This window comes from Coptis chinensis, chromosome 2 (genome assembly GCF_015680905.1).
Source record: "Coptis chinensis isolate HL-2020 chromosome 2, ASM1568090v1, whole genome shotgun sequence".
NCBI classification, from domain to species: Eukaryota; Viridiplantae; Streptophyta; class Magnoliopsida; order Ranunculales; family Ranunculaceae; genus Coptis; species Coptis chinensis.
Genome location: NC_141457.1, coordinates 14516356 through 14588444, shown reverse-complemented (window position 1 = coordinate 14588444; position 72089 = coordinate 14516356). Strand labels below are relative to the sequence as shown.

The 72089-nt window shown below is 37.3% G+C and overlaps 4 protein-coding genes across 7 annotated transcripts; 1 reads left to right on the top strand and 3 right to left on the bottom strand.

Moving 5' to 3' along the window:
- Positions 1-27621: 27621 nt before the first annotated feature.
- On the bottom strand, positions 27622-29467 carry LOC147515031 (peroxidase 49-like). Its single transcript, XM_086585838.1, has 4 exons — positions 29125-29467; positions 28447-28638; positions 28193-28358; positions 27622-28076 (listed from the first exon to the last, which is right to left on the bottom strand). The coding sequence occupies exons 1-4, from the start codon at positions 29356-29358 to the stop codon at positions 27661-27663; spliced, it is 1008 nt and encodes a 335-aa protein (XP_086441964.1). The 5' UTR covers positions 29359-29467; the 3' UTR covers positions 27622-27660.
- Positions 29468-34633: 5166 nt separating this feature from the next.
- LOC147515030 (Peroxidase superfamily protein) lies at positions 34634-36283 on the top strand. Its single transcript, XM_086585832.1, has 4 exons — positions 34634-34927; positions 35048-35239; positions 35320-35485; positions 35583-36283. The coding sequence occupies exons 1-4, from the start codon at positions 34655-34657 to the stop codon at positions 35993-35995; spliced, it is 1044 nt and encodes a 347-aa protein (XP_086441958.1). The 5' UTR covers positions 34634-34654; the 3' UTR covers positions 35996-36283.
- A 975-nt stretch (positions 36284-37258) lies between these two features.
- Positions 37259-57934, bottom strand: LOC147515029 (G-protein coupled receptor). Of its 4 annotated transcripts, none has more exons than XM_086585817.1 (18): positions 57670-57934; positions 57501-57592; positions 57384-57422; positions 57247-57300; positions 54185-54259; positions 52571-52636; positions 52396-52438; positions 50279-50324; positions 48469-48562; positions 48330-48382; positions 46560-46641; positions 46304-46435; positions 46065-46167; positions 45857-45949; positions 44073-44139; positions 43298-43364; positions 43127-43180; positions 37259-37488 (listed from the first exon to the last, which is right to left on the bottom strand). In XM_086585817.1, the coding sequence occupies exons 1-18, from the start codon at positions 57725-57727 to the stop codon at positions 37342-37344; spliced, it is 1365 nt and encodes a 454-aa protein (XP_086441943.1). In that variant the 5' UTR covers positions 57728-57934; the 3' UTR covers positions 37259-37341. The 4 variants fall into 4 exon arrangements, with proteins under 4 accessions (XP_086441943.1, XP_086441939.1, XP_086441951.1 ...); XM_086585813.1 differs by having other exon boundaries at positions 50255-50324; positions 57670-57828; XM_086585825.1 differs by lacking the exon at positions 46560-46641 and having other exon boundaries at positions 46304-46388.
- A 188-nt stretch (positions 57935-58122) lies between these two features.
- Positions 58123-63490, bottom strand: LOC147515028 (thiamine-phosphate synthase). Its single transcript, XM_086585843.1, has 2 exons — positions 63289-63490; positions 58123-58616 (listed from the first exon to the last, which is right to left on the bottom strand). The coding sequence occupies exons 1-2, from the start codon at positions 63454-63456 to the stop codon at positions 58428-58430; spliced, it is 357 nt and encodes a 118-aa protein (XP_086441969.1). The 5' UTR covers positions 63457-63490; the 3' UTR covers positions 58123-58427.
- Positions 63491-72089: the final 8599 nt, after the last annotated feature.

The window sequence follows — 72089 nt, the reverse complement described above, 5'->3', positions numbered from 1 at the left end:
ATTATAAATCATTGTTGCGGGATTGTAAATAAGAGCTGGATTTTTAAAGTAGTTTAGATATCATTTTCTTTCAAGGCATAGTCAACATTGAAACAAAGTGATATTCTTTTATTATTATTATTTTACTATATAGGAAAATGTGGGGTGCAAGCAATAGTGCAGTGTGTGTCTATCACGCTATTTTTGGTCTTCTAAGAGCAAAATTGTAATTACACTATTTTAAAATTGTTTTTAAAACCAAATTTCATAAACAGTGGGCCGTATGTTAGTGGCAATTTCGTAATTTCACTATCTATATGTTGTTTTTTAATTTTTGTTTCTCTTTTTGGGGCAAAACGATAATTTCGATATTTTTAATTGATTTTTTCGATTGTATCAAAATATGTGGGCTCTCATGTTGGTAGAAATTTTAGAGAGTGACTCTTAACGACAAAACGGATGAAAAAAATAATCACTCTCAAACTCATTTTTTTTTAATAATAAGTCAGAAGGACCGGGTAGACGAAATATCCAATCTACCCTTAAAGCTAAGTGTTTCGACCAAATATGATCAAAACACCAAGTGTTGATGAAAAAGACGAAGAACGTAGAAAAGTAATTAGAAAAATGATGGTGATCGGGGGAATGATGAGACTGTACCTTGCAGTTGCCTATGTACCCAAATTATCAGTGGGATCAAGTCTCAAGAACGTAGTTCTGTATGAGAAATAGTTTTGTATTTATATGTGTAGAGTGGAGATTTCTTGTAGCTCAAGTAATCGTAATTGAACATAACTCTTAATTGATAATTATCTCATTGATAAGAAAACGAATCTAGACATAAATTAATGTACATAAGTGGCAAGCCATGTGGCTAAGGTTCAGCCTTAGACACATGAGTTAATGGGCCTATACATTGATCCATGATATTGCGAATTGGGCTTTAGCCCTGTCGAACGAATAGTGAAGACCCCTACTAATGGACGTTTGCCACGTAGGTGGGGGTCGAAACACCGCCCCCTCTTTGGCATGCGAACAAAGTTCATATGGCAAAGAAGAAAGAAAAATGAGCGGAATGTATAACGAAGTGTCGTGCGAAAAGAAATCATTCGAAAATTGACTGTCGAAAAATTCGTGAAGTACCGGAAACGAAATAATGTCAAACTAATGTATACGGGACGCATTGTAGTTAAAAAATGGCTGAAAAATGCACATAAAAATTTTCAAACGAAATTGATTGCTGAAAACTGTGCCGAACGCATTACGTAACAATACGAAAGTTGATTTCGACGACGCGTACCAACGGAATAGCGATACTTAGATTATACCGTTGAAAATTAAACGTAGGGGCAGTATAGTAATAATAGGAAGAAAAAAAACGTTAAAGACGAATTGAATTCGAAGGCGACTAAAGACGATAAGAATTCGGATTAGATAAGAGTTTGATTAGATAAGAATTTGAATTAGATAAGAGCTTAGATTAGATAAGAGCTTAGATTAGATGATAAGAGTTTGGATTAGATGATAAGAGTTTAGATTAGATAAGAGCTTAGATTAGATGATAAGAGTTTGGATTAGATGATAAGAGTTTAGATTAGATAAGTGTTGTTCTATTTGGTTCATCCAAAATACATTAGGCATGCTTAATTGTTGGTTGGTGAAACCACAAAAGGATGAATAATGGTATCCATGTGAAAACATCAGATTACAATCTCCTGCCTGCCTTAACTCAAACTCAAAAGGAAAGCTAAAACCGAAAAATATAAGTTTGACCATGATACCAAAACCAAAAGCCAAACATGCGGAGGATTTAGTTTCTCTTATGAGTCTGAAAAGTACTTTTTGTCTCATTATAAGGATTCCTTTTTCTGAATAAGAAGTTTTGTCCAGCAGTGGGATGTACTCACATGAGGACTAATTCCGAAGCTCTACCGCTACATGGCGCCATGGGAGAGTGAATTTCTAGAATCTCAACATGTCTGGGCAGAATATGCATTGACGAGGCAGGAGGCACAATCCCATAACAGACGCTTAACTATTGAGGATCTTGAGAATTCTTGGTATAACCGACAGCATCCAAGCACTCGGGGGAGTTGAGGGAATTCTCGAGCATACCTTATTTAAAGGAACATACTTTCCAACTTGTTTGTGGGTGTGAAGAAAATTCTCATTGTTTGTTCGTTCTCGAAGGAAATCTGCTTGAACAGAAACAGAGAAACTTCTCAATATGGATGAGCAGGATAATGGATATGACAACAGAGACGATGTCAGACGCCATTGATGATGTTGTAAATGATGACGAAGCTGAAGAAGAAACTGATGATCTGACCAATGAGGTGCTAGATGAAATTGGGGTTGAAGTGGCAACACAGTTATCGGCCACTCCCAAAGGAAGCATTGCTGGTAAGAAGACGGAGGATTTGATGCAGTGATTAATCGATTCTGATGAAGATTTGAGCATTGAGGAAATTATTGAAGGTATGAATTTGGGCTGCCGAAGAAGATGAAAAAAAGTCAAGGAAGCCTAAAAAAAAGGGAGGCGACGCAAAGGGGTCTAAAAGCAAGCTTAGCTCTGAAGTCAATACAAAACTTGGGGAAGCTAATATTTTTTATGCTAAAGGAAAGTATGAAGTGTATTTTTGTCGCAGCCTGAAACGGCGGTATAATGAGCAAAAAATATCGACGAAAAGTCTGCGAAAAAAGTTTCGAACGGAAAGACTTTGGAGAAAATTTTGCACAAAAATTTGAAATTTGACGAATGCCTTTTAGAAAAAAAAAGAAGCCAACAAAACTTTTCGCTTTTAGAAAACCCGACGAAAAAGTGTCTCTAAAAAATATCGCCTAATGACGAGAAAAAAAATAATGAAGCTAACAGAAAGTTTCACTCAAAAAATTTCTCGTAGAAAGATCGGCATAATGTCTTAAAAAAAATAATGAAGCTGTCGGAAAATTTTCGTTCGGAGAATTTTTCGTAGAAAGATCGGCAATTGGCCTTAGAAAAAATAATGAAGCTGACGAAAATTTTCGCTCGGAAAATTTTTCGTAGAAAGATCGGCACAATGCCTTAGAAAAAATAATGACGCTGACGAAAATTTTCGCTCGAAGAATTTTTCGTCGAAAGATCGGCACAATGCCTTAGAAAAATAATGAAATTGACAAAAAATTTTGCTCGGGGAATTTTTTGTAGAAAGATCGGCACAATGCCTTAGAAAAAATAATGAAGCTGACGAAAATTTTCGTTCGGAGAATTTTTCGTAGAAAGATCGGCAGAATGCCTTAGAAAAAATAATGACGATGACGAAAAATTTCGCTCGGAGAAATTTTCGTAGAAAGATCGGCACAATGCTTTAGAAAAAATAATGACGCTGACGAAAATTTTCGCTCGGAGAATTTTTCGTAGAAAGATCGGTACAATGCCTTAGAAAAAATAATGAAGCTGACAAAAAGTTGTGCTCAGAAAGATTGGCTCAATGAAGCTGTTGAAATTTGTTGCTCGGAAAATTTCTCATACAAAGATCGAAACAATGCCTTAGAAAAAATAATGAAGCTGACGAAAATTTTCGCTCGGAAAATTTTTCGTAGAAAGTTCAGCACAATGCCTTAGAAAAAATAATAAAGCTATCATATAGTTTCGTTTGAAACGGAAAGAGTTGTACGAGTTGTATAAACAAAAACTGATAAGAAACCATTGGCTTTTCCCAACCCAATGATTATGTGATTGCGTGAATATAATACCATAGAGCTAAAAATTCTTTTTTAATAAAGTATGTATTGGCTATTGAATATCATTGTGATGTTAGATAACATACCTGTGAAAAACTGACGATGTTGTTGAATTATATAGATGACACAAAATAGAATGAAACGCCCCCAATGCTAGCTTGCAAAATTAGATTGAGCGAAAAATTGCTCCGATGCAGAACTGAAGAAACGAAACGGGGCACTTCATCAGATGTTGACATAGCGCGAGTAACCGACTAAGCGAGCGTAAAATCGTTCAATTTAGATTGACGAAATTAAACGTGGTAATTTCGCCAGATTTTGTTGTAGTGATAGTAACGACTAAGCGAGCGTAAAAGCGTTCAACTTAGACCGACATTTGAAATTAAACGCGTGGTAATTTCGCCAGATTTTGTTATAGCGATAAGTAACGACTAAGCGGCGTAAAAGCGTTCAACTTAGATCGATTTAAATTAAACGCGGTAATTTCGCCGATTTTTTGTTATAGCGATAGTAACGACTAAGCGAGCGTAAAAGCGTTCAACTTAGACTGACGAAATTCGCGTGGTAATTTCGCCCGATTTTGTTATAGCGATAGTAACGACTAAGCGCGGCGTAAAAGCGTTCAACTTAGTGGGCGAAATTAAACGTGGTAATTTCGCGGATTTTGTTGTAGTGATAGTAACGACTAAGCGGCGTGTAAAAGCGTTCAAACTTATCTTGCGAAATTAAACGCGTGGTAATTTCGCCCGGATTTTGTTGTAGCGATAGTAACGACTAAGCGAGCGTAAAAGCGTTCAACTTAGACTGACGAAATTAAACGTGGTAACTTCGTCAGATTTTGTCGTAGCGATAGTAACAAACTAAGCGAGCGTAAAAGCGTTCAAACTTAGACTGACGAAGCTAAACGTGGTAATTTCGTCAAATTTTGTCGTAGCGATAATAATGTTGCGATGGAAACAAAATGATACCATTAGAATTGAAGTGAAAGAAAGACTTTATTGAGCACCAAATCTTGAAAAGTGTAAAAATAATAACGGAAAAGAAACTATTGAACTGGAAACAGACGAACAAATTTTTTGTCCGGTTTTTCGTTCAACTTGTTTATTTTGTCCGCTCCCTTAGTAAAATAATTTGTTGCGACGAGCCAGAAACGAACACTGTCAGGGGCTATCGGAAATAAACCAACAATGTCAAGGCCCCATTTCGCAAATGACCAAGGTTTATGGATTGGATGGATGACGTCATGCGGGAAGTTGACCCATATCATATATCATGTGTTTGACAAGGCACAGTTCTCGGACAAACGCTTAACATCCTTTGGCATGTATGGCCACCAATACCATTGGGTCATTGCTATGTGAGCGAGACTTCGCCCCCGGGAGTGGTGTTCACATAGTCCTGAATGAATTTCTTCGAGGCCTAGTAAATTGTTCGTTCTGCCCAAACAACGAAGGATAGGATTGAGACTTGTGCTGCTGTGATAGAGTTTTTAGTCATCAGGAATTCCTGAGCATCGTCAGCTGCATGATCGTCGTCGGTAGATACCGAGACATTATCAGTGCCAAGCTCCTTGGAATCATCTTACAGCATAAGTGTTTAATCCAGTGTTGTCATAATAGTGACGACTTGATTTTCCACGGATAAGTATGCGATAGAATCAGGATGCCTTACATCATAACGCGGATACTGTACAGTAATGATAGATGTAAAATTTCATACAATTCGTTAAACGAAGTCTAAATAAATGTCCATTCTATCATTGCGAGCCGCATATTATCATTCAAATTGGCTAACGACTAACTTAGAATAATTAATCGTAACTTAGTCGCCCCCAGCTGAAGAGTTGTGCGTATACCACAAATGACAGTTTCGGACTTGGCCATATTATTTGACGCGTCAAATCCCCAATGTAGAGACCTCTCAATTATGTCTTCATTCAGCTTCAAGATGACACAAACAAGACCGGAGGCAGACTTATTATGCGAACTATCGGTGTAAATCTAGCAAATAGCTTATATATCCGATAAATATTTCAAGTCATCGCCCCCGGGAGGTAATGACAATTAGAGATCGACATTTTCCTCATCGAGTAATGCTTTCGACATAGGAATATCATCAATAAGAAAATCAGTCATTAGCAAAACCAAAGTTTATCTCTGTTTAATTGTATGAGTGTCAGAGACAATATTGTAAATGCTAAGGTAACTTTTCCATTCTGCGACTCGATCCGTAGACGTTGCGAAAAAACTTACGCAGCGGATATTCGACAAGTATAAACTTCGACTATTCCTTCTTTGAAATAAGCTTAAGACGTCTGACAACATGAAACAAGGCCAGTGTAATATTTTCAATACAAGAATGCCTCGAGACATATGACGGACATTATCCGCAACAGATGACGAAAAATCGTCAGAGGCAATAACTTAGTGCTGAATAATTTGGCGCATCGGTGGAACGATAGCCGGGTCGTATGCAATCGGATGTTGAAAAGGAATAGGAGGGAGTAGTTCGACACCGCCAGGTTGACCTGGAACCGCACATTCGCGATGATCGTCAGTAAGTGCATCGAGAACTTAGGCTCGTGGAGTATTTGTCATAACTTTTGTAGAACGTGATCGTCGGTTTTGCATAAGAACCGCAGACGGCGCCAATTATGTTTCGAACAAATATGATCAAAACACCAAGTGTTGATGAAAAAGACGAAGAACGTAGAAAAGTAATTAGAAAAATGATGGTGATCGGGGGAATGATGAGACTGTACCTTGCAGTTGCCTACGTACCCAAATTATCAGTGGGATCAAGTCTCAAGAACGTAGTTCTGTATGAAAAATAGTTTTGTATTTATATGTGTAGAGTAGAGATTTCTTGTAGCTCAAGTAATCGTAATTGAACATAACTCTTAATTGATAATTATCTCATTGATAAGAAAACGAATCTAGACATAATTAATGTACATAAGTGGCAAGCCATGTGGCTAAGGTTCAGCCTTAGACACATGAGTTAATGGGCCTGTACATTGATCCATGATATTGCGAATTGGGCTTTAGCCCTGTCGATTAAACGAATAAAGTGAAGACCCCTACTAATGGACGTTTGCCACGTAGGTGGGGGTCGAAACACTAAGCGTAAAAAATCAACTTTCGTTCTTCAAAACCCTCAAAAACTGAAAACCCCCTGTAACCGAGCGCATAACCCAAAACATTGAAAACCCCAAATCTATACAAAAAAAAACCCCCCAACAAATCACCAAAACAAACAGAGAAATCAACCAATGTGAAATTGATTGTTAAAAACAACTTTTATCGACGAGATCTTGTTTTGCTAAAGTTTCCAACTCGCGTTCTTCAATTTGGAATATGGATGTTGAACCGACCCTATGAAATTCTTCCATCCATACTCCCAAAGACTTATCTTAAATGAGAAATCAAGAGGGGACTCCACTAATTGAGAGTTGTTTCTTACTTTTTCGTCTTTTTGTATGGTTTTTGCTTGCCTATTGTTTCTATTTCATATTTCCAGTGATGGGTTTTTTGTTTGGGTTTGTGTATTGATGTGGATTTTGAAATTGAATTTAGTTTGTTTGTGTGTGAGTGTGTGTGTTTGAGTTGCATTTTGATCCATGGTTGGTGTAAGCATAAATGTAGAGTTTAGTTCGGTTTTGATTCCGTAAGAACTCAAAATGATTGTTAATTAACTGGTGATGTGAAGCAAAAGTGGGCAATGTAAGAAGAATTCACTTCTTTGTCAATAATTCACTACTTAGTGGCAAATGGAAGTTCATAAAGTTTGATAGTATGGATTACACAAAGACAAAATAAACATTCATTTTGAGTTTCCAAAAATCCCAATCCCAATAAGCGGCGTTTTCATATTGTCAACCAATCCTAGTTTCGAGGAACGATGTCTATTAAATTACTAGAATAGCACAAATTTTTGGCTTCCAAATTTTTGTAATCAAACATTTAAAACACGTACAAATTAAACACCATATAATTGCCGTATAGAAATATTTGACCGCACCGTATTTTTAGGTCACTAATAAATAATCCTTGATTTATTCTCGTATCGTAATTTGTCGTATCCCGAATTGCAAAAAATATGAGGAATGATCAGTGAGAACACCTATTGGACTATGAACAATGATTGTTCATATCTCAACAACATGAGGAATGATTAGTGAGAACACCTATTGCCCACATTGGATTGGATTATGAACAATCATTGTTCATACTCCTATTTGACTATGAACAATGATTGTTCATACCTCAACAACATGAGGAATGATCAGTGAGAATACCTATTGGGCTATGAACAATCATTGTTCATACCCCTATTATACTATGAATAATGTTCATACCTCAACAACATGAGAAATGATCAGTGAGAACACCTATTGGACTATGAACAATCAATGTTCATACTGAACAATCATTGTTCATATTCCTGTTAGAATACTAATTAATCATTGTTCATACCCCTGTTAGACAATGAACAATGATTGCTCATATCTCAACAACATAAGGAATGATCAGTGGGAACACCTATTAGACTATGAACAATCATTGTTTATACCCATTTTGGACTATGAATAATCATTGTTAATACACCTATTGGACAATGAACAATCATTGTTCATACCCCTATTGGATGTGACTATAATATTCTCACCTAAGACTACTTTTAAGGAGTGTGATGATTTCTAATTTTGAAAACTGTTTAGTTTGCATAACTATTTTTTTTTTTTCATAACCCCTTATTATATATACATATGTATATATTTTTTGAATCAAAATCTCCTAAAAAACAGGAAAGATTATAAGATCAAATGTAATTGATTCCTAGAGACTTCTAGAAATTTAGATGTTAGTTGTGTCAACCTTTTGGTGGGACTAGAGGCCTCTATAACAAATAAACTTTCACTCACAAGTCATTTGTTTCATGTCTCGCACACTACATGCACTAAAATTAGAGTATAACTGTGAAATGAAATATTTTACAGGGAAACGAATTTGACAATTACAAAGTTCAATGGATTTGACCCATGTAATAAGTAGTTCAAGTTTTGACAAAAATCAAGTGCGCAAACACACAATATTAATATAATTATTAAGTAAACAATGTATTACGTATTAATATACAAGCCATACAAGAAAGTTGCTCTCCTGCTTCTTGAAGCCCCTATGCCCGGAAGTAGTGTGCACATGTAGTGCATTGCTTCTTCTGTGTACTGCTTGAAGCCGAATCTCAAATTCGCACTTTGTCTTTCTGTTAAGTTTGGTACCCATAAAGATGTCCAGGCCATCCATCCAATGATAAACCAATGTTGATCAATATGTGCTTGAGTGAATTTCTACGATTCTACACAAAAATTAAATTATCAAAGATTGAAAAGGCATGAGCTAACATCACATAATTCTGCACCACATAGCACCTACGAGCCTGTGAGACCATTTATTTACTAAATTTTGGCTTTGACAGAGTACAACTGTATAGAGCCATCAAAGACTATTAATACTGAGTAGTGGAAAATGCTCCCAGTGACCCACGTCAGCCCCCTTTTTTTTTCTCTGAGACTGACACATCAGATTTTACATAAAAAAAAGGAATTATACGCTCTTTTTTGGGGATTTCAATTGTTCGTAACCCAAAATAGATAAAAACCTTTTCTATATTTTTTTTTCAATTTTACAAAATACTCTCAACTCTAAAAAAAAAAAATCATCTCTTCAAACCCTCTCTCTTATTCTTCTCTTCTTCCAAAATTATCACTTTTGTTACTATGTCTGATACAGAAAGAAGTTACTTATTCTTCTCTTCTTCCAAAATTATCACTTTTGTTACTATGCCTGATGCAGAAAGAAGTTAATACAGTCACTAAATGGTTTCCTTAATTCTACAGAGTATTGTTATGGGAATAATGATTCAGTCGCTACCATTATTATGTGCCATTCTTACGTTCTTTGCATTTGGAGGTGCATATTCTATTGATGTACGTGTTTTTAACTTATTTGATTTTTTTTTTCGAAAAAGTAGATTACTTTGTAGTATAGTTCCTCATATAAATTTCTTTAACTTATTTTGTTCTTTTGCATTAGTTTCCCTTTCTTAGATGGAAGAGTAATGCTATTCTCGCCGCAATTTGCATCATGGGTGCAAGAGCATTTTCTATTCAAATTTGCGTCTTCCTTCACATCCAGGTATCATCAGATTATCTTAGCCATATATCTCAAGTTTATTTCATATAATAGAAGAGTTCATAACATCTATGTTAACTTCGAGGAGATATGTACTTGGGAAGCCTATGGCATTTACAAGATCATCGGTTTTGGCCACGATGTTCATGTGCATGTTTGCAGTTGTTGTCTCAGTACTCAAGGTATTACATCAATCATATTCAGAAATCCTTAAACGTGAATATTATTTTCTAAACAAAAAAGTTGGTAAGGAACAAAGACACTGGTTGGTACACTGGGTGTTCTGAATGCAGAAGGCATACTACTAATGTTAGCTTTTTCCCTTTCGTGACTCATTTACAATAACCAGTAAATGTTAGTGCTGGGAAAAATCGATTTGATTTTTTCTATTTTTGTTTAGATAGGTAGATGATCCTGGGGTACGCGTACATGGGTGACCTTGTGAAGGCTCCATTTGAATTGAATTTAGTGGGACTAAATATTAATTGGTTTTGGTGAACAACTACAATTGTTAAATGGCTTAGGTGGAGTACGTAGTCCAAATTCTCAACTCCTAGAATTCACTCCTTCTCTTTCATCATGGTCTCCATCGTCCTTGCCTTAACCTAATTAATCACTTAATCCCATATGAAAAGGGAGTGCTAACTTTATTCTTACATTAATGTTTGCGCAAAGTTACGGTAGCATTGAACTAGAAGATGAGATGGAATTGCAGTGCCGTGAGAGATCACTAATCTATTACATCAAAATTATCTCAAAAACGGATCTGGACATATAGGAAAAAGTTTGTAATAGCATATATATTGACTTCTAAGTCAAGTATAAATTTTGTAATTTGGTTTGAACTTTAGGATATACCTGATATGGACGGAGATGAAGCGTTTGGAACGAAAAGCTTAGCGATTCTCTTGGGTAAAGAAAAAGTAAGTGTCTACGTGTATAATTCTTCAACCATATATCTTCTGATAATGGGATCCTTACATAGAAATCCTGGATTTTCTTTTATTCCTCTTTGGTAATTGTGTGGTATCTACAAGATTTTATTTCCTTTTGTTGCTGTTATAGGATTTGTTTTTGTCTATATGGATGATGAGCGAGATGCCGATGATGTAATTCGAGGACTTAACAAGATGGAATTTGGAAGACAGGACCGGCGGCTTCATGTTGAGTGGACAAAGGTATGTATGACAGGACAAATCAAGCCATCTGACGTGGGTTTGAATCAGGACATAGTGATACATACATGCAGAGGTTCCAGTCAATGGATTAATAGAACGAGACGCAATGGGAACCTCCAGTACCCGCCTACAATGAAATATCTTCACTTGCCTAAGTGTGATATCGTCTTTGTAACTCTTCAAGTTCTGATCAAGACCTACTAATTTAGTGTTCTGCCTTGATTGTAATTTAATTCCACTTTGATTTTGAGTTGTTGGGATATTGTAGGAGGTGTGGATTAATGAAGTGTTGGGATATATATATGTTTGGGTTCTGCCCTATTTTGCAGATATGAAAATTTTGTATACCAACTTCATTGATCATTCCACTTCACAGTCATCCAGGAATTGTATTGAGCACCTCTATAGTTCATTATATGTAAAATCAAATGACTGTCTTGATTTGCTTGGGACTATTAATCCGTCAAAAGATATGACTCTTTTAAATATTGTTCAAAACAATTGGAACCAAGCAATGGATCCTAGAATGACAGAATGTCAGCACAAAAGGACCAATAATTATATTTCGTATATTTGAATTCAATTAATTATTATGCAAAGCAAAATACTTTTTTGAAATAGATTCAATATCGATGTATGGGTTAAAATAGTTATTGAGAAAGTCCAAACAATATGGACCCAAAATAATCAGCATGGAAAAAGTAATGTAAAATACAAAGACTTCTAATAAAAAACCATGAATACTGAGTAGTTGAGAATGCTCCTAGTGAAACACGTCAGCCCACGTCACCCTCTGTAGAAAAGAAAGCAAATCCACGCCCTTTTCAATTGTTCATAAAAAAACCAAAAAATAGAATGTCTAATAGAGAAACCTCTCTCATCCTAGCTCTTATCTCTATTCTTAAACAAAAAGAAACCTAAAAAGTGAGAGCTATCCAAAGTAGTAACTCAGGAACCCTAACTTACTGCAAGGATAGAATATGCAAAGTTTTTACAGGATACGGTCAAAGAAATGGCAAAAGAAGTTCAAAATTCGCGTTCCATAAACCAAATTTCTCTCTCTCTCTCAAAATTTGAATGTCGTCGTTTTTTGTTTTGGGTAATATTAAAGATGCTATTAATGAGGAGGGTGTTACGAAAGAAGCTGTGCAGAAACAACCATGGCGTTTTCTATGGCAGAAGCTAAACTTCAATTCGCGGTAGAGTCTTTAGAATCTGCGAAAGAAACGGGTATCTCTGTTGATGATTCAGAAGAGGGTGATACAGAGAATGGGAAAAAAAATGGGGCGTCGGTTTCAGTGGAAGAAGAGGTACTTTTGGTTGCTCAGGATGAGATAGTCAACTGTAGAAATAATTTGGAAAAATGTCAGTCGGAGTTGAGTCGGTTACAAAGTAGAAAAGAAGAGATGCAGAAGGAAGTAGACAAACTTAGTAAGGTCGCAGAGAGAGCACAAATGAATGCTTTGAAAGCAGAGAAGGATGTGGCAAATATAATGCACCTAGCAGAACAGGCAGTCGCATTTGAAGTTGAGGCTACTAAACGTGTCAATGACGCAGAGATTGCTTTGGAGAGAGCAGAGAAACTTCTTTCCACTTCCATCTTAGGTAGAGAGATCTCTTATGGTTACTGGGTTTGGATATGAACATGATGATGCATGGGTGACAAACATAGAGTTATTCAAAGAATTTACTGATATCAGTAGGGTAAGTTGTAATTCATCTTTCGATAACACTTGCAAAGGTGTTTTTGGTTGCTTCATGAATTTATTTACTATTCATTTCACAGAGCGTGAGATGGCTAGGTGCAGCTGCGGTGGACATGTGTCATGTAGCTTTGGGAATCGTAGAAGCTTATTGGGAATACCGTCTAAAGCCATGGGACATGGCTGTAGGAGTTCTGGTAACGTCGTTTGCATAATTGCACAGTACTCTACATTAAGACAGTTAAAACCGTAATGAAAAACAATCACATTAACTCATTTTTTTAGTGTTCAGTGAGGATTTCTTGATAGCCCTACATGTAAAAAATTGGGTAAAAAACGGATGATGATGGATGATTGTGTGAAACTGATTGCTTTTCTAATTTTTATTTTACTGAAAGAATTGAAAGCAAGTATTCCAAAAGTAAGATGTTCAACACTTAATTTGCCAACAAACCTCCTAGAATGAGGTTTGTGACATTTATTTGCTTGCTTTGACCCCCAAACTGTGGGAGTGCGGAAACTGATACTGAATTTATGGCAATGGGGAAGAAATCGGGAACCATCAAAGACATTCTTTTGACAATCTGAGTGGAAATGGATGGGGACGAGGGGTACATTAGAGATGCTCTCATACATTTGATTTATACTACTATTTTACTCAGTTTTGTCACGCAAAAATATAAAGGATGAGGATATATAATAAAAGACGAGTCTTTGTTTGAGGAGGAGGAGGGGAGCCAAGAAATTCATGGCAATGTTAGCAATGAAGTAGAGGGAGAAATAGCAGCTAGTATTGATTATGTACCTAATGAGGAGCCAATCTGATGTAAGTTACCTTGGTGTAGGGGAGCCGAATCACTCCATCGCCACATCATCACTACTCCAACCACTCCAGCACAAACTTCTCTCTCTCATCAAAAAATGGAACCGTAATCTATGAAAACCCTAACCGGGAAACAACAATATTCATCTTCTCCCGTTGTCTCATTCAGCCATTTCAGCAACCCCCCTTGCCTTCTACAAAATTTAATCAAGTCTTCCACCCTAGAACTCCCCATCAAAATGAAAACATCTCTTCTCATCAGCAATACTTCCAAGATTGTTCAATCCCTCATCATCAAAATTGTATGAGAAGAGATAAGAAAAACTTTCGGAATATCTTTCACCATTCATAGCTTCTACTTGCAAATCAGGTATGACTTCTCTTTTTGATTGTTTTTAATTTCCAATTTCTTTTGAATTTCCATCATATCTAACGCTTTTAATTTCCAATTTCTTTTGAATTTCATATATGTCATTAATTCAATATCTACTGTGATATATTTGTTTTCTTAAATCTTTAATTAGTTAGTTTTTCTATCATGTCTTGCTTCCATCTTTTTACCATTAGTAGAAGAAAATTATTTGCTACGGAAAAGTTTAGACCTTCAATCTCAAGAAATATATACACCAAGATCATTGATTAAGAATTACTTTGGTATGATTAAGAATAGACTGCTTCTTGCATAGTGTAACACACCACAGGAGATTCTTCAATCTCGCCAGAAAATGAAGAAACATATTTGGTCTCTCCGGACAAAAGAAGAAGCTTCAGCTAATTGGAGAAAGTGGTTTGGGAATAAACATGACAGGGAATGAGAATGCATGATTGGTAATTGGCTCAATTTCACTCCCCAATATAAAGTTTTAACTACATATATGCAAGAAAATGGTTTTACTTCTAATAGGGATGACCTGTTAAAATATACTTGCAATGCATATAATTTAAAGAGGTATGAAGACAATGCAGTTCTGTGAAGTGTCATTAGGCAAAGTGCATTTCTTTGATAGTACATTTGTTTCATTTCAAATTGGATATAAGACAAATAATTTAGTTATGCGCACTGGAATAAATGTGCTGCTATTGGAAATAGTTGGATTTAGTTAACTACCATGGAGTTCGTGTTGAGGATTTGAGTTAGGTGTCATTTGAAATCTCGAAGATTCAGTCCCCTAAGGTGTTAGTTAATAATTAAGCTTTTGAGGAGACAATATTCTATATACGTTGGGTTTAGTTTGGAAAGATGTTCATGTTTTAAGCAAATAATTTGGTTATAATTGAAGATATCTTTATATTATTGGTATCCAGTAAATATTTATGCAAGGTATTACTTCACACCTCTGAACTTTGTCGGGTTTTTAGGATTCATTAATGGACTTCTACATCAGGAATGACTCTGTGATTATTGAATACCTAAGTAATCTACATAGGAAAAATTCCTTTCAGAGGGTGGGTGTAATGTCTAGAAATGTAGGATTTTGACATATACAAATTTTATTCATGAAAATTAGAAATTTGTAAGGGCAAAAAGGAATTTCCCTCTTTCTACATATCTCAGCATTACTTGACTTTATCATGTTTCAGTGTCTACTCACATTTTGTAGAAAGCATAGAGTCACAATACGAAGCTCGATGAGGAGTTGTAGTCAACGGGTTATCTCTAATGGAATGTATTCTAACAAACGTTTAATATGGTAAGAACAAAAGTTTGTATTTCCCTGATCATGCATTGAAATGATTTATCATGGTGAACCAGAAAATTTTAACTTTGATCTGCATTGTATGGAATTATATAAAAAAATATATGTTTCCCAATCTTTCTTAATTCTTTTTTTGTAGTGATTTTCAAATTGAGTTATGTTGCCTTTATACTTATATGTATAGAGTCACTGAGTTTGAATAGAGGGATTTGGTTGAATAGGTGGTAAATAAAGTCATTCATAGAAAATTATGTTAGTTTGGTTTCTCCTTCGCCCACCTTCTCTTAAGCTTAATGGCATCCATCTGTAAGCCTAGCTACTTAAAGATCCAAGCTCCATATAGTATATATTATGACTTTAAATTTTGTTAATTTGGTTTCTCCTTCGGCCACCATCTCCTAAGCTTAATGGCATCTATCTGTAAGTCTAGCTACTTAAAGATCCAAGCTCCATATAGTATATATTCTGACTTTCTAAGAATGTAGTTTCCTTAAACTCCATCTTTTCTTTGTTGTGATGCTGCCTTAGTTGTTCATTCGAACTATGTATGTATTTTGAGAAGGCCAAACTAACTTAAGATTCTATTTATATTCTTTAAATTTGCACACAATTTGATAAAACTAAAAACTCTTTCTATGATCCACAAATACATATAAACAGGTATTATGCTTTACACGATTTGTAGATCAAACCGCTTGACCAAGTAACTTATATTTTGTTGTATTTGTTCCCGATCCTTGATAGCTATACTGCTAGCAATATAGGCACAGTTAATAAATTGATATATATTACGCCTTTGACTGCTACTTAGTGTATATATTGTTTTCATCTCTTAAAAAAAAATAGAAAAACATAAACTCTTCAAACAAAGTATGCAATGAATCATTAGCTATCAATATACATATATTATTTATTCAAGTGGACTTTAGGCTTTTGAGTCATTAGCTATCTATGTAGCAAGTCCGGCCATAGACCAGGCCAAATGGCTAGTTTCACATAAGCTCTAGACGAGAAACAAAACAACAAACACAACTTCCACACGACCCACATTATGAACAACAACCCACTAAACATCAACAAGATTCAAGAACGACCATGCACTACCTAAAAGTCCAAAATCAATTACCACCAATTTTTCCCATAATCTTAACACCAAATACTTTTTTCACTTTCCCCAAAACATTTTGATTAGGAACAACTTTCCCACCTTCAAATTCCTGAACAACTTGAGGCCTCTCATTAATCTGTTTCACCAACTCAGCGTAACTCATTTTCTTACCCAACCTCGCTTTTTGTATTGCTTGTCTGACTTTCGTAGAAACTTGGTCTAGTGATGCGGTTCAGTCGCTTCGTCTAATTTTCTCGCGTGCACAGCTAGTTGTGGTTTTCTTGTTTGAACCACCGTTGAATTTCTTCACTATTGAAATTGAACCTCCGGTTCGTAAAGCTTGGTTTACGGCTTTTGGGTCATGGAGATCTTGGGACTTGGGATTGCATTTGTGGAGAACCACTAGTGAAAAATGAAGGAAATGGAGAGAGGGTGTGAAAGCAGAGGTTATTGGGGTTTGATGAATTTGGACGGAAAAAAGATTACTGGGTTATAAAACAACGAAGAAGGGTAAAAGTGGGATTTGAATAAAAAAAAATGGTGCCAAATTATTTTGTCCTTGGCAATGACAGCCACTATTATTCACCTCCGTAGCTAGTATTTTCCTTCTTTTCTACCATTTTGGTGAAAAGCAAGGTGAGACTGTCCAATACATAGGTGAAAAATAATTTCAGACGGGATGTTGGATTCCGTCTGGAGGCTTTTTGATCGAGACGGAATATAACATCCCGTCTGGTATTTTATAACGAGACGGAATGAAACATCTCGTCTGGTGAGTCTAATATCAACAGATGCGAAACAACTCACTTTCACTATAACACCCCGTGTTTTTATTATACGTATTTTTCTATTTAATTAATTAATTTAATTGTTTATTTTAAAATTAAATTCGATTGACTTCGGGATACGTGGGCTTGGTTTTGGGCCGAAGTCAGTGTTGGGGGCTTGGGTTTCGGACCCAAAGATATAAACACATTGTTTTACAGAGAATAGGGTTTGAAGAATAATAAAATATAAAAAATGGAGGCACAGAAAGAAACCGGGTTTCTTTGGAGAGGTAGAAAGACGACGATTCGGCTAGGAAAAGTTTTATTCGAGATCTAGTTGGTTCGAGCGCTAAAGGTGAGTAGATATTTTTGTTTAACTCATGGATTTTCTTCGTTACTATTGTCTTTCTAAATTTTATAAACTCAGTCATCTGGCCGGTTCAGGCCGTTTTATGCATGCTCTATAACTTGTCTCAGCGATATGTGTCACGCAGTTGTTTGAACAACAGAAAAATTGTCCGAAATCAATTTGTTTGCAATCGATTGAACAAAGCGTGTTTATAATTATTCAAGTATTAACTCTAATCACATGATTACATACCGTCGAAAATTGTTAGATTATAGTGATTGAGTTTTCCACATTTTTTTATCTTGCCGGTTGTTTGGTTGTGAGAACCAACCCTTTGCTTGGTTGAAGGGGGTGGTCAGTTGATATCGAAAGTGATGGGTAGAGGTTGGTGGTTTGTTTGGAGTAATCTTGTGAAGCGATTCGGACGATTGGTTAATGGCGTTAATGGAGGCTGACCATAGAAATCGATCTTGTTAAAGATTTTGAATCTTTAAATGTTATGATGTGGTGGTTATGGGTTAGGTTATGTTTGTTGGCTAATGTAGTGTGTGTGAGGAATGCTTAATGGTGGTGGTGGGAGCTTCAGTGACCATTAATGGCGGCAAATCACGAAGTTTTCATCAGATAAGGGAATTGAGATTTGTTAGTATAGATAGGTGGGGTTTTTTTGTGAGGAACCAAACCCTGGGTTTGTTTTATCGATGGGTGGCGGTGGTGGCTGTGGTGGTGGTCGGTGGTGGAGGAAGTTTGGTTTGAAGAAGGAGATGAACAAGATTAAAAACGATTTTGGGCTGGGGCCAAAATCGTGGGCTATTCTCTTTTGGTTTTGGATTTTAAAATTTGACTTTTAGATTAGACTATGGGCCTTAGGATTTGGGCTTTTGGGTTTTGGAGTTTAGGCCGGGTTGACCGTGAGTTGATTTGTTGACTTTGACCGAGTTGACTTTGACTTTGACCGTGGTTGACTTTGACCGATTGACCTGAAAATTTGACTTTTTCATAAAATTATGATTCGGTCTAAGAGGATAAGTCTAGGACTATTAACGTGCTTTGGCTTTAGGCTAAGACCTTTCTATATATAACGTGTATGCGTGTATTAACTAATATGTGATTGTGCAAGATTTTATGATATACAACGTTATGACACTTAGACATTCATGAAATTAATAACGCCGTAAAAAAAAAAAAATCGTGAATCAAGATATATGGATTCTCGAAATAATAATACATGAAATAAAGTTCAATAATGCGTAAATAAAATTACCCCTCTTTGAGAACTCTCCACGCCAAAAATTTCATAATTGAGTTTTATGACTGTTGATGTCATATGTTAGGTGGGCATTTATTGAATGTGCCATAAATGGCCCGTTAGCGTTATATAGGGGTATTCATTGAATGTTCCATGAATGACCCGGGTATTCATTGAATGTGCCATGAATGACCAGATTGTTTAGACTGCCCTAGAGAGGAACTAAGGTATTCGCCTTGCGGGTTAGTTGTATTCTTTGATTATGCGAGTGTTTGGGTTACTTTTGAATACATAGGATATCTACATACGTTATATGCAAGTTCTAACTTTCTTTTGCAGGAGGGTAGGACTTAATAACATTTTGTGCAGGGACGCGGTCCTACCCTTATACAACAATGAATATCGGTAAGTTTTAATTCCGGTATTTAGATATTAAAACGAGATATTAGAATGAGTTAAGATAATAGAAGTTTTGCTTGGGAAGAACTATGCCGGTTGAGATGACGGAACTACCTGTCTTCCAAGCTGAGAATGATTAGGTTATGATAGAGTTAAAGTGTTGTTTGGATAATTAAAGTATGATAATGTTTATATGTATTTAGTCTACTCATACCAAACAAATTCAATTTTTCGACCCATGTTTGCTTTGTTTTGGTAACGTGGGTGTGTTCTTGGGAACATAGGTGGAAGGCGATGGACCAGCGGCGTGTGATTGGGATTCGTGCACGGAGCGGTCCAGGGAGTTTATATTTTAGGTCCGTTTCTTTTTTGGAAGTATGTAATAGCGTAGTTTCATATTCATATGGAATGAGAATAAGATGTTGAGGACCTGTTATTCTTAGAATTTTATATTGATGATTTTTTTATGGAAAAGAGAATTTTGGAGATTTTTGTTGTTGAGTTGATCCTGTTGTGATGTGGGTTTTAGGGTTTGACATGTGTTATATCCCCCCGTCATAGCCTGAGTTTTTAGACAATTGAACCAAGTGATGGTTGAGATATTTATATTTCAATTATTCATTTTTTTTAATTGTTTAGAAATTCGGGCTGTGACATTCACCTTCTTCCAGCCGGACGGGATGTTTGATTCCGTCTGGCAAAAAAAGAAATATAGTGAGATGGGATGTTGGATTCTGTCTAATGAGTTTTGTAATCCAAACGGAATCCAACATTCCGTACGAAGTTCACAACTCAACCACTATCTCGGTTGAAGGTTTCACCATCGTTTTAACTTGAAAAAATAGTCACCACCATATTCACCTTTGCATTGGGCAAATGTTTTGAACCATAAAGAGGTGAATATTGTCACCTTCCCACTATATCCATCTGCATTGGGAATGCTCTAAAGGTTATTAAAATTTAAAGGGTTATTAAAATTTAAAATTTAAAGGGTTTCCCCCCCCCCCCCCACTAGATGGGAAATTAGGGTCTCCCCCCTAAATACACACAAAAAAAATTCGGTCAACCCACTTTGACTTTTTTTTTTTGTGTATTTAGAAATGAGACCCTAATTTCCCATCTAGTGGGGGGGAAATCCTAATTCGCTCATCTAGTGGGGGGGTAATACTAGTTAACCCAAATTTAAAAACTAGTTCATGAGCTATTTAAATGTGGAAATTAGATTTGTGAGTGATTATAAAAAAATCGTATCCTCTAGAGTCTAGAGTTGTTTTGAAACGAGTGGGCCTAATTTCTTGGTAGAAATTTAGACGAAGTATTGGAGTAATTAATCGTAATTGCATATTTATAAAAAAAATATATAAAAAAATATGTGGGATCTTTTTTTAGTGTGATTTTGAACACACCTATAAAAACACTCCCGTACCCCAATTTTAAAATAAATAAATAAAATAATTTTAGACACATTTAGCTTTCTAAATTACCCTTTATCTAATTTTATTTGAAATTTTTTAAGCTGGGAATTTCGCTTCAGCACTCAAATATTCAAAGTCACGGTTTGATTCGGCTGGTGTCAAGCTAATAGCTGTTGGTGTTGGCACGCTTAACAGAGGCAGGATGCTAGCTGAGAGGGTACTCTTTCCTCCTGTACTTGTAGTCAGGGCCCAAAATATCGCCGAGATATCCGATATCTCGCCGATATATCTCGGTAAATTGGTACACCGATATCGATTTTTCCGAGATATATCCACCGAATATTGAACCCCTTTTTTTTCCGAGATATATCGGAATTTCCGATATGAAAGTTTATATCGCCGAGATAATCGATATTTCCGAGATAATCGATATATATCGGTTGACTTTTTGACCAATTGTTAATAATTTAATATTGAAATTTCCGAAATATCCTATATATCCGAGATATATCGGCAAGAGATCCGAGATATCCGAGATATATCGGTGAGATATCCGATATTTTAGAAACTTTGGACTGGTCACCAAAAGAACCGAGATATCCGATATATCCGATATATATCGGTTTTTGGGTACACCGATATATTAACCGATATCGAAATTTTGGGCCTTGCTTGTAGTATGCTCATTCCCGATAAATATTTCTCTGATAGATAGCCTATTGCCTCAATCATCAGGGTTTGGTGTTAGCCATTACCCCGAATAGGGCGCGACTACAACACATCGACCAGCACAAAAAAAAAAAAAAAGTTACGAAGTCGTCTCTAATTGGCTCATTGCAATGACGTGGCGAGAAATTAAAAAAATAAGTACGCCCCCAAAACCGCAAGAAAATAAAGAGATGTCAAACTCTCCCTCTCTTTTCACGTTCCTCTCCCATCTTTTTATCTCTCTCATTCTCTTCAGCAAGACTTTGAAGTTGGACCAAAGGTATTGGCTATGAGTAAACAAAATTTCTTGATCTACTCAAGATCCTCGATTAAGGTTGTGTCCTTTGTTCATGTGATCGTGAATCGTCTATGCATCTTTTTGATGACTGCCCTTTTGCTCAAGCAATATGGTAGGGGTGTGTTTTGAGTACTTGATTCTCCGTGGTTTCAAATAATAACTTCAGTGCTTTGAACAAGTTATGAACGGATTTTGTAGACTTTGGGATGGCATGGTTCCAAAAATAATGACTTCAGTGCTTGATTCAACAACTTATGGACGGACTTTGTAGACTGCTTTGGATGGCGATGAACTTCTCACTGTTATTTGGCACATTTGGTTGGCTAGGTACTAGGAGTGACTCAATTGCTCCCAGTCTTATCCAGTTCATTCATAAATCTTTCTACCTCACACATGTTATGCCTACCAAACCACTTTCCGACCACCTTTTATATCCACCAACCACAAATTGCAATTTCTTGGCATTTCCCACCAGCAGCCTATGTCAAGCTAAACATTGTTGGGTCATCAAAAGGAATTCCTGGAGCTTCTGGTGCCAGTCATGCTTCATGGGAGTAATGGTATATTTATATTTAGACTAGCCTCGCCTCTCAGGCATGCCTCGTACTCTTCAAACGCCCCTCTCCTTTCGTCCTTCTCTAATGCGAAATTAAAATTGACTAGAACTTGTTCTTCTTGACCCCATGAAAAAAGAGATTGAATTGAATTTTTCAATAACAACCTTGGAATTGTGGACTGTAAAAAATATGGATAAACAAAAAGAATAACTAGGTGGAGAGATTGAGAGACTACTCCCATGTCCCAAGAATCAAAATGAATATCAACATCATCTGTGGTCTTGGTGGGAGTGTGCTTTTAATGCTTTAAATTTTTTTCTTTGCCATTTAAATGGGTTGAAATTTGAATGAATGAATTAACATAAGACAGTACTTCTATTTCTTCTAAATTAAACTGGTTGTCATTAATTTGTGATGAGGAGAAATGAGTTTTTTTGGTTTTTTTCTGATGAGCAGAAGAAATGGAGAAAGATATAAAAGAGGAGAGAAAAACGTGAGGAGAGTGAGCGTACTTCATTTTTTTAATTTCTCGCCACGTCATTGCAATGAGCCAATTAGAGACGACTTCGTAACTGTTTTTTGTGGTAAACTGACATCCCAAGTGAGGCAATAAGCCTTTTTACCTTCAGGTGGAGGGAGTTCTTCATATTTTGTTTAGGTAGTTAGTGAGTCACAAGTTGCATGTCTCTACAATCCTGTACTGTACTGCAATTTGCAGCGGTTTGCAAGATATTTTCTCTTGTTTACTTGAGATAATTGTTCTCGGACTCGAGATCTCTACAACCGGACAACCGGTACAGAGATCATCTCTATAACCGTGTTATCTCGCTATTGATTCGACTATGAAATGTGTATATGTCTCGATACTTGTGTGTGTGCTCCAAAATGTGTGTATATGCGCCGAAATACGAGATGTGTGTGTTACAGAAATCAATCTCTGTACCGGTTATAGAGGAACCGGACTCTTCTTCTCTTTGTTCTTATTTGGGCAGTTACCATTTCCATCGGATTGCCTTTATTGTGACCCTGACCGTAAGGTAACAGTACTCAAGCTCCTGGCCATTGTGATTAGTTCATCTGTCGATAAAATATTCTTACATCATGACTCGATTTCGGCCGCACATTCTTCAACCCCGCCAGTGTACAAGTTTTTTAACTTCTATTTTCTGGTTAGGGAACCGCCATTTCTAGAGCTTGCCTTATTTGGTTTCTGTTTTTATATTGTTCAACCCACACTCATTCCTGGTTACCTTGTTGTCTCAGGTGGGATGTTTGTCTTCAAAGGGAAGCAATTATTGTATTCAAGAAAAGACGGAGGGACTGGTGACCAAGCCCCTCTAAGTGAAATCCTTGATATATGCTGCACAAATCCAGCATGAACTAAAGCCCAAGTTTCAACGTTATTATGCATTGCATCACCACTTTGGGCAGATTGTTTGTGAATACCAATACGGGAACTTACTAAAATCAAACCGTTTCGACCAGTTTCACTTTCTGGTATTTTAAATGAATAGAAATTCTTACATGTTTGAGAATGGATGAGAAGAATTGTGTGATGAATTTGAAGAGAGAGAGAGAGGACTGTTTTTTTTTTTGTCCATATTGGAAATACTCCAAATTATTTTGGGAGATATTATTAAATTGAGGCGGGTTATTGGAGTATGTCAAAACAAGAAATCAACGGTAGAGGATAGTGTTTTGTGATAATCACTCTCAGACCCATTTTCCACGACAAAACAATTTACAGACCCAGTTTTTCAATTTTAATAACCCTCAAGGACAAATTAAGTTGGCCTAGTCCATTATAATTTTATTAAATACCCTTTTTACCTTTTTGTGTGTTAAGCTATAAATCGAAGATGTTTTCAAAATTAGAAATAAACAACGCACTCTAGTTTCAATCGATTACTTCTTCTCCTTCAATTGAAAATCAAGTGGGTTCCTCAACTGAAGGTTTCAATCTATAACTTCTTCTTCTTTCCGTCTAAAAGGATTCTTATTCAAACTTTGTATTTATAATCTATAGTATTTTGAAATCTTCATTTGATTTTGTTTTAAAATCATCTATTGTTTATAGCAATGATATTATGTGGTGTAATGATGTCTAAAAACGTTAGTTTTTATATCATGTTTTGTTTTTTCATATTTTAGATTAGATCTGTGATTTTGAGATATAATTTGTTTATAGCAATGATATAGTTTTTATATCATGTTTGTTTTGAAAATGCTGTTTTATATACTTAATTGAAATTTAGGGTTTGATTTTGATTTTTGATATGAACAATTATTGTTTATACGTATTTGTTGTATGAACAATCATTGTTCATACACAAACAGCTATGAACAACCAATATTCATAGTAGTTGTAAATACATTTGACGATGAATTTTTTCTTAATTAATTGAACTTTAGGTTTTGATTTTGCTTTTTGCTATGAACAATTATTGTTCATACCCAAATAGCTATGAACAACCAATGGTCATAGTAGCTGTAAATACATTTGACGATGCATTTTATTATGATTTTGCAGTTTATATGGATCATAGTGTGATTGGAGTTTTTTTGTTACAATGGTGGTAGTATTTCCATTCATATTAGGTTGGATTCTTCTATTGGTGGTGTTGCACAATAGTTACATGAAAAATGGCCTGATTTGGGATTAAAATGCTATAATATGTGTTTCAACCGTGACGAGAAAGATAACCTGATTGAATTTGATAGGGAGTTGCATTCTTTGGCTTGTTACTGTTTTGCAAAGAAGATTGCAATTGTTGAGATCAGAGTGGTTGTTTGTGTCACTTCGTTGATTACCTCTAGTGGTTATATTTGCAAGTTCTTCAAGTTCATCAAGTTAAATTATATAAAAAAATTTATGTTGAAATATAAAGAAATAACTTATTGTAATTTTGTAGAAGAAGGTACTAGTTGAGTCAATAAACAATCTTATCAGAAATGGGGATTTGAAAATCCAGCTTATTAGTAATAAAGGAAGAATACTTTCACCAAAATGTCCGCAGCAAAACAATAGATAATTATTTATTTATATGTTACATGTGTGAACTATGATATGAACAATGAGTGTTCATACCTCAGATAGCTATGAACATTGGTTGTTCATGCCTCAGATAGGTATGAATACAATGATTCGTCATATTTAGAAATGATTGTGATTTGACTGGGTATTCTCTAAATTGACTGTGTATTCTCTAAATTTAGGTATACAATAGGTATCAACAATGACTTTTCTTGCATCAGATAGCTATGAACAATCATAGTTCATACCCATAAGAACTATGAACAATATTTGTTTATACTCCAATACGTATGAATACAATGATTCCTTATATTCTAGCACTGATTGTGTATTCTCTAAATTGCAGCGTTGATTGTGGGCTCCATGTCTGTAAAATGATGGAAATTTTATATGAACAAGGTCATATGGATTTCTATCAATTTATAAATGAAGAGGAAATACAAAAGCTGCGCCCTCACATTGCATGCAGAATGCTTTCAAACTTGCCGAGAAGTTGGAGTAAAAAAGATCATGATTTTCAGAAATTTTTTAGAAAGGGAATGTTTGCTGAATGAATATGAGATTTTAGAAAGGGAATGTTTTGCTGAATGAATGTGAGGAAGGCAAAAAACAATATATTTTATGGTGTGTTTTGTACACAATGATATTTTGTTTATGAACAGGGAGCGACTCTAGATCTTTTGTGGTGTTTTTTGTGCACAATGATACCTTTTTTTGTGCACAATGATATTTTGTTTATGAAAGTTAAATATTGGTGTTTTTAATGTGTTATCTTATTATTATTTATATTCTATTTATTTATAACTAATTTTCATATTATTTATATCCTTTTTCATAACTAATGTTCATAATTGGGGCTATGAACATTTATTGCTCATACATGTTTAAAGGTATGAACAATGAATGTTCATAGCTCCAATATGTATGAATAATCAATGTTCATGTCTGTTTGGGTATGAACATTTATTGTTCATATATGTTTTGGGTATGAACAATCAATGTTCATATCTGTTTTGGGTATGAACATTTATTGTCCATATATGTTTTGGGTATGAACAATCAATGTTCATATCTGTTTTGGGTTCATATTTTTTTTGGGTATAAACACGGATTATTCATACCCAAAGAAGGTATGAGCAATCAATGTTCATATCTGTTTTGGGTGTGAACATTTATTATTTATATCTGTTTTGTTCATATCTATTGTTCATAGCTAATGTTCATAATTTGGGGTATGAATAATCAATGTTATAGCTATTGTTCATACATGGATAGGTATGAATAATCATTGTTTATAACTGATGTTCATAATTGGGGCTATGAACATTTATTGTTCATACCTGTTTAAAGGTATGAACAATGAGTGTTCATAGCTCCAATAGGTATGAACAATCAATGTTCATGTCTGTTTTGGGTATGAACATTTATTGTTCATATATGTTTTGGGTATGAACAATCAATGTTCATATCTGTTTTGGGTGTGAACATTTATTGTTCATATCTGTTTTGTTCATACTTATTGTTCATAGCTAATGTTCATAATTTGGGGTATAATCAATCAATGTTCATAGCTATTGTTCATACATGGATAGGTATGAACAATCATTGTTTATAATTGATGTTCATAATTGGGGCTATGAATATTTATTGTTTATACCTGTTTAAATGTATGAACAATGAGTGTTCATAGCTCCAATAGGTATGAACAATCAATGTTCATGTCTGTTTTGGGTATGAACATTTATTGTTCATATATGTTTTGGGTATGAATGAGTGTTCATAGCTCCAATAGGTATGAACAATCAATGTTCATGTCTGTTTTGGGTATGAACATTTATTGTTCATATATGTTTTGGGTATGAACAATCAATGTTCATATCTGTTTTGGGTTCATGTTTTTTTGGGTATGAATAAGGATTGTTCATACCCAAATAAGGTATGAACAATCAATGGTCATATCTGTTTTCATATCTGTTTTGTTCATACCTATTGTTCGTAACTAATGTTCATAATTTGGGGTATGAACAATCAATGTTCATAGCTATTGTTTATACATGGATAAGTATGAATAATCAATATTCATAACCGGGTTGTTTCAGTTGGGTCACGCCGTTTATTTTTTTTCTTCAGGAGTATACTTGACCTTTCATCTACCGGAGCCGTTCTTATTTCACGTCAAGGATAAACTTGAACTTTCGTCCACCCGGTCCTTGTGAGTGATTACAAAAATAACGTGTCCTCTAGAGTTCCTCTTTTGACCGATTTGTCCTCTAGAGTCGCTCCCTAATGCCAAAACGGGAGTGTTTTTATGGGTGTGTCCAAAATCACCATTTTTTTTTATTGTTTTTTGTTTTGTTTAAAAACGTGGCCTGGCCACGTGCAAAGAGTTTCATATAAATATAGAAGCAAACCACACCATGCCAAACACACGAAAAACTTAAAAAAAAAAAATAGGGATTAGATTATAACACGTCTATAATTAACTATTATTGATCTTCCTGCAAGTCTTCCTGATCTCGCCCTTGGATCCTGTCAAAGGAGAAATGTTACCCATCTTGACCATGGATTTAGCAAATTGTACGAAGAAGAGCTCATTATTTTCGGCGTATTTCTTCACCAACTCCATGGACGCCTCACTTTTTGTTAGTAGCACTTGATCCGAGTTTAGTAGTCCTTTTGAAGCTAAAATATTCTTGAAGTAGAAGTTATCGAATTTTGTTGGTGTAACAAAGTCTAGGAAAAATAGATTCTGATCACCACCAGATCTTGGACAGTTCTTTTTCAGTTGAGAGGCGTATGATTGATCTAGCGAGTAATCGGGTTGCCCATTGCCTGATTGATTGTACAGTCTTTGCCTGAAGCTGGTGCATCTAGAAAATCCAATTGTGTGGCTTCCTGCATTCGTAACACGTCCAAAATTAGTTGGTTCCCATTAGCATAATGCTGTCCTTACAAAATTAAGTTATCCCAACATTAAATAAAACTTTTGATCAGGTGATCAGTATATATACCAGAAAGTGCGACGAGGTCGACCACATTGAGTCCTACTACCTTGAACTTGGTGAGAATGGTCTGGAATGTATTGTTTGGTGCTGGAATAATGTTATTAGAGCCACTTAAGCTTGCACCCTTTGAGTCTTTTCTTCCCAGTGGAACATCCCAACTAGGACCACCAGCCTATAGACAATAATTTGATCAACTCACTAAAATTCGGTTTCTTCTACTACAAACATCAGAGTAAAGAAAAAATGTTGTGATTTGGTACCAAAACAGTAGAATCTCTAGCTGCTAAAGCCAAGGCATCGGCGCAAGAGACCGTGCCGGGACATTCCTTTTCCAGTGCTGATTTTATGTCGTCGACAACATTAAATCCTCGAGCAGAGTTTCGGTTGGGATTAGACCCCTTTTCACTGATTATACTGCTACTGTTGTCTAGTAAAACTGATCCATCACAACCCTGCATTCAAAAAGAATACACTACGTACTAAGAAAAGTAACGTTTTGACAGGCAAAGCTAGTGGTACTAAATTATTTGTTTGCATAACTCCAATTTCAACGTTAAGTCAAGCTTTAGTGATATAAAATGTGATTTTCTTAGAATCAAATTTAGTATAGTATAGCTAATTGTCCTAGTTTTTGTAACAAAATTTTTAAAGAAAAAACGAACACCAATTTAGAATCTTCCTTTCACGCTCAAAACAGAACGACATTAATTATTAGAATTGCCCAAAACAACTGATACAAAATTATTTACCTTCAGTGCGTTTAAAAACATTTATTTTCTGTGTATAAAAATGCCCCAGTTCAATCAAACCATTAAAAAAAAGTGGATTCAGGACATAATTAATGATCGTCATATTTCCTTATGTAATGACCAAATAACACTTGAGATTTTGTGATACGAAAAAAAAAGAGTAATAAGGACTAAGGAGTGAGCTAGAACCTTGACGAAACAGTCATGGAAATGGAGCCTGAGCAATGAAGCAGCCATTCGAGTTTCTTTTGCAACAGCTTTTGCTACGACGGACTTAACAATCTCCTTAGCTTGTGGGCAAGAATGATCATAATATTGTGGGTAGAGGTAACCACCCTTGCTTTTTTGAGAGAAGCAAAGTGGAGCAAGGGAAAGTAGTGAAAATACCATTAAAGTGCTGACTGAGAGGGCCATTTTTACCATCTTATGAGACCAGCAAAATCTTGGAAGAAGTGTTTGTGATGAAAGCTTAGATGTGTTCTTGAGAATATATATAGATGAAGACTCGAGGCAAATATGTTAGTATGTAATTATGTGAGTGAGAGAGGTACCTGCTCTGTTTGACAAAGTTTTGGACATAGCTCAAGGCTTATTATTCTACTTTACTTTGACCTGGCTTTACTACGTCTTTCTTTCTGGAAATCACTTAAAACTTAATCTTTTCATTAAACATAGACCATGCAGCGCCCTTTGTCAACAAAGTACCATTGTTGAATTGAATAATTGCAATATCCGGTTCCCAACATTATTTGGCTTATGGCCGGATAAGTTGACGGATTAGTTATTGAAGTTAAAGTTTTGTTGTGGAACTGGTCGTCAAGGTTTTCGCAGCAGCAACAAATTCATTTTGAGTCACTTGGGTGGGAAACTTATTCTCCAACAACAACTAGAACTAAATGGGCTTAGAATGGCTATGGTAATGGTAATTAGAGGAGCTCTTAGAATGGCTATGGTAATGGTAATTAGAGGAGCTGATTTTCTAGTATGTGGTCTGTCACCCTCTTTTTGTTTGTATTAACTCTTGTAATACTTTTTATCATTCTCCAATAATAAAAGTGCTACTTACAAAAAAGTACATTATTTGGCTTATGGCCGGATAAGCTTAAAAATCATATTTTGTAATAAGGTTGTTAATCTTCATTATTGCTCTTGTATTACCATTATGAAAATCAATTAATTAATTAACAGATGTTAACATTAAAAATAATATTCAATGGCGAATTTCCAGTTTTACGGCTCAATAATGTAATTTTAAGTTGAGAAAGTGAAAAACTATTATACTCGTCTATTTTCTCATTCCATCCCAATATCCCATCCCCTTCCCCCGGCCCCTCCTCAGCTTAACCAAGATAAAATAATCTAGAACATACAAACAGATCACGTTCAAGCCTTATCAATAGAAAAGGTTAAATTCAATTCTAACTAAAATGCATGGGGGCTATATTTAAATGACCCCCACAAATCTCCTCTTTTGTGTGTGTCGGTGCTCAGGGGTAAAGAGTAGGTAATTTGGAAGATTCGTGGTGGAATTGATTAAAAATTGGAAAGAGTTGGATGCCTGCTCCCCTGCAGTAGTCTTCACTTTATCAAAGTTGATTGACCATGTCCAAGGCTATTCATATGTTCACATTCAATGTAAGAACACTAGTTTACTTTGATTGTGCGGTTTCGATTGTGTCGTACTACACCATCTTTGCAATACTTGCAGATGAAGATTTAAAGTTGCTTTTGTTTCTCGTTTTTCGCAAGGTTATATATGTACTAAACAAAAGAGTCACGCTCACACACATGGCAATGGAGTATGTAGCGTGTATATAAATTAGTGTTCTGTTTAACTCTTCCTGAGTTTTAACGCCATTTAGTTAAGTATATATCACATAACAGAAAATTGGTAGGACATCAATATCAAAGAAAGCATTAATGGACAACTCAACGAACAACCTCTAGACAAAAATAGCGCCAGGATTGCAAATTGGACCTGTAAACGATTTCGTGGTCGATCTAAACTTAACATTTTAATATTTTAACATTGGATCTAAACTATTTCGCTAAAGTCCTTATGATACTAACCAGTCATCCTACACTGGACTTTAGAAGTGGAACCATTTGAAGCTTAACAGTTTTGCAGAAATTTTCTTAATCTGAATGCAAAGTGAATGTGATTCTATTTAAGGCTAAAAAACATGTGGGACACCAAAAGGTGTACGAGGGACACCTGAATATGGCTTGAACTTAGAATTTCAGTTAGTTCTACTTGCCAAGATTCAAGAACTACGCGGTATTTGGTGGAAATGGTGCTCAGAAGATGTGGAAATGGTCTCAGAAGATGTGGAAATGGTGCTCAGAAGATATATGTGATTATATGTGATGACTTGTGGTCAGGATTTGGTCGAAGAGCTGTTGACTGTTTTATTTAGATTTAGACCTGTTTACTTGATTTAGCAAACTAAAGTTGTATTATATTTTCAGGTAATCAGTTTGCTCGTCATATACCAATCATATATAACAAGTTGGAACACCGTTGAAGTGGTCAGTTACATGCATCTCCATTATGAAAGGGGCGTGTATTGGGCACTCATGAAAATTGCATTGGGCAGTCTCCGACCCAAGCCTAACAACTAATTCCAATACAAATACCCCAATACTCCCCTCATCCCGACACATACCGGAAGTTTTGTTTTGTAACTGTTTCTCTCGCGAGTTCGAGTTTCGCATCCAAAAAATTTGAGTTTGCATCCAAAGGAATTTCGAGTTTGGCTGCCCAATCTAACTACTTTAATACAAAATTTGAGTTCGAATTTGGGTGGAAGATTGGGTTGATTAAACTTGATGATTTCAAACTCAATACAAAATGTTTTTTTAGATGACTTCAACCCAAATATTACAAACATGATGCCTTCATATCAAACTCAATACAAACTTGATGAGTTTGAGTTTGGGTGGAAGATTGGGTTGATTAAACTTGATGTTTTTTTGGAGTTTGAGTGGAAGATTGAATTGATTAAACTTGAGTTCGAGTTTGTCCAAGTTTGATGAAGTCGTTTCGAGTTTGCGTTCGAGTTTGGCTTGATTAAATGGAAGTTTATTTTGAAAATGAACTTGTGACAAACAAATCGAATATTTTAAGTCCATGTTGCCCAGGAGAGTCCCCAAACGACCCCGCCATGTCGTCTTGGAGACTGCCCAAACGACCCTGCCATATCATCTAGCTAAAAATCCAAGAGTTTTGTCTCAAACGACATGGCGAGACCGTTTCAGTGTACACTAAAACGACACGACGAGACTGTTTGAGTGTACACTGAAACGGTCTCGCCATGTCGTTTGAGTAGGCGTGACCGTTTGAGTGTACACTCAAACGACCTAAGGATTTCGTTATGGCGAGACCGGTTGAATTGATTGTTGGGCCTGGGGTTTGATGGCAAAACTTGTAATAATATATATATATATATATATATATATATATATATATATATATATATATATATATATATATATAGTAATTATCTAAAAAGTAGCTACTTAAGTTAACTTAAAATAAGAATGCGTCGTATTAAAACTTCACCTACAAAATAAATTTAAACCTAATTTTTTTGTGGTTCTGAAACACTCATCATAATGATTATCTTCTCAAAATTTCAGTTTCATTTGGAAACCTAACATAGATAAAATTGTTGTCATCTTAAAAAGAAAAATATAACGGTCCGTAAATGTTGAATTTTTGTAATTGTTTTTGCCAATGTTAGAGGTTTCCAAATGGTTTTTTGAAATTTTGTAGAGATGATCTTAATATTGAGTATATCATATCTACAAAAAAATAGGTTTAAATTTATTTTTGTAGGTGAAGTTTTACTTACATTATTTATTTTAAAGTTAATTTAAGTAGCTACTTTTTAAGAGAAGGATTATATATATATATATATATATATATATATATATATATATATATATATATATATATATATATATATATATTATTCTATTTTATTTTATTATTATTATTATTTTTGTAGGGTTGCCCAATCCAATTTGATGAGTGTCCAATTAAGCTGCCTTATCAATCATCCCGCATATAGCAAGTTGGAACACGTTGAAGTGGTGAGTTACATGCTTCTCCATTATGAAATCATCTTGAAACATTCAACATCTTGTTTCACACCTGAGCACAAGTACAACTATCCTTCAAATCGTTAAAATATCAGCTGATGATGATCATTTTCCATTTTCCCTTTTTGAGAAATATGGTGGAGCTGTTGAACAAAGAGACAGGAAATCTGTGCATAAGGGAGTAAGTAGTCCCTTCAAATTTATGCAAAATTATGTAGAGACAAAGCTAGGAGTTTATCTTCATGTGTATGGAGTAGGTAAAGCTTAAACTATCAACATAGTAGAATGAAAAGGAAGAACAAACAAGGAAGGCTAATCACGTGCTATTGAATAAGTTTTGGTTTAGTTGCTAATAAGTAGTCCTAGATAGTGGGAGATAGTAGCAAGTTTAGGTTGAGTAAGTAATTGTAACTCTTTCTTATTTTCTTGGTTGAGTAAGTACTTATTGTAATCAAACACCTATATAAGTCTCAATAATTCTATACTGACACAGAGAATTTGACATAGTTGACCGACACAGTGATGTGACATTGCAATATCAATATTGCACTATGAAAAACCACTACTGTAACATCAATGTTGCACCATGAAAACCACTGCAACGTCAATGTTGCACCAAGAAATATCACTGCAATATCAATGTTGCACTATGAAAACTACTGCAACGTGAATGTTGCACCGAGAAATATCACTTCAACATCAATGTTGTATCATGAAAACCAGTGCAGTACTATGAAAAATCAATGGAATGGAAGGTTTGCTATGAAGAAAAGTGAGAATGACAAAATAAAAATAGAAATATGATAATAGAAAGAGAAGAAGTGTTTTGTGTTTTGAGTGAGAGAAAATAGATTTTTGGCTCTTATTTTCACTACTACAACATTGATGTTGCAATATGCCACAACACTGTGTCTTGACTGCGTCATTTTTCTTGTGTCAGTGTAACCTTTGGTTCCTCTATAAGCCTTCTATCATTTTCTACCATCCTATCTTTTAATTCATGATAGGTTCTAGCAAACAAAAGAAGAACATTCCTTAGTATATACCAGTTAACCATCAGAACTTCTGCATAGCAACACAATAGATAATTCCTGCTTCTATGTTCTATCTAGCCATTGCTTAGAAAATTGAACGTCAGATTAACTACTGCGAGTTTGAGACCGAGACAGATGTAAGAGTCGGACAAACTTGTTTTTAAAAGATGGAAAATAGGGTATAGAGTAACGTACATACGAAACTCAGAACACCGCTAACAGCCTAACAAATCAAATTCTGTAAAAGACGCAAAAGTTTCATTGGATATAAATTTGAAAAAGAAATTAACCAAGTCAATCCTTTGGGTAGTACTAATGTACTATACACAATTCATATTTGCAATTGCAAAACTGTGAGCAAAAATATGACATGACCATGCTATCATATTCGAAATAGCAAAAGAGCCAATACTACGTGAAAACCAGAAGGGGACCGATAAAAATGACGCGGTCGATCAATGCAGTTTACATACACTACTAGAGGATTTGGTAGGGTGAGCAGTTGATTGAATCCCTTGAATCCTATAAATAGAACCAAGGATATAGTCCATTTCCTCGTCACTAAAAAATTCACACACAAAATGGAGTTGTGGAGACTTACATGTAGTTTTATGGCCATAGTTCTCCTCTCTTCCACTCTTTCCATAGCTCATCCAGATCCAGGCTTCAGCTTTAACTGGGGTAATGGTGGTGGGAATGATGGAGTATATTTCAATCTGTTTCCAGGTTTTTATCAATATACATGTCCTCAAGCTAATGACATTGTCATGTCAGTCCTAGAGGAGGTCATTCAAAAGGAGCCTAGAGTAGCTGCCTCATTGCTTAGGCTTCATTTCCATGACTGCTTTGCACAGGTAATTATTACAACTAGAAGAATATATATATGAAAGTTCATATTTTCCCGTTCTCATTTACTAGGGTATTCTCATTTCTCCCTTATCAATGTAACTAAGCTCACGAATGGTGCATTTCAGGGTTGTGATGCATCAGTTTTACTGGATAACAGCGCGACAATTAAAAGTGAAAAGCAGGCAGGGCCAAACAAGAATTCTCTTCGGGGATTTAAAGTTATTGACGAGATGAAGGCCAAGTTGGAACAGGCATGCCCTGAGACTGTCTCTTGTGCAGACCTTCTTGCACTTGCGGCCAGAGGCTCCACTGTATTGGTATTTTCCTTAAACACCAAATGCTTGCATAATTTATGAGTAAAATATAATTCTAACTAATGGTGCACATAATGAAACAGAGTGGGGGACCATATTGGGAACTTCCATTGGGAAGGAGAGACTCGAAAACAGCGAGTATCAGCAGCGCCAACAATAACATCCCCGCACCTAACTCTACTCTCCAAAACCTTGTAACGTTCTTCAATCGCCAAGGTCTCAATGAGGTAGACCTTGTAGCTCTCTCAGGTGAGTTAAGTCTCGATTCATGATGTACCCTTTAGCAGAAGGGATCATGTTTAAACCTCTACTTCTCAGTTTAACACATTCGTGTAATCTTGTATAGGGAGTCATACTATTGGAGTGGCGCGATGTGTGACCTTCAGGCAAAGGCTCTACAATCAAAATGGAAACAACCAACCAGATGAGACTCTAGAAAGGACTTACTACTATGACTTAAGATCAGTCTGTCCAAAATCAGGGGGTGATAACATCATCTCTCCTCTGGATTTCACCTCTCCTTCCAAGTTTGACAACACCTATTTCAAGCTATTATTGTGGGGGAAAGGTCTTCTTAATTCAGATGAAGTGCTACTGACAGGGAAAGGAGGGAAGACCATGGAGTTGGTTAGGAGTTATGCAGCAGATGAGGAACTTTTCTTCAATCAGTTTGCTCAGTCAATGGTTAAGATGGGGAACATCAGTCCACTCACAGGTTACAATGGGGAAGTTCGGAAGAACTGTCGCCAAATTAACTGATCCATCTAAACTGTTAACTTCCCTCTGATGTCAGAATGAGCTGCTGCCATTGCCTCTCTTCTTATTAGTATCTGAAATGGTGTCTCGTTCTCGTATCTTTCCTTCTTAGCCTATGAAGTTATTGGAGTGTGTCGTTTCTCTCTGAATGAGTCGAGTTTTCTAGCCTAACGTTGTTGTAGCAAGAAACTGTTCTACTATTTTGAAATTATTATGTATGCATATGAGATACGAAAACATTCACACGATTCATATATAAGTTGGAAAAAATGACTCTTCTCAATTGTTCGCAGATAGATAGCAAGTGCCACAAAATACTAAAGCTAACAAGAACCGTCCAGTGTTCAATATCGCTTTCCCTTCGTACAGATTTCCAGTTAAAGCACCAAATTTCTTCAGTAAAATTCTGCTGGAACAGGGGGTCCAGTAGCCCCAACTCAACACAGTCGTCCATAACCCAAAAATACGAGACAATGACAGGCAATCTATAAGAGAAGCATCATTTGAAGAATTAAGCAAAAGAAAAAGCCCCCGTGTATAGCTTAGGCCAAGAGTTGGCGACTTTTTATAGTCCTATCGATGCAACTCTGCTGATCCCGATCCTAACTTTGCAGCTGACCTAGCTGCAAATCACGCGCTTTCACTACAGTACTCATCAAGTTTTGTATGAGGGCAGCCCCTATTGGCTTACTAGATGGGAATCTCCCTCAGTTACCTATTATAGATTTGATTAAGGTGGTTTGGGTATGTACAAACCTCAACCAGCCTCTCCTTCGTAACTTGTACTGTTGTACAATTTTCATCCCACATTAATACAAATTTTTTAACTTGGAAAAAAGCTGAACATGAAGTTGAGTCACAGAGAGATGTGATAGTTGGAATGTTATTTCTCTTCAATTTCTCACCTCTATAATCACTAAGAACACCGCAGTAATTTCAAAATTTAAATGCCTGTCTTTTGTATTATCCAAATGTATACCAAAAGTCCAGAAGGATCTGATTCCGGAATTTAGGTTTTACACAGGCAGGCAGTTATCCCAACTACAGGGTACAGGCAAACAAATTATATCATTGGTCTTTCACATAAATATATTTATAGTAATGACCTACTAATTATCCCCAACACCTGCTCCGTAGCAAAACAACAATGACACCTTGTTGTGATGATGACAATAACAATACGGGGTTTATGACAAATAAAATATGACAAAGTGATCGCCAAATGCAACTATAGAACTGACTAACCAACTATGTACGAAGATTACGGGTCCTAATATTCAAGATATTCCATTAAATTATCAGTTCTATACAAAATTTGAAGTAATTCAAGTATCTGCACAATTTTTATTTCAAATTGAACCGTACTTTCTGTCACTGGTTCTCTGCGATCCTTGTGCAGAAACAGGCTGACGTTCCCAAGAGGCTTGATTGATAGAGGTATTATTCACGTCCTCAACCCGTGAATAGCCCCCTCCTCCTCCTCCTCCTCCAGTCACCTTATAATTTAAATTTAAAACAATCATCAGACATCAGAACATTCAAAATCATTCTGCTAAAGTATGAAATTAAATGGCTTGTCAATGTGTCTTTCAAAAGTATAACGCCTGGGACTAAACCACTAAAAGAAAAGAATAAAAAAATGTTCACATGCACTGGTAGTGGCAAGGATCTGGAGTGTTGGATTTCATTGACTCTCAGTGTTAACTCTCAAGAGCTGCAACACTTTTTTGAGTTTTGGATCATGTTTAAATTGCATTTTGAATTGTGTACGTCGAAGTCATACTCAAATATGCCTCTCAACTCTTCAAAGGATCAGCCCCCCCCCCCCTTCTGTGCAGTTGCCCTACAAGTATATTCATAGGAGTTTTAATTCATTATTAATTTTCACTTTGAATCACGTATCTTGCCTCCGAAATACACATCTCTACTCTTTTGAAGTCCAAATTCATGTTCTAGTAGGTTGTAGAAAGAGAGACAGTAAAAGTTAGGTCTCAAAGTAAGACCCATCTTCTATTTATAATAACAGAGTTACAGTGTACATAGGTTGGGCCCAAGTATAGGCCCAATAGGACTAATATTACAATACTCCCCCTCAAGCTGGTGCGAAGATATCCAATAGACCCAGCTTGCCAATGGAAGAGCGAAGATCAGCAGGTCCCACTGGTTTGGTAAGAGTATCAGCAATCTGTGCCTTAGTCCTAACAAAGGACGGGGAGACAATCCCAGCACGAACTTTCTCCCGCAGAAAATGCACATCAATCTCTATGTGCTTAGTCCGCTCATGTAGGATTGAACCGGTTAAATGGATGGCGGCTTTGATTGTCACAGGTGAAGTACGGATGATCCGTGATCGCGGCAAAACCAAGCTCTCCCAAAATAGATCGCAACCACATAATCTCACAAGTGCCCAAAGCCAGGGCACGATACTCAGCTTCAGCAGATGATCTGGAGACAACAGATTGCTTCTGGCTTTTCCATGAGATAAGGTGATTCCCACGAAAAGCACATAAGCCGGTAGTGGAACGACTGTCAATAGAACCTCCATAATCGTAATCGATTGTAGCATTCTAAGGGACCCGCGGAACCGGCCGTGATAGAAGAGACCTAAGCCGGCAAGACTTTAGGGTATTGGAATATGCTCCATCGCATCCATATGAGATTGACGTGGAGCATGCATGAACCGACTAACTCGCTCACAAAGATAGGCAATGTCCGGTCTAGTATTAACTAGATAAATAAGACGCCCAACAAGGCACCGATAAGTCGATGGATCGACAATAATGGTCCATAAATGCGCAACTAACCTACCGTTAGGCACCATAGAGTAGAAACCGGTCGACAACCCAAAGATCCCTCAGATCGTCGGAAGATCTAGAACATACTTTCGTTGAGATAAAGAGATTCCCTTGGGACTACGATGCAATCTCAATGCCAAGAAAGTAACGCATGGACCAAGTTTTTAACCTCAAAAGACTTCCCAAGGGATTCCTTAATTTGTACAATGCCTGATGCATCGTCTCCTGTAATAATAATGTCGTCCACATATACAAGCAGATAAGTGCGGCCCCCAGAGTTCCGCCGAACAAACAATGTATGGTCCGAGTGACACCTGGTAAATCCATACTGTAGCACAACCTCGCTGAATCTACTGAACCAGGCTCGTGGTGACTGCTTAAGCCCATATAAGGACTTACGGAGTCGACAAACTTTCCTAGCATACTCCCCCTCACCACGAAAAGCCCGGTGGGGATCCATGTAAATCGTCACCCGGATCTCCTCGTGAAGGAAGGCATTCTTCACATCCAACCGATGAAGAGGCCAATCATAAGAGGGCCGAGGGAAATAAGAAGTCGAACAGATTTTAACTTGGCTACACGGAGCAAAGGTCGCACCAAAGTCACGCCCAGTAATGTGTAAATCCCCTTTAGCAACCAAACGGGCCTTATATCGTTCAAACTGTACCATCCGCCAAGTACTTCTTTGTAAAACCCATTTGCATCCAACGGCAGGGAAGTCTGGGGGAGGTAAAGCAACCATTTCCCAAGTCCGATTCTCGCGCTGGTGGTCGTCATCTCACCGCGATAAGCGGCTACCCAATGTGGATCTGACAGAGCCTCAGAAACTGATCGCGGTATCCGAATAGAGGAAACCGAAGTCAGATATGTCTGATAGGAAGCAGATACACCCTGATAAGAGACAAACTGCGCAATAGGATGGTTAGTGGGAAAACCGTATTTGTCTGGGGGATGCCTGGTCCTGGAAGGAAATCGAGGGGGCTCAACAACAGGAGAATCAACAGGAGCAATCATAGGGGAGTCAACAGTAGGAGCAATCACAGTAGGTAGATCACTAGAAGGTGAAGGAATGTTACCTGAGGCAGTGGGCAGAGCATGAGCATGAGCATGAGCATGAGGAGAAGTGCGACGAGTATACACCTGTAAAGGTTTAGTAGGAGGGACCACCAAAGGAGTATTAAAGACAGGAATAGGATAAACAGCGGAAGACGCCTCCTCTGGGGAAGACAAAGATTCCTGCACAGATGTATAAGGACCAAAATATGCACTATGCTCGACAAATGTGACATCCAAGGTATGATAGAGGCGACGACTAGGTGGATGATAACAACGATACCCCTTGGACATAGGGGAATACCCTAGAAAGACACACCGAATGGATTTATCATCCAATTTGGTTCGCGTAGGCCTTTTATCATGAACATAGCAAACACAGCCAAACACCCGGGGAATAATGGGAAACAGAACACGACTGGGGTATACAACTTGCAGAGGGGCCTTACCATTAAGAACTCTACTGGGTGTGCGGTTTCGAAGGTAGACAGCGGTAAGAACCGCATAATGCCAGTAGGACTGAGGAACATGCATACCTTGCAACAAACACCGAACTACATCCATAAGACTCCGATTTTTTCGCTCAAAGAACACCATTTTGCTCGGTGTATAAGGGACGTCGGTCGATTCTTTGAAGGATACCCCCGTTAGTTAAGACGGGCGACAAATTCGTTTGAAACATACTCCTTCGCGATTATCGACCAAGTCCGCGAACCACGATATTGAACCGAAGTTTTAATGAGTTGGAGAAACCGAGTGAAAATAGGGAGAACTTCAGATTTTTGCATGGTAAATAGATCCAAGTACACCGAGTATGGTCATCTATAAAGGTCACGTAGTAGTACTATGGCCGGGAGAGGGTAGTCACAGGAGAAGGGCCCCAAACATCCGTATGAATCACATCAAACATACAAGGAGATCTAGAAAGGCGAGGAATATAAGAATTACGCACATGTTTAGACAAAGAACAAGTATCACAATGAAAAAGAGTATTTTTGCATGCTTTTATTAATTCAGAAATAAAGTACATAGATACTTGAAGTTGACATGGCCCAACCGAGCATGCCAACTTTTCAAAGACTCAGCAGAAAACAAATAACGGCCTGACACAGGCAACACACTAGCATGCAAACTCGATACTGGTGGAACAGGTACTGGGACAAGGGGGGGATCTCCAAAGTAGTATAGTCCCGCATGCTCATAGCCCCTGCCAAAAATCTGCTTCAGTGCTTTCGGGTTCAAGATAACAAGAATGGGGTAAGAAAACAACGTAACGTTGATAATCTTTAGCAAGACGACTAACGTGATAATGTGCTAAGTGCTAAGTGAGGAACATGTAAGACCGACTCTAAAGAGATAGCGGGGATAATCGAACAAGACTTTACGGGTAATAGTGGTGTATGAGCCATCCGCAAAGCGCGGACATGATGTGAAAAGGGTGTGCTATCGACAATAATCTAGACTCACCGGTCATATGATCATTTGCCCCGAATCAAGGACCCAACCGGATGGAGGCGGGAACTAATATGGAACGCAAGAGGTGTACCGCGTGGCGTGATCATGGCGTAAGTACTAGATGTCCCCCACGTAGAGAGACATAGCATGCATAAGCCGATCAACTGTCTTTGGGTAAAAGTCCCGTAATCCTCGAAACTCCCCCGAATGATGACTACCGTAAATATCGCCAATAGTCGCAATACGAGGTTTGTCGCCTCTAAGCCCCTCGACCCCCCTTGGGACGAAGCTCGATGCAACCGATAGCAACTATCAATAAGGTGTAAACGCCTTGCAATGATCGCAAAAGCGCCCACGAAAGTGTTCCGGATGGAACAAAGAGAACGAAAGCCACCGTAAGACCCCTCGGGTCGAGTAGTAAGCAACAAACGCCATCCGACGCCAGGAAGACGGTGCATCGTAAAACCACCGGAGAAGAAGTAATCCGAACACGACGCTTCATGTTTCTCAATAATGGCATACGCCACCAAGAGATGGAAGAGGTGCGAAGATTGAGAACTTGAGCGCGAATGGCTTCAAAATCGAGTGAAGACCAATAATGAACCGATGAACTCTGTTTCTCCTCACGCTCAAGAGCGGCCATAATAGTAGGTGTCATACCGAATACCTTGGATAGGGAAGTGTAAGTAGAAAGCTCCTCCCGGCTTCTTCAAGTACCCAAAGTAAGCTAAGATTTAAAAAAGAGCCCCCTGGTAGCCCCGACCCAACTCACGGTAGAGCTCATAAATTCGAACCTCATTGTTCGTAGTAGTAGCATACATTTCGAGAGAGAGCGACCCCACAAACCATCAACAGTCTCATAAAAGGTAAACATCTCATGACATCAGCTCCATAGAGTTGAACAACCAACTTAGAATCATACAGTTTGGTCATGGACCAACTATCAGAGGTGGTCTCAGATTAATTGGACAAATCATCTTGTTGGGAACAAGCCAATCCATCTTCCCTTTGGCCCCAAAAAAATAAGCTTAACGTAACGAGCCCAAGAGTGGAAATTCCGCCCATTAAGAAGAGCGGTAGTAATTTTCTTCAAGAAGAGAAATTATTCAACAAGGAGACATCATCCGTACCTTTAGAGTCGTTATCCGCCATGATAAAGGGATATAGTGCAAAGAATAGTACCTTGATGTGAGAAAAAAGTTATAATCGCCGGAAACCCCGCCGGAAAAATGTGATAAACGCCGAAACCTACCGGAAAACCGCGGATAAACGCCGGAAACCTACCGGAAAACAAGGGAGGCAAAGACAAGTCGCCGATGAGAAGCTCAACTCAGTACGTGTCAGCGCATAATACGTCACGCGCCCGAGCAGAAGAAGGGGGGGGGGTGGGCTGGTGGTGGTGGCTAAGGTGGTGGTGACTAGGGTTTGATCTCCTCCTTCTCTCTCTTCCGCTTTTTTCCGATACCATGTAGAAAGAGAGACAATAAAAGTTAGGTCTCAAAGTAAGACCCATCTTCTATTTATAATAACAGAGTTACAGTGTACATAGGTTGGGCCCAAGTATAGGCCCAATAGGACTAATATTACAATATAGGTAAATTAACTCCCTCAGTAAGTAGTTGAAGAGGACACTTTGATAGTTTATCTTCTACAAATTGTTGGATTATAATCATAGCAAAGGTGAGAACTGTTTAAGGATTTACAACATCTCGTTCGGAACACAGCCTGAACATATTCCACGACTATCCAGTAAGGTTTCTAGCCTATTATACACACACATGTCAATTTTGCTTTAATAAAAGAGTTAAGTTGTTGGATTAATATCACTTACAGCTTCCAGACAAGCTGATAGAATTGTCATACCAGGCAAGGCATCAAGGCCATGCTGCACGTACACAAAAGCAGTGAAAATTAAATATTGAAAAGCATGTACATCTTCTCGAGAAATGGCAAAACAAAATTAAACTAAATATGTTGAACATTGGTAAAAATGAAAGCCAACCTGGTGTTCGACTCGTGTCTTGTAGATGAATCCTCCACAACAAAGTAGTGTTGAGATCACAAAAAATCTACATGGGCAATTGGAGTATTGATCAAGAACAAAAAATGGTAACTGTTTCAATGATTCCAACAAAGTCCCAACAGTGAAGCATGTGTTTTCTCATAGTGATGAAAATACATCTATTATACAGCTGCATCATATAACCTGCAGCCACATTCCTAAACTAGTAACTAATGGATTCCCGTTTTCCACACTGAAGTATACCCTGGTAAAGAGTTGTACTGTATTAAAAAATGAGTCAGTTTAATGCATACTTGTGCACTGTTTTGCAAATATGTTTGTTGAGATGTTTAATATGGTCCCGCGTGGACATTACAAGCTTTGTTGACTATATAGGTTCCTGGGCCTCTCCTAGTCAATCGATTTTGAGATGGATGCCCTATATTTTAAGACGGTATCAAACCAGCTATTGTATTTGACCAAAAGAGCCCGTTTACTCCATGTCAACCAAGTATGTTTCTCCACCTATTAGGCTCAAGTGATGCCACACGTGAGGAGCATGTTGAGATCTTTAACATAGTCCCCACATGGGACATTAGAAGCCTCACATAAGAGTATATAAGTTCCTGGGTCTCTCCATTTGTTGCCAATTTGTTTCGAGTTTGATGCTCCAAAGTTTAATACTGTCAAGTTGTTTACATAATATACTTCGGAGCATCAGGTTTAAAATGAAAAAGAAAAATGCCAAGTACGTTAGAAAGGTTAGCTCGCATACATGCACGAAAAAATTCCAAATGTTGCCCATCCTCTTGTAGCATCATCCTTTCTACCCTGCTTATATGCTGAAACATAAAAATAAGCAACTTTTAGGGTCTGAAGCTCCTTGAATACGCAACATCAGAGTGAAATACATCCACAAGACGAGCAAACTTTAGCTGAAAAGTGACTAGATTGAATGACAACACACATTACATAGACTTAGTGCACCCAATCTTTCTTATACTTTCTCTTGGAGAGTGAATGAAGAATGCCATATTAATCAAGCAGTTGGTAAACAAAACATCAAGATGATGTCATAAGCCATATTGAAAACCTTTGAGAGAGAATATGTAGTTACAGAATCTCACTGAATGAATGTGATGTGAATTCTGCCCTTATAAATTGATGGAATAATAGAAAATATAACACAAGGGTGACAAGGAAAATCTGTTAATGGGCAGTTACATTGGAACATAGATTTATCACAGGTTCCATCTTGTAACTTACCGTCAGAACTTCTGTGACGGGGCTATATGCTGCTCAACTGTGATGATCCCAGAAGAAAACTTAATGATTCAACACAGTAGGCGTTGAGTCAAATGCTTTTGCACTAGTTAAAATGATAAATAATGTCCAAAAAGAGGTTTCAAATGTATCTTCTTTTTCCAGAGTATATGAAGCTATGCAGTTGCAGTCGCAGTCACAGGCACATCCGATAGAGGCACTTGGGTCGAGCCTACAGCCTGGGAAATTGCCTAGCACAGGCCCCTGTTGCTAATACTAAACCCTATCCCACAAATACGTACTAGCACTAATCATGACCATACGTTGCCTTCAGATTTTGTGCCAAGTCTCGACACGACGTGCACAACACCAACAGAAGACTCCGTTTCGACACAGGTCCTTCATTTATCCGACACCGGATTAATCATTAGCTTAAGTTTCCTTACAGTTGCTCCACTAATGGTCCTAGGTTCAGTTTTCATTAGACTGATCTTGGCCTCCATCTTTTAACTTATCTAGGCTGAAAATAAGCATGTTATGGTGGTTTCAGCTGTATGCAAACACATTAAGACGTATACCTTGATATAACATACACCAACTCCCCAAATCTTAGTTTTCTTAAGTTCCCATATTGAACACTCCGTTACCCGTGTCCAAAACGACACACCTACCAGTACCCATGAGTGTCCAACATGACACATGCACCAGTACCCATGCAATACACTATGACCTAATTACTATCGAAACACAACTTAACAAGTATTTATGCATTTTCAGGATGTCATTTCTTGGACACTTACTATTGAAACATAACTTAACAAGTATTTATGCATTTTCATGATGTGTTTCTTGGTCACCACCAGTCTTAATCTCCTTTGAACACCAAACAAGTAAGATTAAATGCATAAAAAAACGAATGACTTCATATGAAGTGCCAATCAACCAGCCTCCCTTTCCACACATTGGCACAAAATTTCAACTTCGGAGCCAAGAATAAACCAGAAAGAGACGCGGTGGTGAGAGGGTCAGATCAGTGTCGAGAAAAAGAAAATCATTCTGAGCAAAATAAAAGGTAGATAAACAAACAAATAATCACCAGACTTGACACTATCTCAGGTCCACATTCACATCAAATTATAGTGAGCAGTGAAGAACATTCAAGAAAGGCACTGAATGAACAATTGCTTATTCAGATCTCGATGGAACAACAAAACAACTAGATCGATAGTCACCAAAACCACCTTCACAGATGTCACTGATGCTTCCTACAAGTCACTGAAGTATTGAAAATCTTACCACACATTTTTGAGAGAGTGAACTCTACGGGTTCATAACCCTCTACGGGAATAGATATAGCAACTTCATACGGAGTATCGCTGGCCTTCTGACCTGCAAATAGAAAACAAGTCAAAATTCAGAATTTACTCATCACGAAGGAGTTTTGCATAAATAAAACTTCAGCAAAAAGAAAGTAAAATACTATGCCATTCTATGTTTCACATACATGTCCAATCCACATTTAACATGGTAGGTGACAAAGTTGTAGGTGGGCTCCCACTTTCTCCTGTGCCTGATAACTTGACCTCTAGGCCTTTATCAGGACTAACCTGTTATAAAGACCATAGAGACATGCAGAAAGAAAAAGAATTTAGATGGCACCTAAGAAAGGAAAAAGAAAACGTGTCATACATATATCAACTTAAGCATGTCCCACCAGGCAGGAAAGAGCAGAAATATGATAACCTTAAGCATGGGTTTTCCAACTAGAGTTGAAAGAGAAGAAATTGCAGTCATATAAAGAGATACGCGAGTCTGCTCAGTTCCAAAGCTGCAAATATTGAGAACTTTTGAGGGAACTATGGTACAAATGACAACCTACACATCAAAAGTAATAACAAGTCCTGCCAATTTTAAGGTTCATTAATGAAAATCTCTACAATGGTACAGCAGAATGCTGATAATTCAAAAGACATATAACCTATGATTCAAAATTTGGAACCTGTTGGGATTTCACAGTTTTAAGAGCAGCACTGAACACCTTTAAGCCCATCAAAACAATCTCCCTTTTGTATGTGTTTGAACTTTGAAACATGCAAGATGTTGGAAATATATCTACGTAATTAAGCTAAAAATCAATCAAAAGACATACTAACAGCAAGATATTGAAGGATCGAGAAAGGAAACCACAAGAAGAAAGAGAAATAACTTTTTGGTTTACATGAGAAACACTCTTGGCAGAGACATAAATTCACTCATGAAGCAACATAGCTCAAACCACCACTACAATCAACACAATGGTACAGCTTAAATGCTGGATGGAGGAAGAAGGTACGAGACATCGTTAGCTCTCCAAGGCAGCAAAACCTTCAAATAAGGATCTGAAACTTTGGAGGATCTAAGAGCATTTCCAATGGGAGGTGTAAACAGTATAGATGGAAATTTTACACCCCCAAAGACCAAAATACTCTTCCAATGGAGTTGCTAAACCGTAAATGATAGTTATTAACTTATAAATGGAGTGGGAAATTCCCCACTTGGATAGAAACTCTTAAAAAGCTCGGGAGTTGGTTAAAGTGACGTTTGAACTAAAGTAGGTAACACACGTCACATGGACTCACATTTGTTTTAATTTTTTTTGTTGGGTTTTATTTAAGTTTGCGACGGCACATGTCCGTTGTTTACGGGTAAAGTGAAATTAAAAAACTACGCACATTGTTTGAAGTCACGTCCATCCATTCTCTTTCATGGCAATTATGTTTACGACGGTTAGAACCATTGCTATTGTCTAATTATACAAACTTGCAAATTTTAATGCATTGGGTGAAGTTTTTGGGTGTGGTTCTCCATACTGTGTATTAGTGTTTAGGGGGGATGTAAAATCCCAATGGCACCTCTGTGGAGCCTATGTGGAGGTGTAAATCTACACCCTCCATTGGAGATGCCCTAACTATAAACCAATTGGTGAACCAGCAGGCCAGACACCAGCAGGTATGTCATCTGAAATAGTACCACACTAACAAGACACACTGACGCACACTTGATAGATCATGTTTGATTTTCATTGAAAGCTTCTACTAAACAAATTGGTGAGATGTTAGTATAGTCCCACATGGGAACCTCTAATTACACCCAAGACACCCAGGCCAGCTGCAACAGCAGAACACAAAAAAACAGGAAGAAGAAAAACAGTAAAAAATCAAGGCAGGAAATAGCCAGAACCAGCAGGCCGGAAACCAAGACAAGCATGCCACCAGCACCCTGCCGCCCAATACTGCCTTCTCTATCCTAGAAACAATCACTGAATTCTTCCCCACCTCCTCTAATTTATCTCCAGAAATCCAAGTTTAACAGTCTTTAGTGATATGTTATGGAACTATGATTCATAAGGTTCAGCTCCGAGTATATGGAATCCACAGGAAATTGAATGTTTCCTTAAGGAACACGGTGACTTTTAAGGAATCCATGGGAAATTCAATTTGTCCACTAGGATCCACAAAATAGATTATAGTGGTTATATACATTCATTTCCTTATTGACCGAATTCAACAAACTTCCTGCCAATTTATGCCTGAATTAATAATTATTGTTTCAAACTTTGTGAGTAGCTAATAAGTCTTTTATTAGTACATTACAAATAGCTGCGTTTCTGAAATTCATTGTGAGGACATATTAGCAAATGTGTGAGACCAATTAGATCCTTTACATAGAATAGTTACAGCAAACCAGAAAGTTAAGATTCTCAGAAGTTAATTGCAGGAGATCTCCAAACCTGAATTCGTGGCGTAGTGCTTCGTAACCCAGCTGAGTCAGTCCGTTGTATACCTTCAAGTCCAAGAAAAGAAACTTTCTTTAAATATAGACTCAATCTTCATTTATTAAAGAATAACAACAGTAACGTGAGTTCTTACAACTTCCCATGACCGGGGATGAAAACCAACAGTGAAACCCTTGAATATTCGGGGACCCGATTTCTCACAGGGAACGGCAAGCTCAACAAAAACCCTGAACAATGAGTTTGTTAACCAAATTAAAAGGAGTCAGAAACAAAAGACTAGCTTTACACAGACACAAAGGATTAACAATGGTTCAAGTGTTATAAAGAAGACTAGCATGCCAAATTATCATAGTTTAATATAACACAACATAGCAAAATATCATTTGTTTGTTAAGGTTGACCTCATGCTAATTAGCATACTTCCGTTATATCAATTCCTTTAGCTTGCAAGATGGAAAAACAGAGTTCATAACTTCATATACGCAATTTGAGGGAGGAGCAGTGTGAAGTTTTTTAGTACTTAAAGCTACTTTTCTTAGACTTTATATTTTTGCATATCATATTATTTTTTGTAGGGAGGTGCCATGCGAAGTTTTTACTAGGTTAGTTTACCAATCAGTCTTAATCCCATATTTTTCTTTGATAACCTCTTTCCAAAGCGCATTTTCGTTATATCAAAATTCATTCACTTCTTAAAAGTTTGCAAGTAGCAATGCTCACTTTGCATGCATACCCTTTGCCATGATATTTGATGAAACCTACTTGCTTCACCCATAGAACCACATAGTAAGCTTCTCATGAGCTTCTCAAGTGCATCACAAACACTCACAAGAAATGTGAACAATGGTAGATTTTATATATGCGCAAGCGCAAGACTATGCTTCTGATGAGAAAAATCCCTTCTCCCTCCGAAAGAAATTTCCTCTTCCATATAGCAAGCTTCTTGGAAATGTTCCACAATCGGGACACTAGAAGACAACTGGAGTTTCTGCTATTAATAAAGTTCTCGTCACTTTTGTTTATCATGGATATTATACCTAGTTGCGTCGGTACTATGGGATATTATATATTTATCTTTATTCGCTAGCTGGAAATTGGATAACTATAGCTACAAGAGCTTCTAGCTCAATTGGTTGTGTACCCCTCTCCTAATGGGAGAGGTTGCAAGTTCGAATCCCACCAAGGGTTGGTTGGGATTTCTTTCTTGTGTAATTATATGATGGGCCTTTGGACCAGGCAAGCCTTTGAGCTAGTGACAGAGTGCTGCTACGATAGGTGAACCAAGGAGTGAAAGCAAGTCTTCATAGACAGGGTGGATGTGGTTGGGTCTACACAAAATGAAACATCGGCGAGAGCCTTCGAGCAATGTAAGCCTTCGGGCTAGTGTTCCTTCGGGTTTGATGAGCCTTCGGACAATGTAAACCTTCGGGTTAGAGTCCTTCAATGTAACCGGTGTGGGTCTGCCTTAACCCTCTAAATATTTCAAAAAAAAAAAGGTATGCAGAGAATTAGGAAAGATTTTATATCCTGCATATTATGAATGATTTCATATTGTACTACCACAAATCTTATAAATGCGGTGAGTGAGTAGCTAGTATAATTTCCTTCCTTGTTTGTATATTAAGTTCCTAGTATTATATACACATCTATAGTAGAGAGATAATATAACTCTCTACAAGTCTTTCCTCCACCATTATTTCTTTATTCTTCTTATTCACCCTTGGTCCCTTACTATGAGAATGTTACAACTCTCCTAGCATCACCATTTACAGTTTCCTTCAAAAGCCACCATTAAGTTATTTATTTAGAAAGATCCATTGCAACTGATCAATTAGGGAGTCAATTTTTGGGAGTCCAACCTTAGGCGATGTAGTATCTATTAGATGGAAACAAAAGAACAAAGAAAGAATAATATACACATGTTGCCAATATCATGAGGAAACCTGCAAGTTGAATCGTAGGCTACATTGCATATGCATCCAAGTTGACCTGCAAGAGTCCACAAAAATGGATAAGCATGCTATTACTACGTAACTCAAATTTACATTCTCCAAAAAGAAAAATAAAAACATGAGATTGAATCGGTTATGGAATAATTTGGCAAATACTGTCGTAGAAGTGTCGAAATAGTCTTCAATTGGCACTATTTGGACAATCAGGTAAGTGGTACAGAAGTTTCAGATCAAATTCAGAGTATAAGCTAAACGTGCCTACATTTATTTGAGGAAGTGTCGAAATTCTAAAGTGTTGAGAATAACCATGTATTTCAAATTAATGAATTCCAAGAAGGACCATTGAGCTTGTTTATATGGTCCAGGTGCTTCCACATCAGCTCACTGTTTAAATGCACAACGAAGAGCCTATCTGGAAACCAGAAGACTGTTTGGCTTCTACTTATAGCAAAAAAAAAAAAAAAAAAAAAAAAAAAAACAACTTGCATGGCTACATAAAAACTTAAAAGTTAAAAAGAAACAAAGTTAGTTTGGCAACACAAAGATTAAGTGTCAAAATAGAAGAAGCTCCTTTAATGGCCGAAAATCCAATTTAATAATAGCTAATAATTTGTATGTTTGGCTGTTTGCACAATAATAGAAATTGCAAAATAGATGAATTCTAGCGCTATCAAATGTGAAACGCCAAGATTCAAGAACAAAGTTTACCAAGAGAATCATTGTCGAACCATGAGATGACATGATGAAGAAGAGTTCTTCATCCACTAGGCATCTATGGAGACTAGGTTGTAGATAACTATGATAGAATGAGGAGGAAATCAGGATTAAGGACACAAAATTTACAATAAACGAGTGAGAGAAAGAGTAGAGCAGTTTTTCTTTTCATTTTTCATTTTTCTCTTTTTTCGGTCCAAGTAGTCGATTTTCTAAAAGCAAAAATCTGTTTTTTTGTCTTTCGCGGTAGTAACATTTTTTCGCTACAAAAAATAGCGATTTCGAGTGTTAAGCCATCCTTACTATTTTGTTTTTTTGACTTACATTAGCAAAGAAGTAATGTTTTATGCTGTTGCCAAATGACCTCTAATTATAAAAGCCATGCAATCGATAGTCTTATGTCATCTAAAGAATATCTTTCCTTTTTATCTTTCTAAATCATGATGTTATCGTTTCATTGACATGCCACATGCTATCTTTATTCTCTTCCCTCCAATGTGGCCAAAGAGAGTGATTATCTTATGTGGCATCATCAACCTAATTTCCGGTATTTGATCCATCCAATTTAAAGACCACTGCCTGTGCCTACATGAACCTTGCACCACCTGATTATTCAAACTCCCAAATTCATTTCTTTCTCTTAATCAAACTAACGTGCACTCCTAACTTCTCTTTGACACCAAACTCAAACCCATGTATTGTCCTTGTAAACGAAATCAAACACCAGAACCCTACACCAACCCATCACTCTCTAATCTACGTGCATACCTACCTTGCTTGAAATACCATCAATTTAGGTACAAAACATTTGGAAAGAAATTTGACCCTCTGGAGTTGCATGTTAGTCCTGAAATCTTCAAGTTTTGTTGCCTATACCAACAAAAAATGTTCGAATGGAGAGTTTGATGCTTGCAGTTAACAAAAAATATTACCAATAGCATCTGCTCAGAAAAGTACAGTTATTAGATGAAAACAACTTAAGCAGTCAAAATAAAAGAAGGATTTCAGCAGGATCATAAGAAGATATTAATTTTTTGAGATTATACGTAGTTCATTCTCAGAGGATATTAGGAAGACTATCTATGAGGATGCAACAGGTAAAGCATATGTGAGAATGTAATAATTCTAGCTTTTCATTATTAATGAAAACAGGTAGGGGACCTCTCAAACAACCTCACTTAGCAACCAAAAAAGAAAAAAAGAAATTTACTTATTGTTCTAGGCAATGGACATTCTTATAGAAAATAAAAATAGACTAGTAGTCTAGTAGATTTACAATGGTAAGAGGTTACTGCACATTTGCTCTGAAAAGAATGAAATATATCAACCATAACAAAATGGGTAAACTTAACTTTAGCAGCAGAAACAATAAATAATCTGAGGGGGTCACACACCTTTACATGCTCCATTTAAACAACTACCGCAGATTATATTTACCTGAAATAGATTAAGGAGACTGTGACGAACTTGACAGTGACAAACTTGCATATAATTACACAAAGTGAAAGTCGATAGAAAACATTGACGGATGAAAAAAAAAAGTGTATAAATAACTGATTTAAACCCGACCTGAGCTGTACGCCCCAATTTATCAAAGCTTTGCTCACAATTCATCAAGTCACCATTGTAAAATCCCTGAATCGAAGAAACATTCAAATTACTTGCAACTTTCAGAAAATCAGACCAGAATCTGCAAATCCAGATCGCTAGATTAAACTTTACTTTGAATAGAAAATTGGAGAATTAAGGATTTCAGATCGGAATGAACTTTTGGCATGATGATCTTCATATATGCACAACTGTACAATCAGGTTAGACCAACTCATGCAGGATTAGGAGTATGCTTAGACCAACTCATGTATGTCTCTTACTTTGCTGCACATATGCTATCCACCATATATGTGCTTAGTGGGTCCGTAAGCAGCCCATGGTAGTTTGCCTTTAAGGCGTACGCAGCCTTTTTTCACTTTAAGGGTCAGTGACACAAAGGTAAACACAAGTGATGAAAGCACGCTTGCTTGCAAAATTTGACTTTAAAAAGCTTCAAACTTAAGGGTCCCACATCATTCTTCCTTATGATCTAGGTTACATGGACACGCCATATTTTGAAAAAAATCCGTGTTAGATACGTATCCACGTGTCCATGTCGGACACATATTGTATGTGATTTGGCTCAAATTTTGATATTTCGCCATGTCAGACACTTCGTATCTATGTCAATACGGACACACCTATCCGTGTCAATGTAACTTAGCTTATGATATACATAAAGATACCGAGGTTACCATGACACCCCTAAATGACATCCTGAACTGACAATAGTGTTCTGCAAATAGAAAGATTGTGGACCATTCAATAAACCGCAAACTTAGACAACTTTTGACAAGACTAGAGAGCTTGAAATGAGCTGATTTTTTGTGGACATGGTATCCATGGTAGGGAGATCATATCCGCCAAAAAGCAGCCATTGACTCGTTGTCTAGATCCCCTTTTTGGTAGGGTTGTCAATTCAAGATGTCATTTAAGGGTTTAAAGGTAGCCACACTTTGCCTTGTTTTTCGAGACCCTCTTAACCTATATATATTATGTCTCGAGGTTGTATACAAGATTAACTTCCGCTCCTTTTTGTTAACCTGCTTTTTCATGATGCAGGATCATCTGCACCCTGTGAGATGAGAGGGGATTAACTTCCACTCCTCTCGTTTCCAACACAAGAACACACATTTTTTACGTTGCATGGTGTCCGCATTTTAGAATACATGCCAATGAAGTTCAAAAAGGGTGTTGTCAAAGAGGCATCAGATTGTTGAGATCCTAAGTGATCTGGTTCAAATAACCAGCCCAGCATTTGCTGTGTCATGTGTGTTTGCACCTTTGGGGGGATGTCGAGTTTGTATTTGCCCTTGTTAGACCACAAACAGTTTGAAATACGTTGTTCTGCCTGCCCATCAGATTGGGCTTTACAATCAAAGTAGTTATCAGCATATATTTCAAGAGTATTGACCATTCTGTTACAAATGTATTCACCATTCAAAGTGTATATCTTCTTCTCAGTTTCAGTTTTATTACTCTAGAGAAAAGAAGCAACATACTCTATTCGAAATAAATCCATATATAATCTCAGTCACACCAAACTGCGCTTATCAAAAATATAACTACATAAAGCCAGTAACATAGGCTTACCTGAACAAAGCTAACGTGCCCTGTGCCAGTAACAAAATGGTGGAAAGTATCGAAACGTCCAAAATCAACGTAGCCCTGCATTGTCGAAAAATAATAAAAATTAAATAACAGCAAATACTTACAAATTGTAAACCTTTTTCAGACTGCAAGGAACTGGTTCTTAAGGTATTTGTCATGAATAAATAGCTCTCTCGCCAAAAGAAACAAGTCACATCACGCAAGTATCCTCCTTAGGGACACTTTGAATCATAATTTGATGCCCATTGCACACCAGAAAGTACAATTGCTCAATCAAACATTTCATTAGCTTTCTAGGCATTTTAACAAGGACACACATTATACAATTTTCATAGATGCCTTTCCAACACGTCAGACACTCAGATATGCATGTCAAAAAAGCACAACAACACCTACCTTTATTTATGATTGATAAGGAGTTATATCATCTCTTTAAAGGGGTGTTAATTATTATGCATTGTCAATGAGTCACCGGAAATCAACTACAGATGAAAAAAGAACTGAAACTACAAGTAAAATGAAAAAGTAACTGAGACATATCCACAGCTATCTAATGGCCTACAGAAGAAAATTTCCAAAATGATTAATTCCGCGATGAAGGTCTCTCCAACTATGAACAGCACTTTGGAATAATGTCAAGCAACATTTGGGACTACCTTCTCAAGTTTCTAATGCTAACAGAGAATGGAATCAACTCATCAGGCTATGTCAGAAGACTACCATGGAAGTTGAGGTCTACAAAGTCTACATATGTGCAGTGGTGAGTTCTATTTGGAGGGAGAGGAACTACAGGAGATTTAGAAATGCTACACAGGACTGGATGACAGTAAGCAACAGACCGAAAGGTGATGTGGGTGTTTATCTACAAGGTCAGTTAACAGAAGTGAAGGATTCTATGCAACTTAAATCTTTAATGGAGAAACTGGCATAACAGTAAAGCACAGTACTAAAGAGCCAGTACCATGTATTTGGAAATAACCAGAACCAGATTCTGCCAAGGTCAATGTTGATGGTTCACTGACAGACAACAGATGTGGAAATGGAGGTACAATCCGTGATGCTAATGGAGAAGTATTACTTGCCTACACTGAACTTAAAGCTATTCTCAATGGTTAAGATCAGTTCTATTCCAACAACTTAAAACTATTCTCAATGGCTTACAGAGATATATTATGGTGAAGATTTTGAAGGTTGAAATTTCTTCAGACTCCCTACGTGCAGTAAGAATACTGAAGGACCAAGAAAGAGCCCCATGGCATTGTACTAACACCGCAGCTGCAATTAAAGACCTACTAGGGAAGTTTGTTAGTGTAAAGATCACCCATGTGTATAGGTGAACGAATCGAGCAGCTGATCATCTTGCTTCTTTAGCAACTGACCATGTATTAGAATGTTTTGTACCTCCTCTGAGCTCAACTCTTATGTCTATTGTTGAGGAGGAAAAACATGAAACTATATATTAAAGAGTTTAATGCAGGTGGAGGTCTTCCAGAACCTCAAATATATTCCAAAAACAACCCTATGAACGGCTAACGTGAAGGTGCTAAAAAGTTTTGGGAGACAGGATAACAAAGTTTTCAACCTTAGATAGCTGGTTCAACCCTACTTAGCTGGAATGGAATAAATTTCAAATTAGATGCTTGAACATATTATTTAACTGCTAGTCCTTTCCCAAGGCACATGATTTCTGTTTTTCGGGACATGATTATGGAACTGATACCTAATTGGTCTGTCGTTGAGATTAAACTAATACACTAAGTCCAACTCACTATTAAAACAGGATTAAAATAAAAGATGATAACTACAGAACCACTAAAGGAGAGAAGAGAGCTCAAGACAAGAACACATTTGATGTAATATTGTTTGCAGAAGCAAGAACAATGAAGAAAACAAATTAATTAATAAAATCAACACCTAAAAGTTAATTTCAATCTTCAAACTAGAATAAAACAATATCAAGCTCAATAACAATAACAATGAGGCTAGATACGATAATAATTCCAAATTCTAATTAGAATCCAAAAAGAGTAATACTCTATTTAAATTAGAATAACAACCAGAAACTACTAATAACCTAATTCTAAAACAAATAGAAAACAACAATTAAAAAGAAACTAATTAGTGCCACGTCATCATCTTCTGCTCCAGCATAGTGTATATTAAAACAAGAAGACTGCAGGAGTAGTAGTGAGAACTCGAAAATACCCAGGATGCATCTTCAAATGAACCCAAAAAATCTATTTTTTCGGACCTACATTATGTAATAACAGTTAGATTTAGTATATGATAGAGTCTAAATGTCTGAAAATTTACTCATTTCTTAGATGTGATACTTTGTGTATAAGAAGCTTAAACTTCAAGGACGTAAATCCTTATACAAGTAAGGTCGCTCATCACATTGCCACCTTCAAACTTTGTTGTAGCCCTTTCAGAGTCTCCACTCTACCTATGTCCTCACAAGGTTGAACTTGGATCTCAGTACTACAGTTAATCATTCAGTTCACTGCCGAAAGAACAGAAATCAAAATAAGGTAGTAACCAGATTTGACGACTATACTACCAGTACGCTCAGAACTTTTGAAAGATAAGACTCCTGTGGTGAAGAATATGGTAACGCCGATAACGAAAGATTGTAAGTAAAACTGATTCTCAATAACGTGGAGTAACAAAAACTTGAATTCATTCATTTCGCGGTCGGTATTGTACACTGTTCGAAGTTTGGTGTCTGTAGTTAAAAAAATTGGTTCATTTCGAGAGGCATAACTTGGGCTTTGTCAAGTCCTCTCTCCTCCTCTAGTAGTCTCCTTGTTACTAGTTTTAAGACATTCAAAAGACGCCAAACACAAAATTGTTTTATCTATCTACACCAACGTGATGTGTGTTGAGATTGGACGACATAGTATAGGACAAGATTACTTACAACGCAGCGTACAAAAGCCAACACTTAAATGTCCACATGTTAACAATACGACATATTGTATTTATATCTATATCACATATTACCAACAAAATAAAAGAAATAAAGAAGGACATTATTAACGGACCGTCTGTGATCTACTCTCCACATCTTTGCAAAACCGAATAACAATGTCAGAATCCTGCATGAAGAGAAAATAAATGTTAATACAAATACAAAGCTCTAACATATATACTTAAAAGTAGATGAATATATATTTATTACCTTCCCATCTTGTTCAAAAGGATGTCCAATCCAACTCGTCTAATTTCCAGCTTTTTAGTAAAAGGAAACAAATTCATACAAACTAAAATAAACTTAAAAAAATTAAGTGAAGGATACAAAATCATATATGTGACTGGAATTATCAAACGCGTAGCAATTGGACTGTGGGACCACAAATGAGGTCGCAATATGTACCTGTAAAATTCCATCTAGCGGAACAATATTTCGGGTTTAGTAAAAAAATGGATACGAAAATAATAATTAGACATAAAGTGTAGAGACTCACAAGTGAAAAGGACTAACCCCAGCATGCTTCCGTGCCACATAATAATCACAACTTTCATTTATAGTGAAAAACAAAATCCCCCAAATTTATAGTCAGAATTTTCAGTATCGGTCTTATTTTTCTTAGATGGGCCTACTGCGAAGAATGTAACCAGGCCTGTTAAGTGGGCTGGGCTTTATGCTGATGTAACGGTATTGATTGAGTATTCAAATGTTGCTAATTCTGGCCAGGCAGTGAAAGGAATCAATGGGGAGATGTTCGGATTGCCATGGCTGTATCCTGTGGACAAGTTCTTTAATGGGGACTACAATCATTTTGCCCGACTTCCATCCATAGATATCTGGCATGTGCTAGGTGTTGCATTAAACGTGTTATTGTTATGCAACGCATACAAGGCACGACCAACTTGTAGCTGCCATCAATTAATAGCTACACAGATCCTTAGAGGTGCTATTGCAACGCAGAAGTACTTTTGCCATTTCTTAAGACTGAAACAGAATGATATGACACAAAAGAAAGATGTGGACAAAGTTCACAAAATAAGAAAAGAACTCTTGGCTGGAGTGCTCTCACATTGTTGCCAACCCATGAATCTTTTCACTTTCTTTGACTAGAAGACCCAAGAAGAAAGTAAACATGCCCAACGATCAGTACACCGAGTCAATGCCACTTTATAAACATTCATGTCTTGCACGAAGCCTGCTGATCTTCATTATTCTTGTTGTAAGTTGCAACTCGCAAAAAACACTTATTAACAGCTATGGCAGTGACGGACCACTTTTTGGCTTTGATGGTCTAAGTTTAGGGTTTGTGAACCAGGTGGTGTAAAGGAACTGCTTGTGCGGCCCCACATGATTGCAAATCAACCGAAGCTTCTGTCTCTCCCTCATCCATCTCAAAATTATTTTCATATGTCGCTTGCTTGTCAATCCTCTCAAACCAACATCCTGAGAAAACTGAGACAAGTTAATCACCCAAATACAACTTTGTCTAAACCAGTAAACAAATTTCCCAGAGTGATATAAACAATACACATAAATCAGTCAACTAAGGTAGGAAGGACTACAAAGAAAAGCCCCACAATTACCCTGCATTACATTATGCTCCACAATCTACCGACTTGGTACTTCTTTCCAATCAAGTAGGACAACCTGATGGTCTGAGGAGAAAGGCCCATGTCTCTATATGCATTCCATAGATCCAACTGGATGAAGCCAAGAATGGATCTAACACGATCACTTGGACTATTTATTGCATGTTTGACACAGAACAATTCAATTCCTAATCGGTTCTTTTTATTGGCACTGTGTAGATATACTAATCAATCCCAACAATCCAAGGTTATAGATGAGATATACTAAAATAACAGAGAAACAGAAGAGACACGAATCGATTTCAACAATCAAAGGCTGTCGATGAGATATACTAAAATAACAGAGAAACAGAAGAGACACAGGGATAAGAAGTACAAAAAGAGAATCCAAAGACAAGGTTACAACATAACAGGCCACTCTACAACCTACCCATCAAAGAGTTCCATAAAAATACAGAACTCCCAAAAGGTGTATCCCACCATTACTCCTAAATCAAAGACCAAATGTAAACAAACACTTTGTTCTATAAGAAAAAATAAGAGGGCTGGAATTATTAAAAATATTTGATACTACTGATAGGTTATCAACTACTAGACTAAATACGCTAAATAAAAGAGCTTTAAAGAAATCTTCGACGAAGGGATATGATTGGGAGGTTAAATGGGTGGCTTTGCTTTCAATGCTCAAGCAGAGCACTTCAGAAAATGCCTTCGAAATGCACTCAATCACCACAAGTTGTTGCTTGGCTAAGCTTATGGTTGCTTTATGCCCAAGTGCAATACAGTGGACATCTTCTGTAGACTTGATCACAATCATGGGTTAAGCTCAGCATTTAACAATACAACAACAAAGCCCGTATAATGAGATTGTAAAAGAAGACTCAAAGAGAAAGATAAAACGAGTATTAGACCAAACAATAATTACAATTCCTTTGTGAAGGCCGTGAAGGTAGCAGATGGGTATGAAAATGTGCCATACTGCCATCCTTCAAAAAGATATAAATAAATAAATAAAATTTGTTAGAACTATCTCGAGAAACAAAAAAAAAAATTACATCACATCATGACTTATGAGAGACCAAGTACCACAAATGAATCACGCCTTTATAAGGCTTTCCCACCCCAAACTCAATTGTTCAAAACCCACACCTCTAATTCTAGCATCATGCTGAACCCACTCCCACAAACAGTATTTGATACTACAAATGACTCAATTGATGTTGTTAAACTTTGCATCGAAAATCCTGAAATTCCGCTCCCTCCAAATGCATCATCACATTACATGCAACAGCCTACCCCACGAGATTCACCCAATCTTTGACAAATGATCACATGTACAACCCTTCAACCAATCCACTACCTGCCCCAAAATGCATGCCTACGTCCAAACCTTTTCATTATGTAGTCCCATATCTCATTAAGTCACACATCTGTTACTTATAGTCTCTTCTTTCCTGAATAAATGGATTATCGTCGCTTCTTCCCTACCACAAGTAACACATCTGTTTGCTATCCACATCCTTTTCTTTTTCAAATTATCTGATGTCAGAGTTCTTCCCAAAGCAAGTGTCCACATAAAGAAACAGATTTTTGAAGGAACGCCTTTCTTCCAAACCTTTTTGCATGGCCAGTCCTGAATTCCAATGCCCTAATCAGTCAACCTTTTATTCATAAGCCTATTAGTACAAGCTTTAACAGTGAAACAATTTGCATCTCCAACCCGAACCAAAGTATCATCATCAGTTATTGACACAGTATCAAGCAACACCAACAAGTCAGCCAGTGACACCACCTCCCAATCATTAAGTCGGCGACGCAGATGAAGATCCCAAGAGATGTTGTTTCCATCCCTCACCATCATATCATTAACTAAACCATTTTTGTTGCTGGAAATGTGATAGATACCCTCAAAATCCACCTTCAAAGGTTTCTGCCCAAACCAAACATCTTCTCAGACTATAACTCTAATACCGTTTCTGACATTGAATTTGCATAACTTCACAAACTGCTCCTTGTTATACATAATCCCTCTCCATTACCCGCATCCATATGTCCCTAAGACTGCCTTAGAAAACCACCCCATGCCCTCCACTCCATATTTGTTAATAATAACTTCCTTCCACCATAGCAAATCTATTAATTCACTTACTCAACAATGCAGTATTAATATCTTTTAGTTTCCTTATTCCAATTCCTTCAACCTCTTTCAGTGTGCACACTCTATCACAAGATATATGATGGTATCTCCTAGCTTCTTTAGTTGATCCCCAAAGAAAGTCACACATTATCTTTTCCAACCTATTTGCCACACTTGGTCGAATAGTTAGCAAGGACAAATAGTATATAGGCAGATTTGGAAGTGTGCTCTTTATAAGTGCTATTCTTCTACAATTCTACCCTTGGACAAACACTTCCTCTTCCAAGTGGACAGTCTTGAATTCAATCTCTCCATAACCGGAACCCACGCTGCTATACTCCTATATCTCCCACCAAATGGTAGCCCAAGGTAACCCTCCAGAAGATGCCCAATCTTCCAGTCCAAAACACCGCAATTCTAGTCGCATTCTCCAACCCACCTATCCCAAACCTCACACCTTTTTGGAAGTTCACTTTTGTTAAATTGTCAATTTCTCCATAAGCTCGAACTTATGTGAAGGGTTAATTCTACTAATATATTAGAGGCTCATATATGTCAACACTCCCCCTCAGCGGGACACGCTGGAAATACACAGGAAGAAGGACTGGACATCATCACCTGGTAGGAGTTGAACCCGAGACCTCTCAGAAACCAGTGGCTCTGATACCATGTTAAATTGTCAATTTCTCCATAAGCTCGAACTTATGTGAAGGGTCAATTCTATTAATATATTAGAGGCTCATGTGTCAACAACTTTCAATCCGGACATAGCATCTTTGAACCATATGAAAACCGCTTTCACATTCTTAACATAATCGTTTTTACACTCCACAGAAACCGTATCATCGGCATATTGAAGATATTGAAGAATTGGTATAGAAATATTGAAGAGTGAAGGAGGGAGAGGGAGAGGGAAATTGGCGGAGAGTGAGAGAGGGAGAGCGAAGGTGGATCCAGGCAAAGATATCACAGTTAACTATTTCTGGTACGAAAAAACTCTCAGGAGGGAAGATTGCCACTATTGGCAAGTGTTGACTGATGATCTCTGGTGGGTAACTGTCGTTGACCCTTAATCAGAAAAGACATGGAGGAAAGAGAGATTGCGGATCCACCTGCTGCCTCTCTTATTTCTCCAACCGCAGCAGATCAGACCATTTCTAGTTCTACACACACCATCTATGACGGGGTAACATCTTGGAGCTCACTTTTCAGCAAGAGCAAAAACACAAAGCTCCAACCGAATCTCAAAAAGGTATTCCCTTCATTTTCTAATGGTATAGCAGAAGTTCCTTTAGCTATTGTAGATGAAGGTGAAAAGCTTTGGAAAGACTATGTGGTTGGTTTTTTCGTTGAAAAACGATTGTCTTACTCATATGTAAGAGAAGCTATCAAGAAACACTGGAAACTAAAGGGGACCTCTGATATGATAGCTGATAAAGACCTTTTTTACTTCAAGTTTGTGATGAAGACAGGCAGCTAGTCTTAGAAAATGGCCCAATTTTCCTAGCAGGACGCATCTGTGTTGTAGTTGACATCAACTTCACTTTTCCCTCTTCTATTCCCGTTACCGTTAAGATAGGAGAGGAGAATATTGTTCACATAGGATTAGAGTATGTTTGGAAAATACCTGCAACACCTTTGGCCACACTGATGATAAGTGCTTGAAAAACAAAGATAAACAGCCTATAGCTAGTAAGGCAATTGGTAGAGCAGTTCCACCAAAGGAGAAGTACAAGTAGCAGAAGCAAAGTTGGGCACCAAAGGACGTAATGTTGAAGGGGCAAACAGGCTATATTAGAGATGATAATGGCTCAACAGCATGTCAACAAGCGACTACTCCAGTCATTGTTCCCGATACTAATGCACAAGATGCCAATAGAATTCAGGGAGAGAAAGGCGCACGGATAATTATCCATACGTAAGTCTATGCCTCAAACAGCTTCGAAGTATTATCAGAGAATGAGAAGATACATATGAGCAATAGGGAAACTAATGAGAACAACTTGAGTCTGGTACCATATGTTGCCTCTACTAGTGACCCCAATATGGTACTAGACTCATTGTCATAAGTGGGAGACCGCTTAGTTTGCGTACTATAGCTTTGATTAGCTTCTTTCTAAGGTGGTAGTGCATATCAAGAGTGTTGTATGTATTTCTTTGTACAGAAATACATTAACACAATGCTGTAACCCCCCCTCTCTATTTCCTTCTTAATATTCTTAATACAAATTTGTTAGCTCACATAGTCAAACATTGTCATATCAGCTGGTATATATAACAGTGCGGATGAAAACAGCTATAAATACTTAGGGAGTCGGTACAAGCAATAGGTAAATTTAAGTATTTGATCAGCAGAGAGTACATTTTAGTAAATCTTGAAAAATATTACCTTGATGTGTTCCCAGGTGTCTGCAATAGTGAGAGGACCATGTTCCTTGACAACATCAAATATCACACGAGAAATAGTCTGTGTTTGTTCTGGTGGGGTCTTTAGCTCTATTGGTTTAAGCTTTGGCTTCGGTTTCTTACCCAGGAGCTTCACTGCACTCGCGAACATGATTGACAAAAGTGAAAATTTCCCGTACGCCCTTCTATCTAATTAGAGCGTAGAGGGGTATTTCGGGTATTATCTCTTTGGTAAGCCCAATTCAATTGGGGATTTTTGGGCCCACAAATTGAGTCCGGCCCAGACAATTAATCAATTCTCATATACACTTGACACGTGTTGTCAATGCTAGAATCTACTTAGGGGCCATTTGTTTTTGCCTATTATAAGACCTTAAAGTCTTATAACCTGTTATAAGTGGCCCCGTGATTTTAGACATTTTTTTTGTTTGTTTTTTGCCTTTTTATAAAAGGCATTCTCCTAGAAATGTCTTATAAGAGGTTCCAATTCTATAAGTACCAAAATTGGATCTACTTCAATTCTATAAGTCTTATAACTTGAAAAATGACTCATACACCCCCGTCCATATACCCCTAGCATCATTTCTCTCCTTCTCTTTTCATTATCTTCTTATCCAAATAACTCTATTGCCCTAGCCACCACCGGCTATCACCACCACCACCACCAAACTATTAAAACCACCACCACCACTACTGCCACCATCATCACCACCACCACTACCACCACCATCATTACCTCCACCACCACTACCAATGTACTATTAAGACTATCACCACCACCGTGCTATTAAAACCACCACCACTTCTACTACTACCACCACCACTATCACTACCACCATGCAATTAAGACCAATATCATCACCTCCACTATCACCACCACTACCACTACCACCGTACTATTAAGACTATCACCATCACCGTCAGTGTGCTATTAAGACATCCACCGCTTCTACTACTACTACTACTACCACCACCACTATGCTATTAAAACCACCACCACTTCTACCACCACCACCACCACTACTACCGTGCTATTAAGACCAATATCATCACATCCACTACTACCACCACCACTACTACCACTGTACTATTAAGACTATCACCACCACTGTCACCGTGTTATTAAGACATCCACCGCTTCTACTACTACTATCACCACTACCACTACCATGCTATTAAAACCACCACCACTTCTATTACTACCACCACCACCACCATTACTACCACCATACTATTAAGACCAATATCATCACCTCCACTACCACCACCACCACGACCACCGTACTATTAAGACTATCACCACCGTCGCCACTGTGCTATTAAGACATCCACCACTTCTACTACTACTACTACCACCACCGTGTCTCTATTAAGACCAATATCATCACCTCCACTACCACCATCACCGTGCTATTAAGACCACTACCACCACCGCCAATTAAGGTAGTTTCCTAAAATCGATATTCTAATTATCAAAATTGATTTGAAATCGAAAATCAAACTATACGTTTGTTTCAAATTAATCTATTCAAGTTAAATGTGATGTAAAATAGGGTTATATTTGTCAAATAACCATCTATAAGATGTTATATATTTGTTTTTTCTATTTTTATAAGTACTTGTAAGAGGAACTTAAAATGAAAAACAAACCACTTTATAAGACCATCTTATAAGACCCTCTTATAACACATGGTCTTATAAGACCCTCTTATAACTTAACCCAAAAAAACAAATAACCCATTAGCCCATTAGTTTCTTCAAAATGGTTGAGGACCGGGTTTCAACAGCTACTAAAAAAGGCTTTCCAGTTTCAACATAACAACCAAAGATTTGTTGGTTGTTTTGTACTTGTTACTTGTTGGGATTACCATAAAAGTCCTTATGACTTATGGTTGTGTTGAGGGCTGGAGCGGGTAGGGCCATGACATGAAAATTCAAGTTCTCACCCACCCGTTCGGCTTTCATTTTTGAGGGCTCTATCGAATTATACTTTACTAACTTTTTAGTAGATTTTTATTTTTTTTATCATATTTTGATTATCTATATCAATTTTAACTAACAATGTAAAACTATTCTTATACCTTTAGAAAAAGAAAGATAGAGATGGTGGAAGAGATGATACTCTTAAAATATTTATATTTGTCATACTTAACTATGTTGCTAGGTTGGTTTTGCATGTTAAGTTTCATTTTATGTATGACTCATATACCTATTTTTCAATCAATTACAAAAAACGCATATATATGTTATGTTATAATCTACCCCTTATTGAAAACTAATTTAGTAAAAAAAATTGATACAACTTAGATAATTAAAGTATAATACATCCATTCTACTATGTAATTATAAAGTCCCGGGTTTTAATTAGTTGCCTGAAAAAACAATTTAGACCAAACTATTTTAGAGAAGAGTATCGAAAAGTTTCACCACTCAAAATCAAATTACCCTTTAAGCGTAATGGCATTCTCATTATTTACCCAAAAAAAAAAAAAAAAAAAGTTAGGCACCAAACAGCGTTGACTCTTCTTATCACAAAAAAAGTACCTCTCTCTTCACTCTAGCAAGTACCCTCAAAATAACCTTAAGAGCTGGATCCCCAAAAGGAGGTGACCCATTTGCAAACCCTAGGACCTTGAGAAGATTTGTGGAGAGCTTCGCTATTAATGAAAGAAGTTTGATGTCCTTATTACAAATGGCCCCACCTTGAATAACAATTAAAAAGAATCACCTAATGTGAAAGTAACTAAAACTGAAAAAGGAAAAAAAAAACTTACTTTGTTATATATAAAAATGTGAAAGAGCAAGGGGCAAACAATAAAGAGGAGAGAGATTGTCATCACTTAGATATATACATAACAATAACATGAGTCATCGTCCTCGAAATCTCAATAGGTTGGGATGGTGGCCCCCAAAGCCAAATGCCATGCCTTGGTGGGGAACAATCTCCACCTCTTATCACCACAGTGGGCGCTGCCATAGGTTGAAACCAACTATAAAACAAAATTAAAAAAATAAAAATAAAATAAAAATAAAAAAATCAAATGTTTCTTTTTCTCCGGTAAAAAGATAAAATCCAGCCCCAAGACTCCTGCCCCCAATCACCTGCCACCACCTTCCCCAACCACCACTTCAAAACCCCGACACTTCAAAACAGTCCTCATTACCACCACTTCAAACCCCGACACCTTCTCCCCAAAAACCCCGACCTCCACCTTCCCCATAAACCCCAAAAACAGACCCTAACCACCACCTTCACCAACCTCCAAAACCAGACCCCGACCACCTTCTCCCCCGAAACACCCGACCATCATCTCCAAAAAAAATAAAAAAAAATACAGTGTTGCACTACTGGTGCAGACCCAACTCTACCACTGCCGCCACCATCACTTACTACTATTCCCACAGATCAACAACCCCCAGCACCGACTGACCACCAATGACCACCAATCCACCGCCACCTTGACACCATCTTCTACGATCCTTCAAACAATAAAACCCCAACCTTATTGCACCACCATCGCAGTAGCACCATCATTATTACCACCTGTGCACCACCTCACCAACATCTACCACCACCAACACATACCATCTCATCAACACCATCATCACTCCCCGCCATCATCTTTCATAATTACCTTCTCCCCAACCCCCAAAAACAGCACTGCACTCTTATAGCCATCATCCTCCCATTATCCCCTTATATCAACTGTCGCTACTACCACTAAACCACCTCAGTCCTCACATACCAAACCAAATCAGACCCATAAAAAAAAAAAAAAAAAGTCGTTGGTTTTGGGTGTTCTTTGATAGGTTCTGGAATCTACTAAACTGTCGACGAGAGATTTCAGATTTGTCTGACGGGTTTTAGGATTTGTTTGCATTGGGTTCTGGGTGATGTTGGATGGGTTATGGAATTTGCCAAACTGTCGACGACATTTGATTTTGGATGATTTCATATTTGTTTTGACAAGTTTTGAGATTTGTTTGTATTGGGTTTTGTATGTTGTTTGACGAGTTTTGGAGTTTGGTATTTATATGTTTTGGGTTTTGTTGAGTTGTCGACGGGAATTATGAGAGGGAAGAAAGGTATTGCCCTCTCAATCAGTTACTTCTTCAGGGTTCTCTGCCCCACCCCCTAAAAAATGTGTTCATTGTCCTTTCCGGGATCGTCATGGCTACACCAATGAGGTGAATGGTAATGGGTTTACTGTTCTCTATATTTTCACACATTTCGATAAACAACACTTGGATTGCCAATTGAGTATCAAAAGGGTACGAGATGAAATTAAGGATGACTGTGACTTGTATTTGTCATTAGAGAACTTCTTAAAGTCAGTTGACAAATGGGTTTATTGCATTTGTCTTTGTATCCACACACTTGGTATACCGTGTCGTCACCCAGATGGCATAGAACCACCTGTTTTGATGGAGAGTGGAGAACTCACATGTGTCATTGTGGGCATACCGCAGCCACCTTTTAAGCCCAACACTACGGATCTTACACCCACGGCACACAAGGGTGACGGTGATACCCCTAATCCGCTTGGTGTTGCTTCGCATCTTGTTGAGACATTACTTGATAGTGCATTCCGTATACCTTTTCGTACTGTGAAAAGTATACCACGTGCTTATTGTTTGGCTTTTTCTGGTGCACCTAAATTTGCTCTTTGGGATATTACGGTTGATCCTGGTTCAGTTATGTCTTGGGTTCGTCTCCTTCTGCTACCACATTATACTCCGCAAGTTTTTCAACCACATAATCGTCAGGAACGCCATTCTGGTACTCAAAAAAATCTTCAGCAGAAACAGATTCTCCATGCTTTGACTACATGGAATGAGCCTGGTGGGATGTTTTGCCTCTTATAGTTTGTAATTGAGCCTCCTTCAATCCAGTCAACCAGGAAATCTGTCCCCACTCAGAATGTGCGTCGATGCTTACAGAAAGTTGTCGATGGACATTTTGCTACCGCGGTACAAGTGTTATCATCATCAGGGGTTGCCTCCAATACTACAGAGACTGTACATGCATTAAAGGAGAAACACCTGATGCGATAACCACCTGTGAGACCAACTATCCCTTTTGTTGTGCCCCCATTATTAGTAGAGAGAGACACCTTATTGTCATGTATTAAGTCATTTCCGAAAGGTGCTTCTTGTGGTCGTGATGGTCTCCGAGCTCAGCACTTGTTAGATGCCATGAGTGGTGTTGCAGCAACTATATCATCTGACTTGTTAGATGCCTTGGCTTCGGTGGTGAATCTGTGGTTACAGGGACAATGTTCGCAGCCGTTAGTAGAATTCATAGCGAGTACTCCGCTCACTCCACTTCTTAAGTCGGATAATACATTCGTCCGATAGCTGTGGGTATGGTTTGGCGACGTCTTATTTCCAAAATTGCAATGAAAGGGGTTTCCAAAGAGGTGGTAGGGTACTTGTAGGATTTTTAGTATGGGGTCGGTGTCCCTAGTAGAGTAGAGGCGATTTTGCATGCTGTTAATCGCATGGTATATGCTAACGGTGACAGTACATCTCTTTATATGTTGCTAGTAGATTTTTAGAATGCTTTTAATATGGTTGATCGGACTACTATGTTGAGAGAGGTTCGTATTCGCTGCCCCGGTATTTCCCCTTGGGTTGAGTATTTGTATTGTCAGCTTGCAAGATTATACTTGGGGGATGATTACATATGGTCTGCTTCTGGGGTTCAGCAAAGTGATCTTTGGGTCCCCTTTTCTTTGCACTGGTGTTTCACCCTCTGATTATATAGATCCAATCAAGTTGTCAGTTATTGCTCCAGGCTTGGTACTTAGATGATGGGACTCTAGTTGGGGATACATAACAAGTGGCGGCAGCTCTGCATATCATTCAGGAAGAAGGGCCTTCTTATGGGTTGGTTCTTAATGTGGCCAAGACTGAGATATTTAATTTTGGCCATCACTGGATCCGCGTCGTTCCACTCCTGGTCTCTTTCCTTCAGATTTATCTTGTCCCGCCAGGGGTCAGGGTTACTTGAGGGGCAAGTTATTAGCACTGATTCTTCTTTTGTCATGAGTCTTGCTCGTAAGCATGTTAAAAAGGCTATGACTTTGATGGACCATTTAGCTGCATTGGAGGATCCACAGTGTGAGTTAGCACTTTTATGAGCTTGTGCTGGGTTCTCCAAGTTGGTTTTTGCAGTTTGTACTTGTCTACCACTTTTTTTAGGGAGGCAGCTAAGACTTTTGATCAGCACATTCCCATGGTTCTGCAGGGCATTATAGTTTCTGATGGTCCTGGCTTCGGTGATTTGCAGTGGCGTTTAGCGACGCTTCCATTGCGCCTTGGTGGGTTAGGTATCTATTGTGCCTTTGATGTCTCTGCTTTTGCTTTTGTGGCCTCCTGTTTTCAGACTTTAGAGCTTCAGAACCACATTCTTAGGAGTTGTTGTCCAGTGCCTATGGGTGAGATCCTTGGTGATGCTACTAGTGCATTACGTCTCTGTCTTTCCAATTTTGACCTTGATTCTCTGGCTGTGAATGCTACCGTCCCCTCAAAACCACAACAAGTTTTGGCGGAAGCTTTCTATGGTAAGATTGTTGCTAGTCTTGAGAGGGAGTTTGAGTTCTCTACTCGTCAGAAAGCAGTTATTGGATGCTTGCAGTCGGAATATGCAAAAGATTTTGTACTTGCTATTCCGATGGAGGGACTTGGACAACATATGTCCCAGGTGGAGTATCGTGCCATTCTCAGGTACTGTCTTATGATTCATCTGTACTCTGATGGGGGTCTTTGCCCTGTATGCAAAAAAAGTAGATTAGATGCTTTTGGGGACCATGCAGCACATTGTAGATATTTTCCTGGTTTTAAATACCGACATGATCATGTTTGAAACATTTTGTGTGTTGCATTTTGGAGGGCTGGGGTACAAGTGAAGAAAGAGATTCCTGTTAACTTTCTCACTGATTCAAATGAGGGCAAATCGACACTTCGACCTGCAGATGTCTTGATTTATAGTTGGTTCGAGGGAAAACATTCATGTGTTGATGTAATTGGAGTCTCCGTTGGTAGCTGGGGAATTGTGTTTGAGGTGAGAGAAGCTACTAAGAGGGCAGCAACAGGGAAGATGGAGAAGCATGGGGAAGCTTGTAGGGCTAACCAAGATTGTTTTATTCTGTTCAGTTTCGACACTTTTGAGTTCTTGGAACAACAGTCTGTTGAGCTACTCAAGAGACTTATTGTCCATAACTTTCTGAAGTCTCTTGAGTAGCTCAACAGATTTCAGAAAGTTATGGATAATAACGTTATGACAACTGGTTCTAACAAGTTTGTTTTTAGAAATATAGGATTTGTTATTCAGAAAGGACTTGCGGCGCAGCTTGCTGCACCCTTGTCATAATTATTTGTAAAATTCATTATCATTCATTATCAATAAAATTTCCACTTAACAAAAAATACACACAAAGGCAAATAAAATATACAATAAACGGAGGATCTAGCTCACCCTATCCAACAAGCCCATGCATTTATAGCTGCCCAGAACACTGATGATGGTAATTGGATGTGGGCATTGTTTTACATTGAGTAGATCTTCCTGGATCGTTAACTGCCCACCGCTTTCCTTCACTAAGCATGCGAGGAATTTCACCTATTAAGATAAGCATTGTGGGAAAGTTAACAACTAGACATAGTGTCCATTTTCATTCACAAAAACAAAAAAACGCCTCTCTCTTCACTCTAGCAAGTATGTTTGACATCCTATCTCCTTCCTCCCAAAAAAGCGAATTATATATCTAATCTCACTAGAAACACGTTTTTCCTTTCTATCGCCACCAAATCTCGCTGGAATTTTCAACTCAATTGAAAACTTGAGGCAATTTTTTTACTTGGAGAGTTATTGTTTTCAATCTTTTCCTAAATTCTTTGTTATGATTAATCATGTTAATCTATCGTCTAAATTATTAATCGTTGAAATATTAAGCCCCGACTTTCTCTCCTTAAAACACTTTCTCAAGCAGTCCCTTTGTTATCGTAGTTTCGCTCTTAGCTTAAGCAAGGTAAACATATTTAATTATTATCTTTTGATTTTTCGTTTTTTACATTTTGAAGGATTATTTGATTTCAGAGTACTTCTGTTTCACTTGTGATTAATAACTTTTTGAACTAGCCCCAGTAAGTTTTGATTTCAGAGTCAATTTGATTTCAGAGTACTTCTGTTTCACTTACTGTGATTAACAACTTACTATTATTTCAGAGTATGTTGTTGAGATAGTACTGTTGATGAACAAATGCGCTAGCGTTTTTGTAATCACCTTTTTTCCTTTTAGTGATCGCTTACAAAAAAAAAAAAAAAAATCCCATACCAATTTGTTGGGTTATCTTTTGTATATGGGTTTCCTCCATACTTAATTTCCATTCATCGTATTTATCTTATTTCTATTACGCATCGATCCAATGAACACACAAACATGTTGGCAATCATTTCATGGAGATCCTTCCTTCCTTTTTTGTTTTGTTTTGTTTTGTTTTGGTCGTTTTTCATTCCTCCTTTATTTATTCACGTAGTTTTTGATTAAATGCTAATTTCATGTTTATGTCATCTTGCTAGTTTTCAATGTTTATGTCATCTCGCTAGTTTTCAATTCTGAATTTTACCAATGCTTTGGTAACATCTCAAAATTTTATGATTTTTTCTTTATTATCTTCATAAATCTTATTCTATAGAGATCATCAGCAAAGTATTATATGATTAAATTGTCATTTAACTAATCTTATTTTATTTTATTTTTACGGTTTAATGACGCTATG

Bases quoted from the DNA above. Each gene is read 5' to 3' on its own strand.
- LOC147515031 (XM_086585838.1), bottom strand. From the start codon at position 29,358: ATGGTAAAAATGGCCCTCTCAGTCAGCACTTTAATGGTATTTTCACTA. The intron at 28,639-29,124 runs GTTCTAGCTCAC...TTTTGAATGCAG, and splicing joins TCCATGACTGTTTCGTCAAG to GGTTGTGATGGATCAGTTTT. The intron at 28,077-28,192 runs GTATATATACTG...TTACGAATGCAG, and splicing joins CGACCTCGTCGCACTTTCTG to GAAGCCACACAATTGGATTT.
- LOC147515029 (XM_086585813.1), bottom strand. From the start codon at position 57,727: ATGAAAGTTGTGATTATTATGTGGCACGGAAGCATGCTGGGGTTAGTC. The intron at 52,637-54,184 runs GTAAGCCTATGT...TCTTCGATTCAG, and splicing joins GGCACGTTAGCTTTGTTCAG to GGATTTTACAATGGTGACTT. The intron at 46,642-48,329 runs GTTTGGAGATCT...CATGTTTCAAAG, and splicing joins GCACTACGCCACGAATTCAG to TTCAAACACATACAAAAGGG.
- LOC147515028 (XM_086585843.1), bottom strand. From the start codon at position 63,456: ATGTTCGCGAGTGCAGTGAAGCTCCTGGGTAAGAAACCGAAGCCAAAG. The intron at 58,617-63,288 runs GTAATATTTTTC...CAGTTTTCTCAG, and splicing joins ACACCTGGGAACACATCAAG to GATGTTGGTTTGAGAGGATT.
- LOC147515030 (XM_086585832.1), top strand. From the start codon at position 34,655: ATGGAGTTGTGGAGACTTACATGTAGTTTTATGGCCATAGTTCTCCTC. The intron at 34,928-35,047 runs GTAATTATTACA...GGTGCATTTCAG, and splicing joins TCCATGACTGCTTTGCACAG to GGTTGTGATGCATCAGTTTT. The intron at 35,486-35,582 runs GTGAGTTAAGTC...AATCTTGTATAG, and splicing joins AGACCTTGTAGCTCTCTCAG to GGAGTCATACTATTGGAGTG.